We start from the raw sequence: 72,089 nt of genomic DNA, 5'->3' as shown, positions 1-72,089 counted from the left end.
AAGGGAGTGCTTAGGCAAAACCAGCCATATATATAGTGATATATATATATATATATATATATATATATATATATATATATATATATATATATATATATATATATATATATATATATATATATATATATATATATATATATATATATATTAGTGGTATATATATATGTATATTAGTGCTATAACTCATCATGACACGTAAATGCTCTATAGAGTATTTAGGGGAACACATAGATAAGAATTTGGTAGGATAGAAAGGTCTGCATGCATTGTTATTCAAGCCCCCAGAAGGGAATACCAATATCTTCAAGATTACAGATCCAGTAGCATTTACCAGTGAGATGATGCTGTGTATAGAGTGCTGGGTCTGGAGTCAGGAAGACCTGAGTTCAAATCTGGCCTCAGACATTTCCTAGCTATGTGACCCTGGGCAAGTCACTTAACCCTGTTTGCCTCAGCTTCCTCAACTGTAAAATGAGCTGGAGAAGGAAATGGCAAACCACTCCAATATCTTTGCCAAGAAAACCCCAAATAGAGTCACAAAGAGTTGGCCATGACTGAAAATGACACAAAAACAATAGAATTTACCAAAACATTGCTCACCATAACTCTATGAAATAGTGTAAGTCTTATTACTCCAGTTTAACAGATGAGGAAATTGAAGCTCCAGAAAGTTAAGTAATTTTCTTGTGATTATAAATATTGGAACCTGAAATCAGCACCGAAGTGATGACTTCCAAGTGCACTAACTGGTCCATGGAATCATGAATAATCAGTCTTTGCTACCATCTAGTGGTCAAATTTTGTAAGCTCATCTTCTTTTTCAAGCCTTCAGGGAAATACATTTGCCACTAACAACTGCTGTAGTTTCATCTTATACATTTTCGCATGTTGTACTGTTTTTGCAATTATCCTTGATAGAATTTATTTTCCTTTTTATACCTTTGACTTTTGACTCAAGCATTCTTAAACAAATTATTCTTATCTCCATTCAGGACTGCATCTTTTAATCATTATTTACCTCAGTTACCATTCTAATTGTGTGGTGTATAAGAGTAGTGTTCAAAATGTCTTCTTTTTGACATTTTTTGTTTTTGGTGGATTTTTTCAAGGTTATAGATCAAGATGTGACTGTTGTTGATAGCATAATTTTCTTCCTTCCTCCAAGATCAATGTTATTTATTTAATATAGAAAAAACATATCCTGACCAATGGTTTCCAATGTGTAAACAAATCTAAAGCCCATAATTATGCAAAACCCCCAAATATCAGGAGACAGAATGATCATTATGGCTCTAGTAGCAATGCCAGGTCAACCCACTAGCCTTAGATCAAGGACATCAAGACCATAGCATCAACCATAACCTTAGGAAGCTGGAGATGAAATATATTAAATATGCATTAAACATCTTGGAATAGTAGTCTAATTTAACTAAACTAACCAAAAGCAGTTTAGTTTAAGAGAATGAGAAATCAGCCCTCTGCCAAAATATTGTATGATATATGTCTGTTATTTTTGATTAGCACTTTCAATGACGTTATTCACTTAAATTAAAAAAAAATTGATAACTTGTTCAGCATTGAAGACATGGAGATAAATTCTTAAGTCAACAAGCATGTGGATTTACATATTTTACATAGATCATTGCCCCTTTCTGCTTTTCTCTGACTCCCACTATCCAAGGGGACAGCTCCAACAGTTGAGGAATAGTTTCTCATTTTAAAAGAGGTAAGCCGTTAGTCATGTCTGACTATTTGTGAGCAAAGATGCTGGATTGGTTTGCCATTTCCTTCTCCAGTTCATTTTACACATGAGGAACCTGAGGCAATCAGGGTTAAGTGATTTACCCAGGATCACACAATTGATAAGTATCTGAAGTTGGATTTGAACTCAGGTATTCCTGTCTCCAGACCTGACATTCTATCCACTGTGCCACCCAACTGCCCACAACATGTACCAAAGTTTAAAAATGTTTCAAATGACATTTGCAACATATCATTGGAATACGACCCAGTGTTTTCCTTGATGTTTAGTAAAGATACTTAAAAAAATTTCCCCCTTCCCCTCCCTGATCATTCACTTCTTAAACTTTCTCAGAGATTACTTGTGCAGGGATGGAGGGAAGAAGGTGATGGGGGTAGAAATAATTGAAGGCAAGACCTAGGAGACACCATATGTTAATTTCTCTTTAAACGTTTTCAAGAATAAATTTAAATCCTGTAATGTGGCAGATCCATCAATCCAATTAGCCAACCTTTACGTAGAGTGTTTGACCCTATAATTTTACCAGCAATAAAAAAACAGAAAACCAGAGTGAGAAGTCAGACAGGAAGCTCTTCCTCCTTTATGATGGTGCCTAAAGCAGCGGCTGGCCTCTTGCTTTATGATGTCTTCCTCATCGGCAGCCCATCTTCCTTCCATTGTTTTCCTTTAATAATCTTGTAACTGCTACATGTATTCTCTTATATTCTTCTGGGACTTTCTTAGCTTTGATATTAAGCAAAGAAGAATATACTGATTTAGATGTAACAGATGATTCCGACATCAATGCCACTGTGGCTATGATTTTATTTATTTGTATCTCATATGGTTTATCATTCACTGCTGGCAATTTAAGTACACATCTAACAAAATCATAAGATCTCCTGGTTCTGCCTCCTCTGCTGTTTTCATCACCGAGGTGCTGATCAGAACAAAGACTGATTGAACTATAAGCTTCTATTTGTTTTTCTCATTAGGATCAATCAATCAATCAGTCAATGAACGGAAACACAGGTATATTAATTGATTTTGTACCAGTAGTTCCATTATTATGTCTCACATGTTACTGAGAGAGTTCAGTGGTGTTCACTTTAAAACATGTATTTCAATCTGAAGGGTTACTAAGATTTAGGTTGGTGATGACAACATCTGTGGGGAGAATGTTTCTGAGAGACTACCGTAAACAAAAGAAGAAAATTCCTTGTTGAAAAATTCCTTGAAAAATCTAAGAAGTATCTTCAGTTCAGAGACAGTGTTACATAATAAATACTGTGGTGTGAAGTCAGGAAGTCCTGGGTCTAAATCTCACTTCAGACACTAACTCTGTTTTGTGCTACATTAAAAAATAATTAATATTTTATTTTCCCCTAATACATTTTAAACATTTTTTAAAAATTGAGTTCTAAATTCTCTTCCTCTCTCCCCTCTTCTCCATTGAGAAGGCAAGCAAATTGATGTAGGTTATGCATGTGCAGTCATGCAAAACATTCCATATTGGTCATGTTGTGAAGGAGAACACAGATTAAAAAAAAAAACCCAAGAAAAATAAAGAAAGTAAAGAAGTATACAGAAGCCATCAGTTCTTTCTCTGGAGATGGATAGCATTTTTCATCATAAGTCCTTCAGAATTATCTTGGATCATTGTATTGCTGAGGATCTTTACTACATTTTTTTGGGATAATTTCTTTATGTTCTACAATGCAGTAAATTTTTGCATGTGTACTGAGTACATTTGCATAAAATGTCAAATCAATCTATTTCACTCCAAAAATCTATCAAATCAAAATTTCTAGTATTTTGTCTGTGACTTCTTCCTTATTAGTTTTTAACTTGTCATATTCAGAAAATGAGGTATTGAAATTCCCTACCATTAATGCTTTTCTGTTTAGATCTTTTTGTGATTCAATTAATTATCTCCTTAAAATTTGATATTAGCAGTCCATTTACAGTTTGCTTGATTTCTTTCTCTCAGATTAGGTGGCTTAAAATATCAATTTCTTATTTACATATTTTCTGTGTTTGTAGATGCTCATCAATTCACTTTTAATTTTCAGTTTTGCTGGTATACAGTTTTGTATAATATTTTTGATAACTTTTTATTTCCTTTCTGTTATGACTTAGCTTTGTAAATATTTTACTTTAGTCATTTGATTTTCTTTTTACAATTTAATTAATGGTTTATCACATTTTTTTAGTGTTCAAAAAAATACCTAGCACTTAGTTTCTAGCTATTCTATAATCTTTTTGATTAAGAAACTTAGTTTCACCTTAAACCTTTCAACCTTAAGCCTTCCACTCCTTCCTTCTTATAGCTCTCATTGAGACCTAGCTCCTTGCTAGTAACACAGCATCACTGATCACCTTTTCTAGCAATGGTTGTACATTCACTCATAACCCTTGATTCACTGGTTATGGTGGAGACGTTGGACTACTCCTTACCTTCATATTAGGAGACTTCCACATACAAATTGATGATACTCTTTCAAAACTCTTACTTCCTGTACTGGTTTGAGGGAAGTATTGTTAAATTTTCAGCGTGAACATTTTCAACTCAGAAATTGGCAAATACTGCAAGTCAGGGCTTGATTTATTGTTTTGTTGATTGTCTTAAGTAAGTGAAAAAGTTGACAGTTAAGAAAATTATTGAGTTAATAAGTTCATAAATGTGTTATGATTACATGCTTTCCCCACTAAGAGATAGTTATTAAATATTAACCAGGATGCCTCTGCTTCCTTCCTTGCTCACCATTCTCCTCATTTCCCATGACATACTCTTCCACTCCACCCCAGCTATATTTAAAAATGGTCATACTTTTTATCTTGCTACCTCCCACAAGTGTTCCACTTGCATGTTCATGAATGCGAAAATTCCTTTATATGATCACAACTGTTTCATCTTTCTTTGTGTCTTATAACTGACCCCTCACTCTGTTCTTCATCCTTATTATGACTTCTAACCCTTCCACTCCTCAGTTCTTTCCTAGGTTATCACTCCCATACTATCTTATACTTTCTTCTCTTTCTCATATAAGTCACTTGGTGAATCATTTCAGTTCTATACTATCTTCTACACTAAATCACTATGTTTTGCCATCATCATGCTTGGTCAAATCTCAGACTTGTATTATTCTCATCATTGATTGCTTTTGAATCACTCATACTCATTTCATATATCTAATCTTTTGCCAAATCTTATTTTTTCTACCTTCATAGTATCTCTTTTATATCTCTCCTTACCACTTATATGTGAACAGATCTTGAGAAACTCACCAATCCGTGCTGATTGGGATCCATGACAAATTTGTTATTTAATCTTAACTGGGCTTTCACTGCAACCAGGTATTTCCTTTACATCTCTCTAATAGGTTTTCTTTTTCACTGACCACAACAGTTATTTCAAACTTTTTTTATTCTTCCTCAATTCCCATGGATGGAATCATTCTACTCATTCTCTCAGCTGAATCAGTCAGCTAGTTAGCCTGTTATGTACCAGGTGCTGTGCTAAATGCTGGGGATACAAAAAGAGGCAAAAGATAGTTCCTGTTCCTAAGGAGCTCACAATCTAAGAAGACTTTGCCTCATGCTTCATTGAAAAAAATGAGACCATTTGACAAGAGTTTCTTTATTCTTCCTGATCTGATAACAATCAGATATTTTCTACTATTGCCCCTTCCTTCATCTCTGTCTCTCATGAAGTAGTCTTTCTTTTCCCAAGGCAAACCCTTCAACATGCATCCTTGATCCTACCTCTTTCCATTTTTTTGAGCAGAATTCTTCCTCTATCATCCCATCTTCATTCTCTCCTTATCTGTCTCCTTCCTTACTGACTGCAAACACCTATGTCTCTCCCATCCTTAAAAAAAAAACAACACCTCACTTACAACAAAGAAGAAAGAAGAAAAAGATAAAAAAATTCATTAAAATCAATCAACTCCTCTTTCAGTGACCTAATAGCTTAGAACTTTTTTTTTTTAATCTCATAATCACCCTTTATTAACATGTCAAATGTCTTTTCAAAAATGACCTAGTTTACTCTTGGGTTGATTTGCAAATCAGAAACTCCAGCCATTTTCTTTTTCCTATGGAAACAGAAAATTTTGTGTTGAATAAAAAATGCATTTTATGTGCATAAAGAGTGATGTAAGACTCTGGTATAATCTGTTTTCTGTTGACTTTCTGCAAATCATGTTCCAATATTTTCTCATTTTTTTCACAATAGCTAAATAATTTTTATTATTGGAATAGGTTCTTTTTTAAAGATGATTCTTAAGTTCGTTTAAACATTATTTCTCAATGAAACCTTGGAGTTTGATAATCATGTCTCTGGGTGAGATGGATCTAATATTTTTCTCTGAGAGTGTCTAGTAAATTTTATTAATTTGTCTTCTGGTCAAATAAATGATAGTTGACTCCTTGCATGATTGTCACTTGACCACATTAGTTCTGGGAAATTTTCTTGAGGTCTTTTCTGGGAAAAAATAGTGATTAAAATGCTCTGGGTAATCTGGAGAGGCTCACATCATCTCTCTGAGCTCTTCTATATTTGCTGGTGTAAGGTACTTCTGCTTTTATATATTGACATTTCATTTGCTGAGTAGCACAGAAAAAGGACATTCACATGAGAAAAGCAGTTTGAGAAAACTTCAAGTAACAGAGAGAAAATTGCCCCTCAGAAAAATTGAGGCTCTATTTGAAGGCAGGTCACAAAATATTGACTGAAGGGGGGATGGCTGCAAGGAAATCTTGTTCATTGTTTCATTTGTATATGACTGTTTTTAGAGTTTTGAAGGTTGTAGCTGAGAAACTATAAATCCCAATCATATTTGGGAATGAGGAGGAAATTGGACGTTTGTTGCTGTCATTTTAAAAAAATGTTTATTTATTTATTTTTAGTTTCCAACATTCATTTCCTCAAAATTTTGAGTCCCAAATTTTCTCCCCATCTCTCCCCTTCCCCCAACCCAAAACTCCAGGCATTCTGATTACCCCTTCCCCCAATCTGCTCTCCCTCCTATCACATCCCTCCCTTCCCTTATCCCCATCTTCTCTCTTTTCTTGTAGGGCAAGATAGATTTCTATACCTCATTACCTATATTTCTTATTTCCCAGTTGCATTCAAAACAATTCTCAACATTCATTCCTAAAACTTTGAGTTCCAACTTCTCTCCCTTCCTCTCTCCCTACCCATCCCCACTGAAAAGGCAAACAATTCAATATAGGTTATATATGTGTGGCTTTGCAAAAGACTTCCATAATAGTTATGTTGTGTAAGACTGACTATATTTCCCTCCATCCCATCCTGCCCCCGATTTATTCTATTCTCTTTTTTGATCTTGTCCCTCCCCAAAGTGTTTACTTCTAATTACTCCCTCCTCCCATTTGCCCTCCCTTCTATCATAACCCCACCCCACTTATTCCCTTCTCCCCTCCTTTCCTGTAGTGTAAGATAGATTCATACCAAACTGAGTGTGCATGTTATTCCTTCCTTAAGTCAAATGTGATGAGGGTAAGCTTCACTTTTCCTGTCTCATCTCTCTCCCTTTTCCTTTCCATTGAAAAAGCTTTCTCTTGCCTCTTTTATGACAGATAATTTGCCCCATTCCATTTCTCCCTTTCTCCTCCCAATATATTCCTCTCTCATCCCTTAATTTTTTTTTTTTAGATATCATCCCTTCCTATTCAACTCACCCTGTGCCCTCTGTCTATATATATGTGTGTAATCCCTCCAACTACCCAAATACTGAGAAAAGTCTCAAGAGTTACAAATACGATCTTTCCATGTAGGAGTGTAAACAGTTCAACTTTAGTAAGTCCCTTGGGATTTCTCTTTCCTGTTTACCTTTTCATGCTTCTTTTGGCTCTTGTGTTTGAAAGTCAGATTTTCTATTCAGTTCTGGTCTTTTCATCAAGAATGCTTGAAAGTCCTCTATTTCATTGAAAGACCAATTTTTCCCCTGAAGTATTATACTCACTTTTTCTGGGTAGGTGATTCTTGGTTTTAGTCCTAGTTCCTTTGACTTCTGGAATATCCTATTCCATGCCCTTCGATCCCTTAATGTAGAAGCTGTTAGATCTTGTGTTATTCAGATTGTGTTTCCATAGTGCTTGAATCATTTCTTTCTAGCTGCTTGCAATATTTTCTTCTTGACCTGGGAACTCTGGAATTTGGCTACAATATTCATAGAAGTTTTTCTTTTCGGATCTGTTTCAGGAGGTGATTGGTGGATTCTTTCAATATTTATTTTATCCTCTGGTTCTAGAATATCAGGGCAATTTTCCTTCATAATTTCATGAAAGATGATGTCTAGACTCTTTTTTTGATCATGGTTTTCAGATAGTTCCATAATTTTTAAATTGCCTCTCCTGGATCTATTTTCCAGGTCAGTTGTTTTTCCAATGAGATATTTCACATTATCTTCCATTTTTTCATTCTTTTGGTTTTGTTTTTTAATTTCTTGGTTTCTCCTAAAGTCATTAGCTTCCATCTGCTCCATTCTAATTTTTAAAGAACTATTTTGTTCAGTGAGCTTTTGAACATTTTTGTCCTTTTGGCTAATTCTGATTGTTAGAGTATTCTTCTCCTGATTGGCTTTTTGGACCTCTTTTGACATTTGAGTTAGTCTATTTTTAAGGGTGTTATTTTTTTCAGTATTTTTTTGGGTTTCCTTTAGCAAGCTGTTGACTCGCTTTTCATGATTTTCTTGCTTTGCTCTCATTTCTTTTCCCAATTTTCCCTCCACATTTCTTACTTGATTTTCAAAATCCTTTTTAAGCTCTTCCATGGCCTGAGACCATTGCATAATTATTTTGGAGGTTTGGGATGCAGAAGCCTTGACTTTTATGTCTTCCTCTAATGGTATACATTGCTCTTCCTCATCTGAAAGGATGGAAGAAAATACCTGTTCATCAAGAAAGTGACCTTCTATAGTCTTATTCCCCGCCCCCCCTTTTTGGAGCATTTTCCCAGCCAGTACTTGACTTTTGAGTCCTTTGTCAAGAGGAGGGTATACTCTGGGGAACTGTAAGTTCTCAGTTCCTCCAAGGTGGCACAATCAAGGGAGAGGAGTTTACTCCTCTCCTGGCCTGCGCACTGGTCTGGGAGCAACCAACAACTTTTCTGCCCAGCATTTGTGAGTAGAATTCCCTCTCCACAACTTCCTCCAGCTTCACCGCTAGCACTCTTCCTCACCCTAGGACTACCACTCAGGGTTGAGATCCAGATCAGTGGCTCAATTCCTCTAGGGTCTTTAGGTGGAGGACTCCAAAAATGGATACTGTCAGTGCAGTGGCTGCTGCAGGTGGCGCCAGACTGTGTTACCTTCTCACCCAGGTGAATGAGCTTTCTCACTGACTTTTGAAGCTATCTTTGACGTTTATGGGTTGAGAAATCTGGGAACTGCAGCTGCTGCCAGAGATTCCGCCCCCTGAGGCCTGCTTTGGTCCTGTTCCTGCCATGCAGCCAAGACTAGCCTGGGCTCTATGGGCTGCGCTTTGCTCTGCAATTGATGCAATAGATATTTTCTGTCAGCCTTCCAGGCTGTCTTGGGCTGGAAATCTCTTTCACTCTGTCATTTTGTGGCTCCTACTGCTCTAGAATTTGTTTAGAGTCATTTTTTGCAGGTATTTTATGGGCTATGGGGGAGAGCTTCTATAGGTCTTTCTACTCTGCCATCTTGGCTCTGCCCCCTGCTGTTGTTGTTTTAACTGAGTTAAAGATGAGGAGGTCCTGATTTGAGGTATTCAAAAATATAGGAGAAAAGAGGAGATGAGAAGCTAAAAATCAGAAGAATGAGAAGACAGAGAAACTGAAGGTAGAGGTCTTTGAAAGAAGGAAAAGACTCAGAAGACAAGAGCTGCTGATTTGGGCTGAGTCAGTTGAAGGGACTGACTGAAGCTGGCATTTTCTGCAGGTGTTAGGAGCTCACTAGAAGAAGCTAAATACTCCTTTCTGAACAGCTGGCTAGGATAATTGCTTCTTAGTTTATCTAGAGCTTTTCAGATGACTGATAGTTAAAAAAAAGTCCTATAAATACTGAAGGAGATAATTGGATGAAAGAAGAATTCTTTTGCTATGTGAAGCATGACCACCTACTGACTCCATGGGTTCCTTTAAGTCCCAATTAAAATCCCATGTTTTACTGGAAGCCTTCGCCAGCCCCTCTTAATTCTAAAGACTGCCCTCTGTTAATTATTTCATATTTATCCTGCATATAACCTGCTTTATATATATTTGTTTGCATGTTATCTCTCCCATTAGATTGCCAGGCACATAGAAGGTACTTAGTAAACATTTATTGATTGATTGAAGACTGTCTGGTATACTTTTACTTTAGTGTTGTATATAGTCCAAGAGAGGGGAAACTTTTTGACTTGATCATATTGCCCTGTACTTCCCTCTCTAGCATGAGAGGAAAAAATTACTCAGTCTCAGACAGCAGTACTGAAGTACTTGGTAATTCTCTGACTAAAGGGACCTGCTTGTCACTAAAATATATTAACATTGCTTCAGCACCTGCCAAAGGGGTCAAACCTGGAAAGCTAGGGCTGCTATTTCTCTGAAAGAGTAGAGTGCTACTGTTTTACTAAAAGAGTTTAACGGTGTTTTAGTGGCCCCAAAGCAGCAGAGAAAAGGCTTTGTTTGATAGGAGAATGGAGTCTTAGAAAAGCAAGTGATGAATGGCATAGACCAGGGGTGGAGAACCTGTGGCCTGGAGACCACATGTGACCTTCCATGTCCTTGAGTTTGCCCATTTTACTGAATGCAAGTTTTACAGAACAAATCCTTTTATTAAAGGGATTTGTTCTGTGAAGTTTGAATTCAGTCAAAGGACCACATTTGCAGACCTAGAAGGCCATATGTGGCCCCGAGGCCACAGGTTCCTCACCCCTGGTATAGACTGTTTCCTAAAAGCAATAATTGACAGACCTGCATTCCAGAGTCATGACTTGCCCCATGAACATGGGTTTCCCTACTACTCATATTTTTCATTATATTTCTTTAAGCATGTGCCTACTCTCCACGGTCACTGTTTGAATTGATGGGAGAGTATGACCTAGGCTCATGGGTGGACTATTTATGCTGTGTAATATTTTGATCATTTCTGCTTTGGCCTCCTATTAAGTAAATGTTACCTTATAATTATTATTGCTTTGCCTTCTATTTGTAAACGTTTCATGATTAAGAGTTAAAGGCATCATCAGTGACTTGTATAAATGTGAAGCACACTGGTGGGGGCTCAGGAACTGCAATGGTGAGTAGTAGAAATAGAACTTCCTCACACTAAAATTACTTATAGGACCCTGAGAGAATGAATTGAAACATTATGGCCACCTGTGGCTGGCTTACTCTTCTGAGGATACCACCCCAACCTGCCAGTATGAATACAGGTACAGGGAATGCTCCAGCTCCAGTCCAGGTTGAGAAAAATCCTGGAAAGAGTTGGAATTGGTGCCACATCTGTGCTATACTTATAATGTCTCCAAGTCTTTTTGCCAGCATAGATGTCTTTTAATCTTATTTTGTTGTGCTTTCTGCTGCCTTTGCTGATTGGTTCAACCAGAGGATTTTATTTCCTATTACTTCTATTTCTCCATTTAAAATTTCCACAGTTTTCTTCATGTTTTTGACTTTGTTATCAATCCATCTTTGTAATAGGTGGACACTCTGAATCACGCCAGTACAAGGGTGTGGCGATGGTGGTACACAGGTAAAATATACTATTTTTTCCTCATGTGGTACAACATGATAATAAATCTAGTATACACAGTAGAAAGGGGAGTGCTGTGTCTTTGGTTGCATTGAGCCCCCTTTCCCTCTTCCTTTTTCAAATATTATTCTACTCCCCATGTGATACCACTGAGTTTTCTCTTTCATCATCTTTCCAAACACAGTGAAGGTTAGATTATAAACTGGGCAGATGAAACTATGATAGAATGTCAGTGTTCAGGTAGGGGTCGAAATGACTACCTGTTTAATTATTTCATTTAACCAATGACAGATCTTTCATTATAGAGACCAGATCTTTATTGAGACCAGGTCTTCCTTCATTTCCTTTAAAGTGTGTATGATTTAGTTTGATATGTCTTTCGTTGGTTCTCTTTTACTTTTTTGGCCATTACTGAAGCAAGTTCGTTATTTTTTCCATTCTGGTGACTTCTTTTCTGGAATTTTAAATTAAAAAAATTGTTGGTCTTTTGTTTTTATATCATCTTCATTTTATTTATCCTTTTCTTCCCATCAAGTTAGTCCTTGTAACAACAATAGCAGCAACAAGAACAGTGAAGAGGAAAAAATAATTTTACTAAAACTAGTCAATACATCAACCTAGTTTGGTAGCATATGAAATGTTCCATGTCCATGGACTTCAAGAAGGAGGGGAGGTGCATTTTCTCACTTCTTATTTAGGAGAAGTTTCATCGTTATGTTTACACAGCTTTCAATTCCTTTATTTGTAGGGGTTGTTCTTTCCATCGACATTGTAGTAATCATTGTGCATATTGTTTTCCTGGTTCTGCTTGTGTCAATCTGAATCAACTCCTGCAAATTTCTTCATACTTCTCTGAATTTTTCTTATTCAAGATTTCTTATGGAGAATAATAATGTATTATACACCCATCCCACAATTTGTTTAAATATTCTCACATGAATGGGCATCTATTTTGTTTACAATTATTAGTATCAATTTTTTTTTTTAACCAGAAAAGTGCTGTTATGAATATTTTGGTGCATACGGGACCCCATTTTTTTTCTGCTGTCTTTGGTCACCTTGGGGTATATTCTTACAGAAGGATCTCTGGGGCAAAGTGTATAGACATTTTATTCCTTTTTTAAAAAGCATAATTTATAATTGCTTTACTGATTTTAGCCCATTTCACAGCTACATGAACAGTGTATTAACATGCCTCATTATTTTTTGAAGTCTCTTTGACATTGGCTATTCCAATCTTTTGGTGAATTTACAGGGTATAAAATAGAATCTCAGAGTTCTTTGAACTTTCTTTTATTATTAATGATTTGGATTCCTTTATTAATTTAGAGGTTAAATATTTTATTTGTGTTTAGTATCAATATTGGTTTAATATCAATAACTTTTGACTATAATCTTCAGGAACTTTTAATGTGTCTGAGTCTAGTGTCACCTAAGGGCTAATATGGGAGATTTTTTCCCCCCTGCTGCTTGTTCATTTCCTTGTTCTTTACTTTTTCATATCTTCAAGGTTATTCCCTTTGGATGCCATTTGGAGGCCTTTATTTTTTTCTCCTCTATCCCCCCTCATTTTTGGTTTATTCCCTAATTATTATTTTAATTTATTTTAATTATTTATTATTTTATTTTGAGTGCATTCTAATCTATTCATACTGAAGGGGACAGAATAAGAGGATTCTTCCATACCTCTCACTCTACCACTTTCATTCTACCCAGTGGAAGAACTCCTGGTTCAAGATTTATGAAAAAAAAACCCCAGAGTAGTTCTTCAGCTATGCTGAGTTATTGATAGATTTAGAGCTAAGTAGAAAACGACAGAGTCGTGATACGGCCAGACCCAGCTCTAACCCCTAAGAAGTACAAAATCCAGATCAATTCTAATCTTCCCAGGGAAATCTTTTCTTGGTCAATATCAGATTGTTTTGATGATTACCACTTAGTAATATAGTTGGAAATCTGGTACTACTAAGCCACCTTCCTTCACATATTTTTCATTGATATCTTTGATATTCTTGACTTTTTATTCTTCCAGATGAATTTTATTGGCATATTTTTAGCTCTATAAAAAAATTCTTTGCTACTTTGATTGGTAAGGTACTGAATAAATAAATTAGGTAGAATTGTTATTTTTATTATATTGGCTCAGCCTCCCCATGAACAATTAATATTTCTCCAATTGTTTAGATCTGTCTTTATTTGTGTGAAAAGTGTTTTGTAACTGTGTTCATATAATTACTGAATTTGTCTTGGTCAGGAGACTCAAATATTTTATATTGTCTGCAGTGGTATTACATGGAATTTCTCTATCTCTTCCTGTTGGTTTTTATTTAAGTATATAGAAATACTGATGACTTCTGTGGATTTATTTTATATCCTGTAACTTTGCTGGAGTTGTTAATTATTTCAGCTAATTTTTTGGTTGACTCTCTAGGGTCTCTAAATCTGTTATCATATCATGTGAAAAGAATGATAATTTTGTTTCCTCATTGGCTGTTTTTATTGATTTGATTTCTTTTCCTTGTCTTATTGCTCTGGCTAGCAATTCTAGTACAATACTGAATAATAGTGGTGATAATGGACGTTCTTGCTTTGCTCCTGTTCATTTTGAGAAGATTTCAAGTTTATTTCCATAAGAGATAATGTTTGCTCTTATGTTTAGATAGATACTACTTATCATTTTAAGAAACTCTAGTAATTCCTATGCTTTCTGGCATTTTTAATAAGAATGGGTGTTATATTATGTTAAACTTTTTTTTGCTTCTATTGATATAATCATATGATTTTTGTTGTTTTTTACTGATAAGGTAAGTTATTGATACAGTCAGAAATATGCTGATAGTTTTCCTAATATTGAATCTGCCCTGCATTCTTGGCTTAAATCCTCCTTGGTCATAGTGTATCATGTTTGTGATATATTGCTGTAATTTCCTTGCTAGTGTTTTATCTATTTTTTTTGTTTATAAATATTAATTAAGTCAATTGACCCATAGTTTTCTTTCTCTGTTTTTGCTTTCTCTGGTTTAAGTACAAAAGTCAAATTTGTGTCATTAAAGGAATTTGGTGGGACTCTTTTACATATTTTTTCAATAGTTTATATAGTTAGAATTAATTGTACCTTAAATATTTGGTAGAATTCACTTATTAATCCACCTTGTCCTGGTGACTTTTTTTCTAAGGGAGCTCCTTGATGACTTGTCCAATACCTTTTTGTAAGATAGAGTTATTAAAGTATTCAATTTCCTCTTTTGTTAATCTGGGAAGTTTAGATTTTTGTAAATATTCATCCATTTCATTTAGATGGTTAGTTTTACTAGCAAATAATTGGGCAAAATAGCTTTTAATAATTGCTTAAATTTCATCAAATTGCTTCTGGGCTAAAGTGTGTTAGCCCTTTTCATTTTTGATATGGGTAATTTGTTTTATTTCTTTTTAAAAATCAGATTAACCAATGGTTTATCTATTTTGTTGTTTTTTCATAAAAGTTTCTAGTTTTATTTATTAGATCAATTTTTTTACTTTCAATTTTATTAATGTCTTCTTTGATTTCCAGGATTTCCATTTTAATGTTTAGTTGGGAATTTAATTTATTTTTTTCTTAGTTTTTTAAAGTTGCATGCCCAATTCATTAATCTGCTCTTTCTCTAGCATTTACAGAGATAATTCTGGTTTCTAATCCATTATGCTACTGCTTCTGTTTTTATGGGTAAATTCATCTCATTCACATTCATAGGTAGAACTGCTAACTGTGCTTTTGTCTTCATCCTGTTTTCTTCTATTTATCTGTGTCTCTCTCTCTTTATTCTATCCTGCCTGTAAAGTCTGTTTTGCTTCTGACTTCTGCTTCTTTTTTATCCACTCTCACTTTTATTTCTCACTCCCTTTTTCTAATTCTCTCCCTCAAAGACTTCCCTATTGGGGAAGATAGATTTCTATTACCTATTGAGTATGTGTACGTATTTTTCCCTCTTTGAACTATTATAGATGTGAGAAAGGCTCAAACATTGCTTGATCCTCACACTGTTTTCCCCTCCACTATAAATGTGCCTCTTTTATGTGAGATAATTTTTGCCATTCTACTTCTCCCTTCTCCCAGGGAATCCATCTTTCTCACCTATCCATTTCTTTTACATTATCCCAACATTGTCAACTCGCTCCCACATCCTCTTTTTATGTAGAATCTTCTAACTGCCCTAATAATGATAAAGTTCTCAGAAGTTATATGTTTTATTTCCCAAATAGGAAGGTAAACAATGTAATCTTTTGAGTCTCTAAGGATTTCTCTTTCATGTTTACTTTTTTATGCTTCTCTTGAATCTTGTATTTGAAAGTCAAAATTTCTATTCACCTTTGGCCTTTTCATCAGCAATTCTTGAAATTCCACTATTTCAATAAATATTCATTGTTTTTCTTTGAAGGATTATACTCAGTTTTGCTGTGCAGGTTATCCTTCATTGCAATTCCAGCTCCTCCAAAATTGTCATATTCCAAGTTCTCTCCTCCTTCAATGTGATAACTGCTAAATCTTGTGTAATTCTGACTGTGACTCCACAGTATTTGAATGATTTCTTTCTTGCTGCTTGAAGTATTCTTGACATGAGAGCTCTGGAATTTGGCTATAACATTCCAGAAGTTTTCAATTTGGGATCTCTTTCTTTCATGTGGTATTTGGTGGATTCTTTCAATTTTTATTTTACTACCTGGTTGTAGAATACTAGGGCATTTTTTATTGGTAAATTCTTAAAATATTACGTTTAGGCTCTTTCTTTGGTCATAGTTTGGGAGGTCCTATAATTCTTAAGTTACATCTCTTCAACCTATTTTCCAGTTCAGTTGTTTTTCAAATGAGATTTTTCACATTTTATTCTATTTTTTTCATTCTTTTGATTTTGTGTTATTGTTTCTTAATGACTCATGGAGCTTCCACTTGACGAATTCTAATTTTTAAGCAATTATTTTCTTCAGTGAGTTTTTGAACCTCTTTTTTCATTTGACCAATTGCGTTTTTCAAAGTGTTTTCTTTAGTTGTTTTGTGTGTGTCCCTCTTTTACTAAGCTATTAATTGTCTTACCCTAATTTTCTTCCTCTGCTCTCATTTCTTTACCTTATTTTTCCCTCTACCACTCTTATTTGATTTTGAAAATAATTTTTTAGCCTTCCAGGAATTCTTGTTAAGAACAATTGTGTCCATTCACATTTTTTTCTTTGATACTTTGCTTATAGATGTTTTGATTTTTTTGTCCCCTTCTGAGTTTGTGTCTTAAACTTCTTTGTCACCATAGTAACTTTATGTAGCCAGGTTCTTCTTCTTCTTTTCATTTTCTCCATGCTATTTCTTGATTTTGAACTTCATGCTAAAGTGGACTTTGTTGCCAATTGGAAGTGGAGAGGGGGATTGTTTCAAGCTTCAGGTTTTTTCTGCACTGCTATTTTCAGAGCTAGTTCTGGGGATTTGGGAGTTTTCAGTGCTTTCAAGGTACTGTCATCTGGAGAGAGGTATGGTCACTGCTCTCCTGGTTGGCACTCTGTCCTTTTTCTAGGGATGGCCTCAATCCCTTGGAATTACAAACAATAATGTTCCTCAGGGTCCCTGCTGCCTTGAGACCAGGAGTGATACTGCTCCTTAGGATTCCTGATCCTTTGTGACCAAAAGTGATATTCCTCCTTAGGGCTCCCACTCCCTTTTGATAGAAAGTACTCTTCTCCACCCTTGAACTATGTTCAGAAGTCGTTCTAGGAATAGGTTTGCAAACAGCATCTGGTCCTGTGTCCAGTGCTACCAAAGGGGTCCTCTAACCATATGCCAGGTCCCCTCTCAGGATGAGAGTTCCCCAAACTGCTATTGATGCCACAACCTAGTCCCACCACTGGTATTTCATTCACATAGGCACTGGGCCAGCTTCTATCTCTGTGTCACAGATCTTTCTTTCCAGCCTCCTAAGTGGTCTTAGGGTTGAAGAATGTCTTCCTCTGATCTTTTTTGTTTTTGTTTTTGGTTCTGCCACTTCAGAATTTAATTTAAAATATTATGTTGGAGTTTTTTTGGAGGGGAATGTTAGAAGTATTTGGCTGAATGCTTTCTCTTTTCTGCCATCTATCTCCTCAATTTGATTTGATGCCTAGAGAAGGGAAGATCTACAATTAAATTCCTGAGGCCTTAGCAACAAAAACAAACAAATAAAAAAAGACTTTTGTAGTACTAGGGATGATGTAGGCACAAAACCAGAAGAGCTGATTATAATCAAAACTTCAAAAAAATCTTATACATAAGAACAAACAAAATTATTTGAAGAGATAATACAAGAGTTTAAAAAAGTAGATCATAAAAGAAATGAAAGCTGTGCAGGAGAGAATTTTTAAAAGGATTAATAGTTTAACAAAACCTTATCCTACTTACAAATTTTGTAAAAGTCAAGATGGACCAAACAGAAATTGACAACTTCAGAAGACAACAAGAATTCTTAAAAGAAAATCAAAAGTATAAAAAAGTAGGAAAATGTAAAATATCTTATATAAAAAATAGTGACTTGGAAAACTAATCAAGGAGAGATAACCATAGAATTGCCTGAAATCTATGATTAAAAAAGATTCTGAATATCACATTTCAAGAAATCATTCAAGAAAATCATCCAGACATGATGGAATAAGAGAATATTTTAAAAATAGAAAGGAACCCACTGATTAACCTCTGAAAAAAAATTCCAAAATGAAAATCCCCAGAGAAGTTTTTATCAAAATCCAGAACTTTTAGACAAAAGAAAAAATATGAAAGCATCCAGAAAGAAAGCATCCAAAACACCAAGGTATTATTATTATTATTAATTATTGTTATTATTATTGTTAGTTGTTGTTGTTTAGTCAGATCTGGCTATTTGTGAGCCCATTATTTTTTTTTGGCAAGAATACTGGAGTGGTTTGCCATTTACTTCTCCAACTCATTTTTACAGATGAGGAAACTGAGGCAAACAGGGTTAAGTGACTTGCCTAGGGTCACACAGTTAAGAAGTATCTGAGGTCAGATTTGAACTCAGGAAGAACAGTGCTCCTGACTCTAGGCTTAGCACTCTATCCACTGTACCACCTAATTGCCTGAATCATTATCAGTATCACATAAGATTTATCAACTATAATATTAAAGCACATGGAATGAGATATTTCAAAAGGAAAATGTCTACAACCAAAATTACCTACCTAGAACAACTGAGTGTCATTCTACAAGGAAAAATGGACCTTTGATAAATAGAAGATTTAAACAGAGGATTAAAAACTTGCTGATGAAAAAATGGGAGCTAAAAAAAGGAACTTTGGAATATAAATACAGAAGTCAAGAAGAAAATAAAAAGGTAACTAAAAGTGAATGATCCAGAAGGGACTTTATTGGGATGAACTGAACTGTCTATTATAATAGAGAGGATAGATGATAAAATATTCTTTTGGAATCAATGTCAGAAGGAGTCAGAGAGGTAGTCATTTAAGACAAAAGACATAGTTTTTTTTTTTTAATGTTTTGAAGAAACTGTAAGAAAGAAGAAAAGGGAAGGGAAGAAATGAACATTAAGGGAAACTGGGAGAAAAGATGGGGGAATTTGTTAATCTCATAATTGTTCAATGCATAAAAATTATTCTTTCCATTTATGTGGTTGCATATTGTGTATATTGCTTTCTTGGCTTCACTCTTAATCAGTTCATGTAGATCTTTCCATCTTTTCTGTGTTTCTCACCTATATAATTTCTTATACTGTAGTAATATTCCGTTACATTCATGTACCACAATTTGTTTAGCTATTTCTCAACAGATGGGCACCTATCATTTCTCAGTTCCACCAACAATGTATTTATATACCTATAATCCCCCTCCAACATTGACTATTGCCATTTTTTGGGTCATACTTGCTAATTTGCAGGGTGTGAAGTGAAACTTTAGGATTATTCTGTTGTACATTTCACTTATTATTAGTAATTTAGAACATTCATGTGATTGTGGATTTGTTTTTTACCATTCTTTTTTTTTACTTTGATTATTAAAGGTGAAAACCTGGCATGGATGTGGGATATGATTTTAAATGGAGGTGGTCCAGAGTCCTTTGAAACTGGGTTAGCCTTGCCTGGGAGATCAATTCAGTGAATTGAAAAGTGTTTCCAGGTGTTATATTGTTATGATTATGATAACGATATTTGAATGACTTTATACTTTTCGAAGTGCTTTTCACAATTTCACACCCTTTATTTCATTGATTTTCACTAACTGTTAGTGATCAGCCCTCATATATTCTCATATTTATCTGTTTATTTGTACTATCCCTCAGTAAGATGTAATCTCTTACGTCATTTATAATTTTCATCTTTGTTGCCCCAGCTTCTAGCATATGCCTTACATAGAAACAAGTGCACGATAAATGTTTATTTATTAATTAATTCATTTGTGTTGGTTGTGGGGCAAAAGATGTGTCTGATTTCCCTGGTGTGATTGGCTTAAGGTGTAGGTTTGCCACTGAGGTTTAAGGGGGTGGGCAGGAAGTGACAATTCTCACATTAGAATAAATTCTTATGAAGTAATGTGAAGTTCCCACTTGAAATCTGGGATTTCCCGCCCTCATCATCCCACTCCTACCAGTGATGTTGATTGTAGTGTGTGGGGGAATGAATGATCTGACTTCACAACCCTCCTCACTTGCTCTCTTGGCCCAAGGTTTTAGTAGAGAATTTCACTTTGAGATAAATGATTTCCAAAGGGTAGATATAACTTCTCTTTTGCTTTGTTGCCTGAAGTTTTGGTTTCATTTTTTTTTTTTTTGGAATGGGAGAAGAGGAAGTTTGAGGAATGATCAGGGTAGGGTTAGGCAACAGTCTCCTTCCCAGTCAAACACCTGAGTTTATTCACTGGGTGTGTCTGACTGCTTATGCAGGTTCTTTCTGAACTGTGTCAGGTTTCATAATCGGTTCACTTTTTTCTTTTCTCCTGGGAGAAGCAGTCTTGAAATATACAGAACTCTATTATCTTTCCCTTTCTTCTTTATTAAGATCCACTCTTCCATCTTGCAATTACAAAGGATTCAGAAGAGACAGGAAGGTAAGAGCTCCCCAAAGAGAGAGACACAGAGAAGGAGAGAGAAAGAAGGAAGAGACAGAGGGAGAAAGAGAGAGAGAGAGAGAGAGAGAGAGAGAGAGAGAGAGAGAGAGAGACAGAGAGAGAGACAGAGACAGAGACAGAGAGACAGAGAGAGTGAGAGACAGAGACAGAGAAAGACACAGAGAGATAGAGAGAGAGACAGAGAGAGAGAGGGAGAGATATGGAAGAGATATATCTGTCAGGACAAAAACTTTGACATAATAAACAACCACCTCATTCAGATTTGCTCCATAGAAGAACTCTGCCAGACAGTCTGAACATTGTCCATCTACTCCAGGAGCCTTGGGAAAGAGAATCCTCTTGGATAAAACCAGAATAACCTCTTTTCTTGGACTTAGTCAACTTCTATCAGCAATACTCAGGTATCGTGATGTTTGAATGTGTTCTGTTTCAGCTAGCTTTGTCCTGTCTCTGGAGCTGAAATCTAATATTCAGCAAAATAGCCTAACATTTACTTCTATAAAATGCTTCTCTCTACTTTTGAATAACTCCAAGATAATTTATCTTCATTTATTCTATTCCCTGACCATTTCCTGGCAGGCCTGCCAGAACTGGAGGATACAAATATCCATTCTGCCTCTTTCTTCCTATACCTAAGGTGTATTCATTGCATTCTTTTTTCACTTATTGCTTCTTTCTTTTCTGTTCTTTCTTAACTGTACTGAGTAAATTAATCCCAGGAGATTTCTTTTCAAAGCAGAAATGCTTATCATAAACCACAAACTATGGAACTCTTTTCTTAAATTGGTGGATCTTGCATAGGACCCAGTGGTGGAGTAAAAAATCTTCTGCACACCATCTTCCCCCTTTTTCTAAAGATGATCTCCAACTATGCTTGCTTAAATGATTGTGTTGAATCCATAGGTTAAATGGTGAAATGGTAGTTTTGTTTAAAAAGATATCAAAAATAAATTATAAATTCATTCCAGAAACAGAATAGAATCTAAACTCTCAAGGGACCTGAGGACATATCTAGTCTAACTTCCTACCTAAAATAGAAATCCCTTTACAGCACTTCTAGGTGGTCATTTAACTTTTGTTTGAACGAATGGCATAGAATGTTAGATGGCATAATGAAGTGTGTCCAGATGAAGGAAAGTGGGAGTTCTGCCCTACTGACACCATGTCTAGAATATTATGTTCAGGAAAGCCCAGATCCTAGTCTTGGCTCTGCTACCAGTTATCTGAATGACTTTGGAGAAGTAATGTAGTTTCTATGGGCTTGAGTTTCCCAATCAGTAAAATGAGGGGTTTACTTTTCTATAACTTCTTAGTTTTCTGTTAGTTATTAATTCTGCAGCTTTTCCTTTGGGAGTTAAAAAAACAAATGTGATCCCTGTTCCACAGGATAGCTCTTCAAGACAATTACTATGTCCCCACTAACTGTTACCCATGAATTTCGAAGGGAGAGAGAAGGGAATAAGCATTTGTATTGTGCCTACTATGTGCTCATTGATTTTTTAAATAAAATTTTTTACAATGAAAAAACAAATATTATTTCATCCTCACAATAATTCTGGGAGGTAGGTACAATAGCTCCATTTTATAGTTGAGGAAATTGAGGCAGACAGTAGTTAAATAACTTGCCCCAGGTCATATAGCTAGTAAATGTCTGATGTTGTATTTGAACGTAGGTCTTTTCAGTTAGGGGCAGCTGAGTGACTTAGTGGATAGAGTGCCAAGCCTGTAATCTGGATACTGTGGGAACCTGGACAAGTCACTTAACTCGGTTTGCCTGTTTCATCATGTATCAAATAACCTGGAGGTGAAAGTGGCAAACCCCCCCAGTATCTTTCCCAAGAAAGCTTCAAATGGGGTCACAAAGAGTTGAACACAGATGAAAAAGACTGAAGCATAAATAACAACTTCCCAAGTCTAGGCTTATGGCTCTTGCCCATGGGTTACCAGTTGCCTCTAACTTAGTTAGTTCTTTTATCAATACTTCAAGCATCTGAATAATGTGGCTTCTTTATAAAAGTGTGCATGTCAGTCCCTACATAGCTTAGTCCTTTAGAGTTTTCTAGAGTTGTTGTGTCCCAAAAAAATCATCATCCTAAAAGCCACATCTGTCTCTGTATAAGTAACCTAGGATGCACTTGAAGTCTTCCGAGCATGGTGGGGCTTTCCAGAGTCTGTGATTTACTGTAACTGTCTGAGAATCTGGGGTCACCTTCGTGTCAGCTAGGAGACACAGGAGGTGAGAGTACTGGACCCGGAGTCCGGAAGGTCTGAGTTCAAATCCAGTCCCAGACACTATATAACCTTGGCAAGTTGCTCCTCCTCTGTTTACCTCAGTTTCCTCACCAGTAAAATGGAGATGATAATAGCACTTTCCTCCCAGGATTCTTGTGAGAATAAGAGGACATAGTTACAAAACACTTTGTAAACCTCAAATAGCAGTATAATTTCTAGCTCTTATCATCATCATCATCATTATCATTAATAGACGAGAACAATCAGAGCCATTGGAGTACGTTGAACAGCAAGTAGGTTCTCCTTCAGCAAGCGTTCTCCAAGGTTGGGGGTGTTGTTGAGGAGACGTGATCAGGCATGGTTTGAATTAGACATCACCTGAGGTCTTTTCCAGTGCTGAGATTCTGTGATTCCATGGCCAGCTGACAGAAGCCACAGAGGCGGATTTCAGTTCAGTATATGGAAGAACTTTCTAACAATATGGTCTTGTTTTGCAGTCATTTCAGTCATGTTTGACTCTTTGTGACCCCATTTGAGGATTTCTTGGCAAAGATCCTGGAGTAGTCTGCCATTTTCTTCTCCAGATCATTTTACAGATGAGGAAACTGAGGCAAACTGGGTTAAGTTACTTGTCCAGGGTCACACAGCTAGCGACTGTCTGAGGCCAGATATAAATTCATGAAGATGAATCTTCCTGACTTTAGGCCTGGCACTCTATCCACTGCACCACCTAGTTACCCAATAGTATAGTTTATAGTTAAATGTACTGCCTCATGAGGTAGTGAACTCTCTTGCAACAGAGTATTTGAATAGAAGTCCCACGAGCACTGTGGTAGCATAGTACCAAAAAATAAGAAGAAAGATGGAAAAAAAAGGATAAAAAAGATGGAAAAGAAGAGAGAGAGAGAGAAAGAGAGACAGAGAGAAAAAGAGAAAAAGAGAGGAAAGGAGGGGGAGAGAGAAAGGAAGAGAGAGAAAGAGAGATAGAAAAGAGAGAGAGAGGGAGAGAAGGTGAAGGTAGAAGAAGAGAGAAGAGGGGAAGAGAGAGAGCTGGGCATAGTGGCACACCTGTAATCCCTGCTACTAGGAGTGCTGAAGATGGTGGATCACTTGAACTCATTTCTGAGTTACAGTCAATTAAGTCAATCAAGTACCCACACTGTCTAGTACCAATATGGTGAGACCATGATGGGGGGAGCAGTGGGGCGTTAAGCTCTCTAAGGAAGGGTGAACCAATCTAGGGTTCAAAAAGAGAAGAGAAAAAAAGCAAAGCAAAGCAAGATAATAGCATCTCATACAAGAAAGTTCTTGCTAAATGCTTGTTGAATTCAACTTTGTGGTATAGAAGGGATTCGCACATTGAGTGGGAGGTTGGAGCAGATGCCATCTTAAGCATGTCTAGTGCCCAGGATGGTAAAGGGTCTACAGACACCTCAACATCCTTTTCAATTTAAGATTCTATTATGGGGAGGCTTCCAGGGTTCAATTCAGTTCAATTTGACAAGCATTGATTAAGTACCTACTTTTGCCAAGCACTGTGCTCCATGTTGGGTTGGAGATGTACCTCCTCCCCTCAGACTGGGAGTTTTCTGAAGGCCGCTCAAGGATGCTTGGCCACAAGAGGTGGATTCATGCCTTAATGTTGAATGTTTTATGTCTCTCTCAGGGCATCTGTCTGTAACTGGTCTCTTCGAGGCCCTACCTGATTTCCATGAAGATGTTTGTGTGGTTTCTTTCTTTCTCCATTCTGACCCTTGGAAGCTGTGGTGAGTTTTCTCCTCCTTCAATTATGATAGCTCTGAGTAAACAGGTGGGCAGTAAATCCATCCATGCTTCCCTTTATCTCTGATAGTGATGTGGAATGGAGACAAGGGCAGGCCAGGCATGGAGAGTAACTCCTCCCTGTCAATCTTGACCCACAACCCCTGCAAGTTCCGACTGGCCTGTCTTTCTTACTATTTTTACCCAATTTCTTTGGCTCTTTTTAGCCTTATTGCTGGGGCCAACATGAAACACAAGGTCAATGTGGTGAAGACAAAAGGCATAGACATAACTATTGCATCTGCACCACACAATTTAAACCTTATGCATGTTATGATCTTAATTGTTTCATATGTGTTAGTCTTTTCCCCCAGGCTAAGCTATAAGCTCTTGGAGGACAGGGTCTTTGTTTTATACTTCCCTTATTTCCTAAGCAGTGTTTAGTGTAAGCATGTTGATAGAGGTTATTATTATTATTAATTATTTTTGGTGCTTTAAGGTTTGCATTGCTTTGTTTAAAGCAATGGGTGGAAGCTATAAAAAAGCAAAATTCAACTCAAGGTAAGTAATCACTTCCTAACAGTTAGAACCATCCAAAAGCAGAATAGACTGCCTTGGGAAATGGTGGGTTCACCCTTATAGGAGGCCTTCAAACAGAGATTGGATAACTTCCTTCCGGGCATGTTGGAGAGGGAGAGTCTTATTTACGATCAATAACATTTCTATAGCCACCACTGTGAGCTAGGCACAGTGCTACATATAGTCTCATTTGATCCTTGCAACAACCCTGGGACAGAGGTGGTATTATTATCCCCATTTTATAGTTAAGGAAACCAAAGCAAACTGAAGTGAAGTGACTTGCCCTAGGTCACACAGCTTGGAAGTATCTGAGGCCTTATTTGAACTCTGGTCTGACTCCAGGCCCAGAGCTCTATCCACAGTGCTCCCATTGTTATTGTTCAGGTATGAGCTAGGCTAACCAATCACTGAGATCCATTCCAACTCTGTGATTCTCCAGTGTAAAATGAGGGGGCTTGTGGCTACCCCACTCCTGATATGAGAAGTAATGATATCAAAGGGCAAATTAAGATTTTTTTTGGACATGGTCAAGAAAAGAAATTATTTTGCTTGTCTACACATGTTTAATTCATGTAGAAGAATAAAAGGTCAAGAGTATCAAATGAATTAATGAAAAAAAATGCAAAGGAAAGTGGCCTAGCAATACCAGATCTCGAACTATATTATAAAGCAGCAATCATCAAAATTATTTGGTACTGGCTAAGAAATAGAGTGGTGGATCAGTGAAATAGATTAGGTACGCAGTCAATGTAGTAGTAGGCTAGGTAGTAGGCTACCTAATAGTAGCCTACTGTTTGATAAACCCAAAGACTCCAGATTTTGGGATAAAAACTCACTATTTGGTAAAAATGGAAAATAATAGGACACAAACTAGGTATAGACCAAGATTTTACACTGTGTTCAAAGATAAGGTCAAAATGGATGATTTAGACATGAAAGGGTGATATTGTAAGTGAATTAGAAGAGTAAGGAATAGTCATCTGTCAGATCTATGGGGAAGGGAAGAATTCATGACCAAAAAAGAGATGCAGAGCATTAAAAAATGTAAAATAGATAATTTTGATTATATTAAATTAAAAAGCTTTTGTACAAACAAAACCAATGCAACCAAGATTAGAAGGAAAGCAGAAAGCTGGGAAGCAAACTTTACAGTGAGTATCTTTGGTAACAAGTTCTCATTTCTCAAATATACAGAGAACTGAATCAAATTTCTAAGAATACAAGCCATTCCCCAATTGATAAATGGTCAAAAAGTATGATCAGGCAGTTTTTGGATAAAGAAATTAAAGGTATCTATAGGCGTATGAAGAAGTGCTCTAAATCACTTTTGATTAGAGAAATGCAAATTGAAACAACTCTGTGCGAAACAACTCACACCTATCAGATTGGCTAAAATGACAAAAAAAGGAAATTGATTACACATGTAGTCAAAAACAGGGTTTTGCTTTTCTTTCTTAATGGGGGAATGGGTGAGAGGGATTTTCACTGATTGAAAAAAAAATTAATATAAAAAAGGAGTTCAACTAGCTGGACTCCAAGGTCTCTTCCATCTTTAACATTTTATGGCACAGAATTAGACACCAAAGTGGTGCTGTGCAAATTAAGAGGCAGAAGGAAAAGTGTATCTTTGGAGAGTGGGGAGGGATTATTGATCTTAGACAAGGTGGGGTCAGTGAATTCCTTTTCTTTTCCTCCAATCAGTCTGGTTAGGTTTTCTGAAGGAGCAAGGGAGTAGTATTAAGGAGCAGTGTCAGTCAATAAACATTTATTAAGTGCTGACCATATGCCAGGAACTGTGCTAAGAGGTGGGGTCACAAAAAGGGACAAAAGATAGCCTTTGCCTTCACAATCTAATACATAGGATAAATACGGAGTTAATAAGAGAGGAAAAGTCAGAAAATCAAATGGGGTTAGGAAAAACTTCTTGTAGAAAGTGAGAGTTTAACTGGTACTTAAAGGAAGCTAGGGAACAGGAGGAGGGAAAGCAGTTTGAAAGATGTGAGAAGAGACTGAGTGATGACCAATGCCTGTGGCATTAACCAGCTGGAGGATGTATATACCTTTAAGAACTTTCTCTTGAGGTTCAAAAGGGGCCACAGACAAGCAAGGTCATTGTTAGAATTACCAAGTGAAATTTGAATTAAAATTGAATTTCTTTAAAATGAAATACTTAAAAAAATCCAAACACGTTGTGCATGAAAGATTCACTCTGTCATAAGCAGTCCCTTTTTCTCTTCTTGTGTGGGGAAATATTCATATTTGTCATTGTTTTTCAAAGTTCATAATAATAAAAGGGAAAATTAAAACAAATTAGAACTCTGTTTAAGAAATACGGCCCAATGACGAGAACGCATGTTCTCTTGCAGATGACAGTCCCAACCTCCTTATTTCAAATGAAAGCGTGACAGACTCCATAGCAAATGATCTCCAGAGCTTGGTCAACAATATCACTTTGCTCATTCAAAAGGCGAAGAAGCCTTACGGAGGTGAGTGATCTTCTAACCTGGGTGAGTTGATTCAGTTGGGCTTCAATATTTCTGCTGGTTGCGGAGGTGGGGTGGGTAGGTGGGGGGAGTGAGGTAGAAGAGTATCATTCAACAACATGGATCTGGGAGAGGTTGGGAGAGGCTGAAACTTTTACTAGTTGTGATGGAGGTTGGGGCTGGGGAAGTGGGGAAGAACCCCAAAGAGGTGTTAATCTGCCAAAGGTCTTGATGGTTTTGGGCAGTGGTATGGGGGATGGGAAGAGGAGAAGGTCTAGAGAAACTAGATTGGGTTTATAGTCTGAGGGACCCTTCAGTCTGATGGGGGGGTGGGGAGACACAACTTTTGCTCTCATGGAGTCTTGAGTTAGACAGAAGACACAGTCACTGCTTTTACACTACCAGGCTGACAAAGGACATTTGAAATCCTTGCGCTCAGGTTGCTCCTGGTTTGATAAGGGAGATATACACATAAACCCTAGGGAGCTACCAGTCTGATGGACAGCTAGACTATACATCTGGGATATAGAGAGACAGAGAAAAATAAGAGCAAGTAAATGTACAAAATTAGTGCGTAAGGAGAAAATGAATACAAGTGTGATTTGGAGTCACATATGGGCCTTGATGTACCAGAATACCACACAGAGTAGAAAGAGCTTTGGCCATGGAATCAGAGGACTTGGGTTTGAATCCTGCCTCACATTTGCTATGTATATTACCTTGGGTGAGTGATTTCCCTTCTTAGGACCTCAGTTTTCTCATCTGTAATTTGAGAGAGTTGAACTGATTGAAGTCTAACGTCCATTCCTGCTTTAAAACACAGTGTTTATGCTATTGTGAAGGAGAAGGTCATTGTGAAGGAGGTCAGTTCATTAGAGAAGGTTAAACGGAGGAGGAGAATATGAGCCAGATCTAGGAAAAAGAGGGAGGATGGGGCACAGGGGCACAGAAGGAAGAGGTCTATCCAAATGGGGAATACCCAGAGGCAGTAGAGGGTGATTTCAGTTCATAGGTTTTGCTGCTGGAGGTAGAAAGTCTATGCTGGGGTAGAAGTGGGGGGGCCATTCATGAGAAATGAAGAGAAGATTATGAAGAGGAGAGGGGATGATGTTATGGGAGAGGCCCTTATTTCTGTGCCTCTCTTAAACATTAGGGGTAGAGAGGAACCCCTGATTTCTTTTTAGAGGCAATTGGGGTTAAGTGAATTGCCTTGGGTCACATAACTAGTAACAGTCTAAGGCTGGATTTGAACTCAAGTCTTCCTGACTCCAGGGCCAGTCCTCTATCCACTGCACCACTTAATTGCCCCAGGAACCCTGCTTTCAAAGCACCCACCCAGATAAGATGCTTGAGGGGGGAGAAGGGTCTATTGAGAAACTCTCAGGATAAAACACCAAGTGAAGTCTCTCTGGATTTTCCCCTGTAGGTTCCTTCCAGATGATCCCTCGATCAGAATGGGGAGCAGGGCCTTCTAGCTGCAACATCCAGTTGAGGACTCCTGTCCCATACCTCATCATCCACCATGTCTCTGGGCAGGAGTGTCGTGAGAAGGACACTTGCCAGAAAGTGGTGAAGGGTCTACAAGAGCTTCACATCAAGAAGAACGGCTGGTGTGATGTGGCTTACAAGTAAGACACAAGGGCAGTGGACTCCAGGCTGGCCAGCAAGGCTCAGATGGTCTGAGTTCTTCATTCCATTATGTTGTTTTTGAGTCTTGTGACTCTCTGGGACCCCATTTGGGGTTTTCTTGGCAGAGATCCTGGAGTGGTTTGCCATTGCCTTCTCCACCTCATTTAACAGATGAGGAAACCGAGGCAAACAGGGTGAAGTGACTTGCCCAGGGTCACACAACTAGTAAGTGTCTGAGGCCAGATTTGAACTCACAAAGATGAGTCTTCCTGACTCCAAGCTTGGCACTCTATCCACTGAGCCATCTAGCTGTCCCTCTTCACTCCATGTTATCCTTATTTAGTCAGCTAGGTAGCTCAGTGAATAATAGATTTAGAATCAGGAAGACCTGGATTCAAACTCAGACACACAAGTGGTGTGATCCTGGGCAACTCACTTAGTCTCACTCAACCTCAGTTTACTCATCGGTAAAATGGGGATAATTATGACACCTATCTCATTGGCTGTTGAGAGAATCAAATGAGATAACATGCAAAAGGCACTTTACAAACCTAAAAGCATTGTGCAATTGTTGTTTTTTCTGTCTTCATCACCATCGTCATCATCATCATCATTTTCAGGATTCTTTTATGGAAGGCCTGTCTATTCATAGTACTAGGTTGTGTGGGACCACTTACAAAGTGGCACTATTTTCACTGATGTGGACAAGCTATTAGAGGGTGGAAATTTAGTTCAATGAATAATAATAATATTGTACATGTACAGGTGAAAGACAGTGTGGTAATAGTGGATAGAGAGCTGTCCTCTCAGTCAGGAAGACCTAGGTTCCAATCATGCCACACACTGGCTGTGTGATCCTAGGCAAACCACTTAACTTCTCAGGGTCCCAGGTAACTTACAAGTTGCAGAAAAGGAGATGAAGTTCCCCTCTAAAATCATCCTACACTCATTTTGCAGCTGAGGGACCTGAGGCAGATAGAATTTAAGTGACTTTACAAAGATCATTCAGCTAGGAAGTATCTGAGGCTGCACTTGAACACGGGTTTTCCTGACTCCTGGTTCTATGTTCTATTTACTGCCCTTTAGTGGGCATGACTTGGCAAAGGAATTTAATAGGAAAAAATGGTGGTCTTACTCAAAGACAGGAGCAGGCAGGCAACAAATATTTAATAAGCCCTAACTCTGTGCCAAGCACTGTGCCAAGTGCCGGGGGATACAAATACAAGCAAAAAGAAAGACAATCCCTGCCCTTAAGGAGATTGTGTTTTATCGAAGCAAGACAGCACAAAAAAGGAAGCAGAAAAGAGAAGGGGTGAGAGAGAAAGTACCATACTAAAGTCTGGAGAGTTAGAAGCAGAGCTGGGAGCAGACTGAGGACTGGCTGCCCTGGGCTCTTCCCCATGGATCTGCCAGAGAGAGCACCCCAATGGATGAAGAAGACTGAACGCAGGAGAGATAGGCTGGGATGAGAAGACCCCAGGGTCCCACAGGCTCTCCAAATCAGCTTTACAAGGAAAAGCTTTAATTCAATTAAACTGAATAAGCATTGATAAGCATTGTACCAGGCACTGTACTAAACATTATGCATATGAAGGAAAAAATGAAATAGTCCTGAATAGATAGCTATTTGTCTGGAAAAGATATGAGGGGTTTGTAATGGACTACAGGGGCCAGTGGATAGAACATTGGGCTTGGAGTCAGTAGTAGATTTGAGCATGGGCCACTAGGTGGTGCCATGGCTCACAGAACATCAGGCCTGCAGGCTGACTCATTTCCCTGTGTTTGAATGCAGCCTCAGACAACTCACTGGCTGTGTGACCCTGAGCAGGTCACTTACACCTGTTTGCCTCAGTTTCCTCATCTGTAAAATGAACTGGAAAAGGAAATGTCAAATTACTCCAGTATCTCTGCCAAGAAAACCCCAGTGGGGTCATGAAGAGTCAGATATGACTGAAAAAGACTGAATAACCTAAGCTCAATGTGAATCAACAGTGTAGGGAGGACCAGGACAGGCACCTTGCAGAAGGGGGAATTTGAGCTGAGACTTAAAGGAACCCAAGACAGCCAGAAGATGAGAAGCAAGAACATTTTTTTTCATTTTGCAGATGAGGAAACTGAGGCCCATGGAAGTTAAATTACTTGCTCAAGGTCACATAAATAGTGTGCATGTCTTCTGACTTGATTTGAACTCAGGGTTTCTTTCTCTAGAGCCAATTCTCTTTTCATGGTACTCTGCCACCTTTTTTTGTAGTTATTTATTATATTTTGTTAGTAAGATGCTTAAATCTTTTGTTCAGTTATGTCTGTTGCTTTGTGACCCCAGTTTAGGTTTTCCTGGCAAAGATATTGGAGAAGTTTGCCATTTGCTTCTCCAGCTCACTTTACAGATGAGGAAAGTGAGGCAAACAGGGTCACACAGCTAGTAAGTGTCTGAGGTCGGGTTTGCCATTTGCTTCTCCAGCTCACTTTACAGATGAGGGAAGTGAGGCAAACAGGGTCACACAGCTAGTAAGTGTCTGAGGTTGGATTTGAACTCAGGAAGATGAGCCTTCTTGACTTCAGGCCCAGCACTCTATCCACTATGGCACCACCTAGTGGCCAATACTTAAATCTACCACTATTTTCTATCCAATTCCTTTTCTAAGTTAGTTACCTCTTCCTTTGTCCATTTAGTTGCACTGTCATTTTGGTATGAACCAAACCAATATTGGTGTGCTCTCATTATCAATAGAATGCTTTTAAACAAGACAGAATTTTCTTTATATCTCAATGACTTCTAAATTGAACCCAACTTTGAAAGTCATCTCTGTAACTCAATTTCATTGAGCGAGGTGTAGCATGGAAAATCTGGATCTGTGCTATGACCTTAAATCCATGTACATCCTTGGGCATTGTATCCTTTATCCTTCTGACTTGCTACTTGTAAATCTATGCTTCATCCTGACTGTGGCCTCCAAGCACTACTACCATGCTCTCTTCTCGCAGTGCATCATACTTGTGCTGGTCTGACTTTCTTCCCTCTACAATCTTGACCTTATTATTCATTTAAATGCTGTCTTCTACCCTTTTCTTACTGCATTGTTCTACCAACGTTCATATCTACACGCACTGCGTACTTCTGTTCCCTGTAATATCTTGCTTTGTCTGCTCATGATGACTTTGTAGAAAATCCCTGAAGGAAGTCACATAACTGTGCTTCCTAGGTCCAGTATAAATTCATGTAGAGGCAGTGAGATAGTTCAATTGATAGAGTGCTGTACCTGGAATCTGGAAGACCTGAGTTCAGATCTACCCTCAGACACTTAATGGTTGCGTGACAATTATTGTTCAACTCACTTAATTTTTCTGTGTCTCATTTTTACTAATCTGTAAAACAGAGATGATAATAACACTTGTTTCACAGGGTTATTTTGAGGATAAGATAATATTATAAAGCGCTTTGCAAGCCTTAAATTACTCTATAAGTGCTATCATCATCATTATTAAGCATCAGAATGTGTGTTCATCCCTTGTTGCCAAAGAAGACCATGCCATCAGAGAAATAATGACATGACTTGCTTTGGACTTTGTTTTGAGTGAGGGAGGGCTGTTGCAGGTCGCCAGCCTCACTTCTCCTCCAGAGCCATCTGAATCCAGTGACCAGATATTCATCAGGATGACTAGAGATGACCCAGGATGAGGTTGGGGTTAAGTGACTTGCCCAAGGTCACACAGCTAGTGAGTGTCAAGTGTCTGAGGTGACATTTGAACTCAGGTCCTCCTGACTCCTGCACTGGTGCTCTATCCACTGTACCACCTAGCTGCCCCTAAGCATCAGAACAAGACTGTAGTGGAAAAATTGACCATTGTACTTTTTATAGTATATGGCTTAGAAGGGAATATAGTGCTCTACACATAGATGTTCTCCTTTAGGACACTGCAAGAAATAAATGATTATTGTGGGTTGGGGAGTTGGGGTTCTTCCCTATAGCTGGGCTGTACTATTGACATTTAAACACTGGTTTTCTTTACATCCTGACAGTTTCCTGATTGGTGATGATGGCAATGTGTATGAAGGTGTCGGCTGGACCATACAAGGCACTCACACTGTGGGCTACAATGACAAGTCACTGGGGTTTGCTTTTGTGGGGAGTGTAACAGGTAATGGTCAACCCAACCAGGTCCTAACTTAAAGACTTTTGAGTTCCTGCATGGATCATTTACAAGGAAAGGGAACAGAGATATCCCAAAGTAGATCTGGGAAGTATAAACCCTACAACCTGATTAATTCAGGCTTTTTCTTCTTTTTTTGATGGGGAGAGGTTCAAGTCAGAGTCATAGTTAGTTGATGCATCTTTCCTTCATTTTGCCCAGGAAGAGACAAGGTGGCCCGTATATTTTATTCTATTTATTTTAGAAATGCTACAACTTCAATAAATTCTCAGAGACCATTTTTATCATGGTGTTAAAAATCTTCATACTCCCCAGATGTATTTTTTTTCTTTCTGAAACAAATGGTTTTGAAAGTGTGACAAACATCAGCTAGGCATCAAATCTCAATAGATATTTATGTGTGTGTATCTCTCTCTCCCTCTCCTTCCCTCTTTCCCTCCCTTTCTCTCTCTCTCTCTCTCTCTCTCTCTCTCTCTCTCTCTCTCTCTATCTCTCTCTCATTTTAAGATAAAGAAACTGATGTTTTGAAATGTGAAGTGACTTATATAAAGTCACATTGCTAGTAAGTGGCAAGGCCATGATTCAAACCCAAGACTTTGGGTGTCCATTTCAAGCTCACTGCTCTTCTTGCCATCTCATGCTGCTATTTTCTACTCCCACTCTCTTAGTCCTCTGAGACTCCTCAGTTCTGGCTTTGAGCTGGGTCAGGTGACCTGCCAGTCATCCCTTCCCAAGCCTTCTTCTTTCCCACGTCTGAATCTTCACACATGCCACTCTCCAGGTTAGGGATGCTCTTCCCATTTCCTCTCTAGCTTCCTCCCTCCTTTGCGTCACCTCTTCTTCCCCTATGAACACTTTTCTAATGAACCCCATCCATTTCTGTTCCCTCTAGACTCTTCCTTTGTCCTCAGCACTGAGGGAGGATGAGAATAAGGGATGCTGTAGCACTTTGTAGCAGTTCCTAGATGGGGTTATGGAAAAAAAGAAACAGAGAGCTCTGTCCAAGGGTAGAGCGGGGTGGAGGTAGAGGTGGGGGGTTGGTTTTTGAGTTAAACTAATATATGAATGTTTTGACTTATGATCTTTTGTCAGGAAGCTCCCCCAGCACTGCTGCCTTGGCTGCAGCTGGGAATTTGACCTCCTTTGCTGTCTCCAAAGAATACCTCTCATCCAAGTACATTCAACCACTATTTGTTCAGAGTGAGTCTTGTCTGGCCTCCCGCACAAAAGTGGTACCCAAGAAAGGTAAGTCCTTTACTTAGTCCATTCATTTTCTTCCTTTCTATTTTAAAACAAAATTTTAATTAATATCTGTTGATTTAGTCTTGCATTTCCCAGTAAATTCCTCCCCTCTCCATTATCTTTCAATATAATAAACTTAATATAATATCATTTTGTTTCCTTTCATCTTAGTTGGATTAAACAAATATTAATAAAATAATTGCATAAATAAAAGGCTTGTGTCACAGCTAGATGGCTCAGTGGATACAGGACCCGGCCTGGAGTCAGGAAGATCTGAGTTCAAATCTTACCTCAGACATTTTATTAGCTGTGTGACCCTGGGCAAGTCATTTAACTTCTATTTGACTTAGTCCACTGGAGAAGGAAATGCACCTCCAGGATTGGTGTGCTATGGTCCACTGGGACATGAAGAGTCTGACATGACTGAAAAACACCAACAACATGACATAATGCAATGTTTCCCAAGGTTTTTTGCTCTGCAAATCTTTTTCAACAACATAATATGTTGTGAACCCCCAAGCTAATTTAATATACTATTTATAATATTGCTTAGGCTTTATTTATTATTTACTATAACTACAGTGATAACGACCTTATGATGCTTCAAACATAATAGTTAGCAATAATCATAATAAAGCCTACTATGTGCAAAATGCTTTACAATTATGATCTCATTTGATCCTCACAACAACCCTGGGAGGTAGGTGCTATTATCATCCTCATTTAACAATTGAGGAAACTGAGGCAAACAGCAGTTAAGAGACTTGCCTGAGATCACACAGCAAGTAAGTGTCTGAGCTAGTAAGTGTCTGAGGCTGAATTTGAACTCAGACCTCCTGAGTTCCAGACCTGGTACTCTCTCTAATGCACCACCTAGCTGTGAACAGGTTATATTTGTATTGTTGCTGTTGAGTTGTGTTTGTCCTTTGTTCTCCAAGAAGACCATGACATCAAGAGGATGACATGACTTGCAGTTGACTTTGATTTGAGTGAGGGAGGGCTGTGCAGGTCACCAACCTCACTTTCTTCTCCTGAGCCATTTGGGTCCAGTGGCCTGATATTCATCAAGCCAACTGAGAGACATTTGTAACATAATCAGGCAATTATTTGCTGCTTAAGGCACCATCAAAGAACTTTTGACTGAAGGCTCTTGCACGATCAGGGTTCGAGAACCACTAAATAGGAACCACTGTGACTAGGGAGTTAGCCTTTGAATAAGGTATATCTGGATTCAAGTTTTGCTTTGACATGTACTGGTTTTGTGTTCTTGGATGAGTCATTGAGCCTTTAAGATGTCCAAGTCTATAAATTGTAGAGAAAGTGCTGATCTGCATTAACAGAAGATTTCCTCATCCAGAGATTCCCATACAAAGAAAAAACCAATAGCTCTTTCTTCTTCCCTTCTTTATGATTAACAAGTGCTAGAATACTGTACACTGAGGCAAATACAGAACTTAGGTAGGACACCATCCAGACCCCCTGACTAGTTCTTCCCCCTTCAAAGATCCTCTGATTTGTCCCTGTCTAGAGGGACTCTTCCTATTGCGTCCTGGCTGACTTCCTTCAGAAAGAGAGCTTCAATAGGGACTGTCAGAGTTCTGAGCATGGGCAGACCTTCAACCCTCATCTAGCTCTGTCCCCTCCAGATTCTCCTGATGAAAAATATGGGTATCTTTCAGGTGGAGAAGGAAAAGAAGAATATTTCTATAGCACTTACTATGTGCCAGGAATTATATTAAGTGCTTTAAAATTTAATTCACATTTGATCCCCACAGCAACCTGGGGAGGGAAGTGCTATTATTATGACATTTTAGGGATGAGGAAACTGAGGCAAATAGAGGTTAAATAACTTGCCTAGGTCATGTAGCTAGAAAGCGTCTGAGGCTGGATTTGAACTCAAGTCTTCCCAACTTCAGGCCTATATGTGTACGCATTATGGACTCATATATGTGTACTAAATAGAATTTTTTTTTGAGTGTATAGACCTGCAGTTTCAACTGGGAAGGGAACTTCCAATGTGCAAACAAGGGATAGAGACCACGGGGTCCTAGCTGTGTGACCCTGGGCAAGTCACTTAAGTCAATTTCCTTACCTCAGGTTTTCCTGATCCATCTATTTTCCAGTGTATTTTCGTAATGTCAAATAGCAAATGCAATTTGTATTATGTTCTGATTTACCACAATTGTCCTAATAGAAGACTATAGCTCACTGTAAATAGATTTCTTAAATGGGGAATGATAGTAATAGCACCTACCTTGCAGGGTTGTGGTGAGTGAGGATCAAATAAGGTATTTGTAAAAGTCTTAGCACAGTGCCTAGCACAGAATAGGAACTTATTTATTGGCTATTGATGAAATGTTTATTTCTTTCCTTCCTTCCTTTATCCCACTGATAAAGATATACAGCTCATCTGCAACTCATGCAATGACTGGCTTAGGGTCACACAGCTAGAATATGTCAAAGTCAGAGACTGAACCCAGGTCTTCTGCCTCCAAGACTGGCCATATCTGTCCACTATAAATGCTACTTTTTGTACTAAAACACACACATATAAATACTTATGCATGTGTTTTCTCAGCTTAATATTTTCAAATTCAAATAAAAGTTAATTTTTAACATGAGCTTCATTCATTTTTAAGACCCTGATCAGTCATTTCTCTGCACTTGGTATATCAGTTCATTCACAGATAGGTTGATTCTTATGACAGCTCCACCTCTCTCATACATACATGTATGGTATATATAACTAAACACAGTCATACATGTAATTCAGTATAGTATGGGAGAATGGGTTCTGGTTTTGGAGTCACATGACTTGAGTTTGATTCCAAGCTATGTATGACATTTACTAACTACTGTGTTTTTGCTTTTCAACCTCTCAGTTGTGTCTGACTCCATATGACTCCATGGATTTTGTCCATGGGATTTTCTTGGCAAATGTCCTTCCCCAGTGTATGCCCATTTTACAGATGAGGAACTGAAGCAAATAGGGGTACAGCTATTAAGTGTCTGAGGCCAGATTTGAACTCAAATCTTCCTGACTTCAGGCCCAGTGCTCTATGCACTATACCCCTGAGCAAGCAAAATTTCTCTGAGTTTCTTCATACAGAAAATGGGGACAAAGTATTACATAAGTGTGAGCTATAATTATTATAAATTATTATTATTATTTTAGATGAAAATTTCATTTTGTATTTATTGATATCAAATAATATGATTTATGGCTGGGGTTGATTCTCCTATCTTTCATGAATGACCTTTGGCTCTATGTAATCTTTTTAAAAAAGATTTCATATTTTACTTTTCCCCAGTTACCTGCAAAGACAATTTTTAACATTCATTTAAAAACTTTGAGTTCCAAATTCTCTCTCTTCCTCCAAACATTTAGAAGGCAAGCAAATCAAAATAGGTTATACATGTGTAGTCATGCAAAACATATCCATGTTGTATCATGTGTCATTACATGTCATGTTGTGAAAGAAAACATAGACAAAAAACTCAAGAAAAATAAAGTAAAAAAAGTATGCTTCAATCTGTATTCAGACACCATCAGTTCTTTCTCCAGGGATGGATAGCATTTTTCATCCTAAGTCCTTCAGAGTTGTCTTGGATCGCTGTATACTCTGAAGCTCATAGGTTGGACAACAGTAGATTCCTACCTAATCTCCACTTAATGTCTGGCTTAGAGTGATTACCAATAGTAACATAGTTTCTCTTTCCCTCCCATTTTGATTTAGTTACTTTTTCTTTTGCTCATTAAAAGGGCCATTCCCTGAAAAAGAGGCCTACTCACTCAATGGGCATTAGTTACCTCCCTCTAAGTGAGTACTTGGAAAGGCCAAGGTCTCCCACACTGCATCCTGGGCCATTTCCAATCATCCTGATGAATATCAGGCCACTGGACCCAGATGGCTCAGCAGGAGAAAGTGAGGCTGGTGACCTGCACATCCCTCTGTCACTCACATCAAAGTCAAGTGCAAGTCATGCCATTTCTCTGATGTCACAGTCTTCTTTGAAAATGAAGAACACAAGAACAAAAAACCAAAAAAAATTGAATCATTGTATTGCTGAGAATAGTTGTCATCCGCAGCTGATCATCATACAATATTGCTGTTACTTTGTACACAATGCATTTCACTTTGCATCAGCCCACAAATTATTTTGAAAGAGCATACCGACCTGTAGCTAGCTGTCTTCTTCCTACTCTTTGCTTATATAGACTCATCTTCTGTGGGGTAGACTCTATCTGTGTCTCTGCCTGTTGGCCTTAGCATCGGTTCCAGGGCTTTTGCTCTGAGATAACTATATTTTATTTCTGCTGTGCTGCTTGTGACAATTCTGTCAGTTGCAAGGCATCCCCAGGATTACACAGATGGCCAGAGGACAATGGGACATGTGCCTAGAAATAGTTTTTTGCCCTTGCCTTGGGGCTGGGTTGGTGGAGGAATTTCTCAGATACTCTTATCAGTGGCCTGGAATTTTAGGGGTATGCCTATCTTGTTGAATGGCAGTTGTGTGACAGAATATTGAGTAATGTAGTAGAAAGATTCAGAAAGATTCTTTGGAGTTATAAGTTGTAGGTTTGATCTGATAATGGCCAACCGCATGATCTTGGCCAAGTTGTTGCACTTGCCTGATATTCTGTGTCCTTATCCATAAAAATGGAGGTGATGAGAGTTAGAAGACATAGATTTGAATAATGACTCTGCCACTTACTACCTCTGGGACACAGAGCAAGTCATTTAAAATTTGGGTATCTTGGTTTCCTCATCTATAAAATGAATGGACAAAACTTCAAGTCCTTGAAGCTTCCTTCTAGCTTTAAGTCTGTGAGCTAAGAGCCCATATGGCAAGAGCTGGGGAGCTAGTGGATCTGAGTTTGAATCTGACTTCAGATACTAGCTATGCAACTCTCAGCAAGTCAGTTAACCTCTCTTGGCCTCAGTTTCCCCATCTATAAAATGAGAATAGTAATAATACTCCAGAGTTCTCGTAAGGATGAAAGGTTATATATATATATGTATACATGTATGTATTTTGAAAACCTTAAAGTGTTACATAAATGACAGCTATTATTATGATCATGACCCTATTGACCTCATAAGGTAGTAATGAAGAAAGAGTTTTGAAAGCCCTAAAGTACAGAAGAAATATAAAGTGCTATTGTCATTACCATTGGCCTTCTAATTTTCCTGATCTCTTTCTCCTCCCTCTTCAGAATGCCCAGACATCATCCCTCGCTCCTCCTGGGGAGCCCGAGAAACTTACTGTACTAAGCTGCGTGAGCCAGCCAAGTATGCCATCATTATCCACACTGCAGACCACGGCTGCAATGTGACTGAAGAGTGCAAGATAATCGTGCGAGACATCCAGTCCTATCACATTGACAAGAAGGGTTTCTGTGACATAGGTTACAAGTGAGACACATAAAAAATCCTTTCCTATAGTTTCCTCCATAGCCAGCCAGGTGGGAAGATCATTAACTGATCCTTATAACAAACCATGATTAGGCAGATCACTGTGGTAGGCACTGGAAAAGATGTAAAGTTTAGGTGAGATAGGGTCCCGCCCTCATGGACTTTATAGGCTAATGGGGGAAGAAGTACATCTAATTGTGTTGGACAACATTAGGGGCAGCTAGGTGGATGGTGGATAGAGTGAATGGAGCGCTGGACCAGGCACATCTGAGTTCAAATCTGGCCTCAGACACTTACTAGCTGTGTGACCCTGGGCAAGTCACTTCACCCTTTTTGCCTCAGTTTCTTCATTTGTAAAATGAGCTGGAGAAGGAAATGACAAACCATTCAGGTATCTTTGCCAAGAAAACCCCAAATAGGATAATGGATATGAATTAACAACAACAACAAAAAATCATAGAACTTTGAGCTGGAAGACATCTCAGTGTTTATTTAGTTCAGTTCCATCTAGACCCATCTCCAGGATGGATTTTCTGATTTGGATTCACCTTGAACCTGAATCAGCTCTTCACATTAGTGTTAGACATCAATCCACTATTGAATAGCTTGTATTCCAGAGGCAGCATTTACATGTTAGATAGAAACTGATTTCTGAATCAGGAAGACCTGGCTTCTAGTCCTGTCTTGGACTTGGCTAGGGAGGCAAGTCATATAGGTTATGTGCTTCAGGACGAATCATTTAACTTCTACAACTTTCTAAGACTAAAAAATGCAGAGCAGGCACTGACTTGTAGCTCAATGAAATCACTGGTTGGATTAAAAAAAATGTTCACCTTCAAATGTGTATTGGGTTTAGAATTTGAAAAAAATCTTAGAGATCATCTAGTCCAATTACCTTATTTTGGAGATATGAGACCTGAGGCCCAGAGAGGCCAGGTAATAACCTTGTCCAAGGTTACACAGGTAGTAAGTAGAGCTGGAATTTGAGGCCAGGCCCTCTGATTTCAGATCCAGTACTCTTTCCCTTTCCTGAGTTCAAATCTGGTCTCAGAAGCTTACTAGTTGTATATCCCTAGGCAAGTCACTTAACCCTGTTTTGGCTCAGTTTCCTCATCTGTAAAATGAGTTGGAGATGGAAATGACAAACCACTCTGGTATCTCTGCCAAAGAATACCCCAAATGAGTTCACAAAGAATCCGACACAACTGAAAACAACTCAGCAATAACACTCTTTCCCCTATAATATGGTGTCTTTATCCCTTTAATAGGCACTTGTCTTTTTCCCTTTAATAACCTTTCTCTCCCTCTCATCCACCCTTCCCTTCCTCTACACAGTCTTTTCTAGTTGATAATGATTCCAGATTGAGTCAAATCTGGGTTAATACAATCTTTTAATCAGTATGAAAACCTTTCTTGATGCTGTTTACCTCGATTCTGAAAGCAGTATCCTTTCTATCTCTTCTTCAGTTTCCTGGTAGGTGAGGATGGTAGAGTGTATGAAGGAGTGGGCTGGGACACTGAGGGCTCTCACACCTATGGCTACAACGACATTGCTCTGGGAATCGCTTTCATTGGCTTGTTCACTGGTAAGGAAGGGGCTTGTGTGCAGCCAGTGGGTTTAGCGGATTGGTGATGGGCAATGAAAGAAGAGCATCCAGGACATGCCAGAATTCTATATTTATTGGGCTGTGAGATGCCCTTTGGTAATGAATGAGTGAATGAGAAGATATTTGTTAAGCTCATCCTGTGTGCTAGACTCATGCAACCTGTGGGCAAATTTACTTTGAATTTGCCTTTGGTGCTCACTTTGGCAGCACCTATGACAAAAATTGGAGTTTGACTTTTGACTCTGGGAATTCTATCCGACATTTGGGCTCTAAAGAGACTCGCATTCCACCTCAATCCAGCTTGTATAATGCCTCTTTAAGGAAGGAGAGCAGGAGTGGGCAATTTCTTCTCTATATCTCTGTGTGTTTCATAGTAAGATTTCAGAATAATCTGGAAGATGTTTCATTTCTGGGTTGCTAGATAACAGAGGTAAGGGGAAGTGAGAGAGTTTGCAGATGGTGCCAAAATAGGGCATAATTAAAATTATAATTTGGATTAAGTTTGAAGAGTTTATTTAAAAAAACCCACAACAAAATTTTCTGATCACAGTTTTACCTTCCTGATGGAGTCTAAAAGACCTAGGTTAAAATCCTGTTTTTGACCAACTGTATGACCATGGACAAATCATTTAAGCTCTCTAAGCCTCAGTTTCCCAATCTGTAAAATGGGGAGGGTTGTGGTGAATTTCCAATGAATATTATGTAGAGCGCTTTGAAAATTAACACGTGTCAATTATCATTGTTATTATTATGAAACTCTACAGATCTCTTCCCTGTCTTATTTACAAAGAAACTTTTGTTTTTCCAGTCTTTGTTTGGATAAGCTTTGTCTGATATCAAAATGAGTCAGACTTCCCAGAGCACATGCCAAGTGATATGGAGCAAGGTACGAAGCTAGGGGTTGGCAGACCATAAGCCTGAGGTAACCCGTTTCTTCTATATGGTTTATTAGATCTAAGATTTAAGGCTGAAAGGGATCTCAGAGTCCCTGTAGTCCAAACTCTTATTTTATAAGTGAGGAAACTGAGGTTCAGGCTGATTAGTGACCTTGTCCAAGGTCACACAGTTAAACATCAAGAGATAAGATCTGAACTCAAGTCTTCATACTCCAGAGACCACATGCTCAATGGAAACATTGAACTATATGTTCCCTAGGCTAATATGCATGAGAATAATGGAAATATTCCTGTTTATATTCTCAGATCTGTTTCTTCCCGGGGCATCTCCTGGGACAGTATGGGAAGTACATATTACCCTTTCAGTGTTAACAAGAAATCCATCAACCAATCAACAGCATTTGTTTATTAAGCACTTACTATGTGCCAGGAACCAGATTAAGCACTGGGGATACAAATAAAATTAAAACCATTCCCTGCTCATACTCTAAATGGGAAGACAGGCATGGAAGCAATGATGTATAAACAAGATATATAAAAGATGAATTGGAGTCCATCTTAGAGGGAAAGCACCAGGTTTATGGAGGACTGGCAAAAGTTTCTTGTAGAAGGTTGGATGAAGGAAGGGATCCCAAAAGAGGTGAACGAGTTGATTTATTAGAGGGATTTTGATGCTAGGAGATCTTGGGCTCAAATCTCATATGTGTGAACCAAATATGTGAATCCTTGGTCCATCATGGAGGAAAACACATGTCCCCTGAGCAGAAGGCCATGGTAAATTTTGTGTGGTTTGGGTGGTGGTGTTTTTCAGGAACTTCTCCCAATGCTGCAGCCCTGAAGGTGGCCCAGGACTTGATCCAGTGTGCAGTGGACAAAGGCTACCTCATTCCTGACTACCTTCTGGTGGGACACAGTGATGTTGTCAACACACTCTCTCCAGGGCAGGCTCTGTATGATAAAATCAAGACCTGGCCTCACTTCAAACACTGAGTATGTCTACCACCGACCTCTCACTTCTTCTTGGGCTCCGGGACTTACTTGTCAGCATCTTCTGCCCAGGGCGTGGGGTAGGAGGGCAAGACTCATACCAGACTCCCAAATTTGTCTGATGTGGATCTGATACCAGACTTCCAACCTTTTCTACTGTATATGAGCCTTCACACCAGCTATTCCCTTACCCTGGAACAACCTTGTGGAAAAGTGGGCCACCCTAGTCAGGAAAAGGAGCTGCTGCCTCGACTCCAGTTGGAGCAGCTGGGATCCAGTTTCAACTCCACTGGAAAAAATGGGGGAAGAGGAGTGTTCTATTATTCTTCTGCTTGTTTTAAGATTTGAACTTTACCCAATAGCAATTCTCAAATCTCATCATGCACAATTTTGTTTTTCTGTTCTGCTCCATATATGAAAATGCTTATTTTATTTAGTATTTGTTACATTCAGAATAAAAAGATTATAAACTTGATAAACATTAACAAACATGAATACTTTTATATGAAAAGAAGAACAGAGAGGACTGCATATGAGGCCATACAGCCCAGTGGCTGCTCATAAATCACCCTTGAATTCTCTGGTTTGGCAACAGATTGACAGGCACAGTGTCTGATAGCTAGAGTAGCTTCCTTGCCCCCATTAGCAGGTAATTTGATCTGATTTCAACATGGAGCCACCATCTGGACTCATAGAGTGTCTTGGGTTTGAATTTCTTCTAACTCAGCTAAAAAACCCAATTTCTTGGTTCTTCTCGTTACACTTTAGGCTGCTCTGGGCTCCTCCCACCAATTTCTAAGGTCTTCGTTGGGGGCAACTAGGATACAGCCATTTTCTTAAACTTCTGAGTTTTTCAAACTTTTGAGTTTCAATTTTTCTGTCTCCCTCCCCCTCCACCCATTGAGAAGGCAAGAGATAGGATACCCATTATACATATGAAGTCATGCAAAATATATTTCCACATTAACCATGCTACAAAAAGAAGAAGCAAGAAAAATAAAGTCAAAAAAGCACTTCAGTTTGTACTTAGAGTAGTTCATCAGTTCTTTTTCCTGAGGTGGATTCCATTTTTCATCGTGACTCCTTTGGAATTTTATAGGATCATTGTACTGATCAGAGTAGCCAGGTCTTTCACAGTTGATTACTGTTATAATATTGCGGTTACTTTGTATGATGTTCTCCTGGTCCTGTTTGTTTAACTTTGTATATCATACAGTGGAATTAACAAGATTCTTTGTATTAGTGTGGCTCCCCACCCACTTCCAACCCCAGGTGACTGTGAGTGCTGTAGTGTTCTTCTTGGACGCTAGGGAAATGTTACAGCTTTGAGACCCTGAGAGCGTATTTCATATATTTCAACATATGAATGTATACACATGCATATGCATACACACATATGAATAATATATACACATATAATATATACGCACACACACACATATACATAACACACATACGTACACACACATGAATAACACACACATATGTATACATACATATGAATAATATATACACATATAATATATACACACATATACACAATACACACACATATGTATACACACACGAATAATATACACACATATGTATACACACATATGAATAATATATACACATATATATGTATACACACATATATATTATATATACACAAATATATGTATACACACACACACATATATAAAGATAACAGTTACTGAATCATGCCCATATACCTCCATTGCCCCCCCAGTAGAAAGGGTGATGTCTTCTTCATCCCCTTCACTTCTCTTTGTTCACGTTCTTCCCCTTCAGGAAGCCTTCTTTGAGCCTTCTTCCCACCTCCTGTTTCAGTTCCCCTAATTCTCCACATCCTTCATATCCTTCCCGTGCTCTGATGGTACACTGTTGGGTCACATCACCTGCAATTACTTCTTTATCTGTCTATAACAAGAGGGTATTTCCTGTCTCTCATCAAACTGGGATCTTCTCAAGTATGGGGTCTATGTCCTCTTCCAATTCTGACTCCTCAACCAACTGGAGATTCCTCGAGGTCAGGAACTGTGTCTTCTCAGTTTAGAGGGGAGCTCTCTGAGGGCAGGAGCTATATCTTTTCCTCTTGGATTTCCCTCCAGAGCCCAAGGCAGGGATCTGTTCACAGTGAATGATCAGGATTTCATACAGCTTAATGCTGGCAAACCTGACCCTTAGCTATCCCATTGCATGATGGGAAAGGCTGGGAATTGGTACGAGGGAGGATACAGAGTCCTGCTTATGCTTATACATGTAGCTTTATATTACACTTCATGTATTTATGTATTATTTATTTACATATGTATTCATAAATATATTTATATATTACACTTTGCACATGCTTCTCCTGAACACAAAAAGGCACTCACTATTTCAGTGGGGAGCAGGTATGATGAAGAATATTTATTGGGGTGTCCCTGGCTAACCCTCCTTTTCTGTGTTCATTATCCAGAAGAAAGGGAGCTGCTGAAGAAGAAGGCAGAAGAAGGAGGAGTAAAAGGGGTCAGCCAGCAATGTGAACTTTTGGAGGGGAAACTCTTGTCTCACACACACACACACACACACACACACACACACACACACACACACACAATGTGTTCGTATTATAAGACTCCCCCCCTCACTTAATAGTATTTTTATTTTTTTCAATTACATGTAAAGATAGTTTTAAACATTTACTTTTATCAGACTTTGGGTTCCATTTTTTTTATCCCTCCCTCTCCTTCCCTCCCCAAGATGGCAAGTAATCTGATATAGGCTATACATGTACAGTCATATTAAACTTATTTCCACATTAGTCATGTTGTGAAAGAAAAAACACAACAAAAGGGAAAAACCAAGAGAAAGAAAAAACAACAAAAAGGAGAGAAAAATGGTATGTTTCGATCTATATTCAGACTCCATATTTCTTTCTCTGGATGTGGATAGCATTTTCATCATAATATAAGACAATTTTTTAAAACGTCAGTTGTAACGTAATAAAATGACACTAATAAAAAGTTGCAGTGGATAGAGTACTGGTCCTGCAGTCAGGGAAACTCATCTTCCTGAGTTCAAATCTGACCTTAGACACCTATTAGCTGTGTGACTGTGGGTAAGTCACTTACTCCTCTTAGCCTCAGTTTCCTCATCTGTAAAATAAACTGGAGAAGGAAATGACAAACCACCCTATTACCTTTGACAAGAAAACCTCAAATGGGCTCACAAAGAGTCAGATATGACTGAAAAATGCCTGAATAACAACAAAAATAAAATCTCGACATATCTGTAGCATGTGACACTTTTCAAAGCGTTTTCTCATGACCACATTCTGCCTTATCCCACCCTTCATTTCACCTTGTGGTATGAGGTGGCAGAAGACCTGATCTTCCCATTTTCCAAAAGAGGTAACTGAAACCCAAAGAGACTCTATGTTGCCCTCTGTAATTGTACTTTGTATTTCATCCTCTTTTCTCAATGAATGGGTGATGGAACCATGATGAAAACCAAGTGGTTCTTGCCTCTATCCAGACCAGAGTTCTTTCTATTAAACTTCACAGCAAACCTCAGTCTATCCAGCAGGGGGTGGTGAGCTACAGATTTTCTCATTCTTATCCCTCCATAGTCTTCCTGTGAGATCCCAGAACATGCCACCAGATTAAGCACTGGATAAGGAGATAGAGACTTTCTGACAGAGATTCCTTGTCTAGGAGGTAGCTGCAGAAGAATATTTGACACTGGAAAGTGACAATGTGACATTTCTCTTTTGTAATACTAAGTGACTCTTTGACTTTTTCAAAAAAAACCAGTGTATTCCTGGTAATGTACACTAAAGTAGAGTTTTCCAATCAGTTCATGGGCCCTATGGACTACATGCTCCTTCACTTCCATGAAAGACTTTGCTGGAGTTGCTTTACCAGTTAGAGGGATAGCTGGTTGTTTAATTTTCAGTGTGAGTATTTACACCTTGGAAATCAGCAAACACTCCAAATCAGGGCTTAACTTTTTGTTTTTTTAAATTGTCTACGTTTAATAAAATGATGGAGAAAACAGTAATAATGCATGTGAAACTAATAAGTGTGGTGCAGATATAATGTTTTTTCCCTCTCAGAGATCCAGTTGTTAAATTCTTTACCAAGACATTGCTGTACCCATGCTTATCATGTACTGGAGAGGTTTGAAGTTGGAGTGCCAAGTCCCAAATTTGAGGCAGTGTGGTTCAGTGTAAAGAGCATTAGAGTGAAGAGCTCTAGGTTCAAATCCTGGTACTGCCACTGACCTGTTCTGTGACTTTGGTCAAGTCATGGCATTAACTTCAGCCTCAGTTTTTCACATTGGAAAAAAAACAAAAATGAATTATGACACATTTCTTGCCTCCCTCAAATGGTTACTGTTGAATGAGATCATTGTGAAAATATAAACAGAAAGGAAAGAAACCTGCATTTATTAGGCTTCTACTGTGTGCCAGACATTGGGCTAAGTTCATTGAAATGTTATCTCATTTGAGACTTACAACAATCCTGGAAGGCAGGTGCTGTTTATTATTAGCCCCATTTTACAGTCATGGAAACTGAGGCAGACAGTAATTAAATAACTTGTCCAGGATGACACAGTAAGTGTCTAAGACTAGATTTGAACTCAGGCTTCCCTGATTACCTAGCACTCTGCCCACTTAGCCATCAATCAGGGCAACAACTCAGAGGACACCCAAAACACTGTCTAATGGCATGCTTCTTTCCAGCTCAGGAGTAAAGGAACTTTCTAGTATCAGGAGGTGCATGTTTCTTCCCACGACTGTATACTAGGTGAACCTCCCACATCCCTCAACTCTGCAACTGCTCTCCGTGGATCTCCAGACTGCTAAGTACAGCTCTGTCCCGGGCCTCCCTGGTTGAATCAAGGTGTGTGGGTGGTGTTGTGGATAGAGCACTGGGCCTGAAGTGAGGAAAACCTGAGTTCAAATGTGGCCTCATACACTTCTTAGCTGTGTGACCTGTTAACTTCCTTTTCCTCAACTATACAAGGAAGATCATAATATCATCTGTCTCTGAAGGAGGTATCTGTGAAGGTCAAATGAGATAATATTTACAAAGTACTTGGCACTTAATAGGCACTTAATAGATGCTTATTTTCTTCCTTCCTTCCTTCCTTCCTTCCTTCCTTCCTTCCTTCCTTCCTTCCTTCCTTCCTTCCTTCCTTCCTTTTCCTTTCTTCTTTCACCACTGTCCCTGGGTAATGTTGTTGCTGTTGTAAATCAGACTCAGTTGATCCCAAATGGTTTATGATCCCCAAACAATTCCTGGTTGTTTTAGGCAGGCATAAGCTGATTTTGTTGGCAGCAACATGCACTTCCTAACGCTGTTTTGGCTCCAGTTGGTATTAACTGGAATGTGTCGGGGTCGGGGAGGAGAAGAGCAGTCACAGGCATGTGGAACTAGCTAGAAAGGAAAAGTTTATCACAACCCCACAGAATGTTCTAGAATTGTCCACAACGCATGATAAATAGAAGGGTTGTCGCCTGGAACCTGTCTCTCTGATTGGACCAAACACATTGACGTTGAAATGCGAAAATACAATGCTTTCATCATCCAGGCCCTTTTTTCTTTACTCCCTGAAGGGGCTGTGTGTCTTTAACCCTCCAGGTTAGAATCACAGAACTTCTGAGCCAGCAGGAAATTGATGGACAGTTAATCTAACCCCTGTGTTGTTGTTAGTCAATCAATAAACATTTATTAAGCACTTACTATGTGTGCTAAGCATTAGGGGTACAAAAAGAGGTAAACGACACATCTTGCCCTCAAGGTGCTCACAACTGCATGTGTGTGTGTGTGTGTGTGTGCTCTCACATGTGTACTCAAGTGTAAGCATGAATGTCCTTAAGGGGAAGGGCATATCCTTTTTCTCTGTTTCCCATTTTTCTTTCCTATTAACCCTTCCCCTTGTTCTATGAACTTTCTTCTTTCCATAAGTCATGACACCCTCTCCTTCCTCTCTTTCTTCTTCTCCATGTGATATTGGAAAAATTATTTTATCTCTCTGTCTCAGTTTTCTCATATAGATCTTATGTAGATGAGATGACTTCTGAGGTTCCTTCTATATCTAAATGTCATGGTCACATGATTCTATGATCCTTCTCTCTCTCTTTCAACATTTTAAAGGACCTCAAAGTTCATCTTGTCTAGCCCCTAACAGAATCATGAATTTTGGCTACAGCATTTTGACAAATGGTAATGAATCTAAATTTTCCTCGAAGACTTTTGGTATTAACCCTCGCCTCTCTTCTTTCCCTCTTTCTCTTTCTTCCCTCTTCCTGTTTCTCTCCTACTTCTATTTCCTCTCAATCTCTTGCTCTTGAAATTGGGAAACCTGGATTTTAATCCTGGTTCTGACATTAAATGTACAAATTTAGGCAATTCCCCCTAACTTCTCTGAGCTCTAGTTTTCTTACCTATAAAAAAGGGGATAATAATATATTACTAACAACCCTTCTCACAGGGTTGTTTTTGGGAAATAGCTTTGTAAACCTTGGGGTGTAGTATATGTGTGTGATTATTGTGGCTACTATTATTCTAGACACAAACCAGTCTAAAATGGGGGAGCAGAAGAAGGTGAGGTTCAAAACAAAGAACCCGAGCTCCTTGCTCTTGCCCCTGCTCCCCAAGAGGCTGTCACAGTCAGATTAGCTAAGGGAGGGGTGAGGATGGGTGGAGATCCCCAACTGGGAAGATATTCCAGATGCTTTTGTCTGGACTCAAGAAACCTCAGTGGGAGGGGAGCCCATTAGGCGATTCTAGTCTAGCTGGTTTTCTCAAGACAGTGACTAAGAAATACTAGGCACTTAATGATGAGCTGTAGTCAAGGAGTATGCTAACCACACAATTAGGAGGAGGGTGTGTCAGGCAGTAGGATGAAATCCATCCATCCGGGGTGGGGCTGGAGGGGTGAGATCCTGGAGGTGGGGTGGAGGATGGGTTATTCCACAATAGTTTGGGATAGAAAGAGTTCTCTCAAGGATGGAGAATGGGAGAATTCTGCTTTTGAAATTGCCAAGAAGTCTTTTTGAAAACTGAAAATGGGTTACTTTTACTAATTCAGTCTATCCCTACATCTGGCCATGTCATTGCTGTGCTCTTCTGTTCAAAGGATCCCAGTGGCTCCCAAGAGGCCAAGAAATAAAATTTGAACTCCTTTGCCTGGATTTTAAGGTCCCTCACAAATCTGATGCCACTTCATATTTTCAACCTCATCACATAGTCTTGCCTTTCATGAACTCTGTATTCCATTCAGGTTGGTACAGTGGATAGGACTCTGGGCCTAGAGTTGGGAAACCCTGGGTTCAAAGACAGCCTCAGACACAGACTAGCTGTGTGACCCTGGGCAAATCACTTAACCCTCTTTGCCTCAGTTTTCTCATCTGTAAAATGAGTTGAACAAGAAAATGGCAAACCATTCCAGTATCTTTGCCAGGAAAACCCCAAATGGGGTCATAAAGAGTTGGATATGACATGGATTGTGTGAACTGAGAGTGGTGCCACAAGATTGGAGAAAGGTAGATGTCTCAATTTTTTTTAAAGAAAAGACTATAGCTTAGTGAACTTTACTTTGGTTCCTGGGAAAATTCTAGAATGGGTCATTAAAGAGATGGTTGCTAAATAATTGAAAAGGAAGCAAGCAGTGATTGCAAAGAGCTTCATTAAGAACAGGTCACATCAGACTAACCTTATTTCCTTTTTCGAATTAGTAAACAAGGAGAATACTTTGGTTATAGTTTACCTAGATTTTAGCAAAGCTTTTGATAAGTATCTCATCCTTTTCTTGTGGGCAAGATGGTCAAATATGGATTAGATAGTAACAAGGTGAATTCAGATGGGATTGGCTGGCTGGACTCAAAGAGTAGTTGGTAATAGTTCAATGTCAATGTGGCAGCAGGTATCTAGTAGGGTGTACTGGGGATCTATACTTGACTTTGTGCTACATACTATTTTTATCAGTGACTTGGATAAGGTGTAGGTGATGTGCTCATCACACTTGCAGATAACATAAAACTGGGAGAGATAATTAACACATTGGATGACAGTCAAGATTGGGTTCTGTCAAAAGGCTACAGTTGAGGACCTAGAGGGCTACATGTGGCCTCGAGGCTGCAGGTTCCCCATCCCTGTAGACCATTGCATCAATCAGAATAGCCAAATCTCTCACAGTTACCTATTGCACAAAATTGCTTTTACTGTGTACAGTGTTCTCCTGGTTCTGCTCACGTCATTTTTCATTAGCTCATGTAAGTCTCTCCCAGTTTTTCTGAAATCATCCTCTTTGTCATTTCTTATAACACAATAGTATTCCATCACAACTTGTTCAGCCATTCCCCAATTGATGGGGAACCCTTCAGTTTCCAATTCTTTGCCACCACAAAAAGAGGTGCTATAAATATTTTTGTACATATAAGTCCTTTTCCTTTGATCTTTTTGGGGTGTAGACCTAGTAGTAGAATTGTTGGGTCAAAGGGGACACACAGTTTTCTAGTCCTTTCCACAAAGTTCCAAACTGTTCTCCAGAATGGTTAGACCAGTTCAGAATTCTACTAAAAGTGCATTGAAGTCCCATTTTTCCACATCCCCTCCAACATTTGCCATTTTCCTTTTCTGTCATGGTAGCCTACGTTAAAAGTGGGAAGTAGCACTTTATAGTTGTTTTAATTTGTGTTTCTCTAATAAGTGGTGATTTAGAGCTTTTTAAAAATATAACTATAGATAGTTTTCATTTTTTTTGTCTGAAAACTTCCTGTTCATATTCTTTGACCATTTATCAATTGGAAAATGACTTCTATTCTCATAAATGACTCCTATTCTCACATAGAGAATCTCAATTCACTACATATTTGAGAAATGAGGCCTTTATCAGAGAAACTTGAGGTAAAATTTTTTCCCCTCAATTTACTGCTTTCCTACTAATCTTGGCTACACTAGATTTGTTTGTGCAAACCTTTTAAAGTTAATGTAATCAAAATTACCCATTTTTTCCTGTGATCTTCTCTACCTCTTTCTTGATCATAAATTCTTCCATTATCCATAGATCTGACAGGTAATTTTTTTCCGTGCTCCACTAATTTGCTTATGGTATCAACCTCTGTGTCTAAATCATGTACCCATTTTGACCTTATTTTGATACACGGATGAAGATTGGTTTGTACCCACTTCCTGCCAAACTGCTTTCCAGTTTTCCCAGCATTTTGTGTCAAATAATGAGTTCTTGTTCCAAAAACTTGGATCTTTGGTTTTATCAAACATCAGATAACTGTGGCTATATACATATACTACAGAGTAGGCAGTTAATAATGTTGGTTGTATGAATGAATAGAGGAAGGCCTGAGATACGGATGAGAAAGTACTTCTTGATTTTTCTTCTGCTTTGGAGAAGTTTTTCTTCTTTCTTTCTGCACTTTGCTCTAGTGTGTTTATCTTCCCTAAGTCTCTTCTAACCAATTGACAATGAAGGATATGGTTTACAGGTGGCTAAGGGATATAAAGAAACCAGCCTGGGATCAAATGTGATGCCGTATAATCCAGGAAGCAGATAAGCCACTTGTGGATCATTGAGAGTGTATTGAATGCAGCTCTTTCCATAAAAGAGGAGGACAGGACAGAGCAGATCATGCCTTCCCTATGAGTCAAAGGAGGAGGCAGCTGGGTAGGGCTGAACCTAAGGTGTGGCAGATGTGGAGGGGAAGGGAATGGGGAAGGTCCTGGGGTTGTAGAATGCAGGTGAGGATTTTTTCTGTCATTCCTCTATTGCTTCATTTTGAATAGTTGTGGGAGTAGCATGGCAGGTAATAGTGATGTAAGGCTAAGTATTGAAAGGGTGGTGGTGGAACTGAGAAGACTGTTCAAGAACACTAGTTTTGTTTTTGAGAACAACAACCCCTACCCCATAAGGCACTCTGAGGTGTGTTTCCATTGGTGGGGATGGCTTTATACTAATCCACCCATGTTCTCACCCCTATCTCCAAGCTCCACTCTACTCCAAACTTCCTTTGTGGGCAGGCTCCCCTACTAGACTGTTCCATCAGGGCAAGACTTTGTCTTTTCTATATGTTGACTTTTCCCAAGAATAGGGATCTGCCCAAGAGGGCCTTTAAGTCATTTTAAAAAAGTTGATTGTTGATTGAGTTGGTTGGCTAAGGTTAGAGGGGTGATTTTTGGGGTAGCTCAAGGTCCAGCTAAACAGCCTCTATGGAGACAGGATTTGTTGCCTTGGTCCCATTGGTACCACAGTCCAACCTTTTGTTGTTGTTGAGTTGTTTTTCAGTGGTGTCTGACTCTTTGTGACCCCATTTGGGGTTTTCTTGGCAATACTGCTGCTTCTTCCTTCTCCAGTTCATTTTACAGATGAGGAAACTGAGGCTAAAAGGGTGAAGTAAATTGCCCAGGATCACATAGTGAGTAAGTTTCTGAGGCCATATTTGAATTATGAAAATGAATCTTCTGACTCCTGGCATGGAGCTCTATCCCCTGCCCCACTCAGTTGCCCTATATTTCAACCTAGTTTTTCCTAAATTGTTTTGGACCCTCATATAACTGTGAACTTGTCACAACCCACTGAAATGTGTCCATAGGACATCATCACCCTTGTTCCCTCACCACAAGGCATCTACCAGCTACATACCCACAACTAATACTACATATATATATGTAATGTATATATGTATACCTATAAGGAGATAGCTTGGTGAGTGGAAATAACACTGATATTAAAATCAGAGGACTATGGTTCACATCCTGCCTCTTCTCCTTTACCACCTGTGTGGCCTTGGACCAGTTATTTCATTTCCCTGGGCCTTAGTTTCATGGTATATAAAATGAAAGGTTGGCCTGGATGATCTCTAAGGTCCCTTCCAACTCCAAATCCTATGGTTCTAACAACATTTTAAAAAGCAGATTTTTATTATATTTTATTTTTACCTGACCTGGATTTTCCCATGGCATCCCACCTTCCTGTCTCAGAGTCATCCCTTATAACAAAGAATTCTTAAAAAAAGAAATAAAAGAAGTGGAAGAGGAAAAAGCCCAGTAAAAAAGATCATTATGTTGAAAAACATTACATGCAACCCTACATTGATTGTAAGGTAAGCCTAGGCTATTCAGTAACAGATTTTCATCCACCATGAACCTGAAGGACTGATAGGTATAAGGTAAACACAAGCCAGAAGATATACACTTGAGAATGGACTCAGTAGGGATTAGATTGGATGACCTCCTTAGAAGTGCCTCAAAATTCTATGAGTAAATAGGGTGTGAATATATTTAATCTCTTTATAGTTGGTATTATTCCTGGTAAGTTAAACAATTCAGATGTCATTGGGGCAGTGAGGGTTAGAGTTGATGGTAGTTAGAGTTAGGGGGTGATTTTCTTCCTTCCTTCCTTCCTTCCTTCCTTCCTTCCTTCCTTCCTTCCTTCCTTCCTTCCTTCCTTCCTTCCTTCCTCCCTCCCTCCCTCCCTCCCTCCCTTCCTTCCTTCCTTCCTTCCTTCCTTCCTTCCTTCCTTCCTTCCTTCCTTCCTTCCTTCCTTCCTTCCTTCTTTCCTTCCTTCCTTTATTTCTTTATTTCTGAGTTCACTTGTAATTAAACTCCTCAGAAAAGTAGGTTCTCAATAATATGATTTATAGTATTCATATACAAAACCATACACCAGTTATTTTCCTATCAGTCAATCATACATGTGTTCATACATCAAGCACCTGTGATTTCTTGTATGCAAACTCCCTTCATCAAGGGAGATGATTATCGATCATTATATAACTATAAGTCACCATATATAATTCATAGTTTAATCATTGTTGAGACTCACAAAAGTTTGATAACTTGCCCATGTTTGCTTTTTATTGTTAAGTCTTTTTTCCAGTAGCGTCCAACTCTCCATGACCCCATTTGGGGTTTTCTTGGCAGAGATACTAGAATGGTTTGCCATTGTCTTCTCCAGCTCTTTTTACAGATGAGGAAACTGGATGCAAACAGGATTAAATGACTTGCCCAGGATCACAGAGCTAGTCAGTGTCTGAAGTTGGATTTGAACGCATGAAGATGAGTCTTTTTGGTTCCAAGAACAGAGTTGTCTCCACTGCACCACCTCATTGCCTGACTTGCCTATGATCAAACAGCAAATAGATGTTGGGATCAGGATTTGGACCCAGTGTTTCCTTACTCCAAGGTCAGCATTTATCCACTAGGTCAGAGTTAGTCAGTCAACTAAGTACTGGTAATACAGATATAAGTAAAAATACAGTTCTTGCCCTCAAGGAGCTTGCATTTTAATGGGGAAAAGAAACACATAAAAGGAAGCTGAAAAGGGTTTGAGGATGAAGGTATCCAGGATCGCGGCATGACAGAGAAGTCTGGGAGTGCAGCTGGGTTAGAAATGAAGACATGACTAGATTTTGGATCCTCTTTCAATGGAAGTTCTGGGAAAAGTCATCCAATCAGAGAGAGTCAGCAAGGGTTTTCAATATGTGAATTCCAGGGCTGGAGTGATCTTCCAGGCTGAAGGGGTTGCTGGAGTAATGGTAGAGAAGTCCAGGGTGCATCTTGGTGAGAAATGAAGACCTAATTGACTTGGGCGCCCTCCTTAAATGGAAGTTCTGGAAAGAATCATTCAATCAGAAGCAGAGGAAGGAGGTTACTTTGAGGTGTGAGGTCCATTATCCTATTCTCATAGAATGGCAGAGCTAGTTAGTATCTTAACCATCATCCATCCCAAAATCCATTTTCCAGATGAAAAAATTGATGTCCACGGAGGGGAAGTAACTTGGCCAAGGTCACATATCTACAGTAGTTACTGACTTCCTGTCCAGAGCTCTTACCACTATTCTAAGCTGCTTCTGAGTGAATTCAAATCCTGCCTCTCTCCCCCTGAAAATCCCCCAAACTCAAGCATTGTCATATATCTACCAGCTCAGGGCTAAATGTTTACAGTAACAGAGAAGAGTCCTCACCCTCTAAGAACACAGAACTCTTGTTTTATAAACCTGAAACTTTCCTTTGATTTTTTGTTGACTCTGCAATTTCGTCTTCTTTAATAGAGACTACCATCCTTAAATGCCTTTTAATCCTGTGCCATTAAAACCCCAAATATTATGATTCATCAATAGTTACCATTTATGTAATGATTTCTAGTTTAACAAGTCCTTTCCTCACACTAGTTCTGTGAAGTAGGTAATCTAATATTATACCCATTTTGCTTCTAAGAAAACTGAGGCTCAGAGTAGGTAAAGCAACTTGTCTGTGGTAATAAGGCTAAATTAATATGTTGATTCTGGGACTCAAACTTCTGACTCTTTCAGTTCTGAGTCCAGTATTCTTTACATTCTGCTCAGTAAAAATGAAAGTCTGGTGTAGACAAGATGTGTTGTGGATGGAAAAGCTCAGTGTCCACTTTCATTATCAAGGAAAGTTTCATGTGAGAAGGCAGAGTTTATGGTTTCTAGGGTTTGAAAAAATGGAAAGGTCAGGTGTGCCAAGTTTGGGAAAAACATGAGACTAGGCTTGAAGTTCAGAATGATCTGCTTGGGATGATGAAGATCAAAGAATTTAGAGTCAGAAGGGACCCTAGAGTTCACATGGTTCAACATATATTGTGGAGTGAAATAAAAAGATAAGGAAACTGAGGTACAGAAGAAGCCAACTCCACTGGAACTGAGGTGAATGTCAGGGAATTAAGGTTGACTAGAATAGGATGGAACGAGATTGTGTTTTTGGATGTCAGACTGAGGAAACTGACAAAAAGGGAAAGCAACAGATGTTGGGGCAGAGAGACTAGAGGATGAACTTGGAATTAGAGGGTTTGGGTTCAAATCCTGGTTCTGTCCCTTATGAACTGTGTAACCTTGGGAAAATCACTTAACCTCCCTAAATCAGTTTCTTTGTGTGTAAACTGGAGGGATTGGACATGGGCTTGAAGGTCCTTTCTGACTCTAAATCTATGACCTTATGAATGTATAAGCTCAGGACATTATAAGCCACCAAGGGTGTTTTTGTGATGCATCAGCATTTTAAGGAATTTACCAAGAGACTAGCGCCAAACAGTTGAGTTTAACTCTTTAGGGATGACAGTTCCTGGCTCACAGGAGAAGTAAGGATCTAAACTAGGGTTGGGGAACCTGAAGTCTTGAGGCCACATGTGACCCTCTAGGTCCTCAAGTTTTTGAATCCAAACTTCACAGAACAAATCCCCTTAATAAAATGATTTGTTCTGTAAAACTTGGACTCAGTCAAAAGGCTGCACCCGCGGACCTAGAAGGCCACATGCAACCTCCAGGCTGCATGCAGATTTCCCATTCCTAGTCTCTAAACAAAGGAAGCCTGAGAAATGACCACAGAAATGTGCTCAGGAGTGCAGGTTCCTGATCATCCAGCAGATGGTGCTGAAGCCCAGGGAACCACACTTGGACTGACCAGAGCTTTCCTCACCCTTGGTCTTGGGGTGGTCCAGGGGGCGGGTCTGCAAGGTGACAGCAGGTAAAAGACGAGCAGTGAGTGCTACCATTGACCTGCTGTGCAGGGAAAAGCTGGTCAAACAGGTGGCAGCTGTTTTGAGGGAGAGACAAACGGCTTAGGGATAAGAGGAAGTTAGGGTGTGTTGCGAGGGATGGGTGGAGGGCCTGGGCATGGATATAGAGTTCACAGCCAGGTTTCTCCTGTGGAGCTTGACAGGATTGATTCTGTCATAGCCTCCTCTCCTTGTGCCTTGACAGCTGTAATAGTTCACATTTACCTAGCAAAATATATTTATATTGAACTTTAAGGTTTGCAAACAGCTTTGTGATTGTTATAACATTTGATACAAGTCTCCTTCCTAGCTGCATCCCTAGGATTTAAGTAGTGCTAATTTCATTATTCCCATTTTACAGATGAGGAAACTGAGGTTTGCAGAAATTAAAGGAGCAATTTGAACCCTGATTTCCTGATTAAACTTCCTGCCCTAGGCTACATTATTTTTACCATGGTGCCATGGTGAGATGGGACAGACACTGGAAGAGAGCTGGTGGAATTTTTGTGGGAACAGATCATCCCCAAGAAACTATACTGGGTTTGTTGCCCTAGGATTCTGGTCATCTGGTCTGTCTTGGGTGGGAGGGAAGAAGTCGTATGCCATGGTTGGACCATATCTGAAGTTTCTGGATCATTTGCAGGAACCATATTTTATGAAACATTGAAAATCTAGGGCAAAGCCATAGGGAGATGACCAAAAGAATGAGGGAGACACAAAATTGTATAAGGATGGATGGAAGGAGCTGGGAGTACTTAGCCTGGATGATATCTGACTTGAAAAGCTATTGGAAGAGGGATTTGACTTGTTTTACTTGACCCTGCCTACAGAGCTAATGGCAATGGGTGGAAGCTCATTAAAGAAATATTTAGGCTCTGTGGGCTACTTAAAATTGGAATTAGAGCTTTAGTGTATTTCCCTTCACTGGGTCTTCAGGAAGAGGCTGAATGTTGTAGTGGGTGTTGTAGAAGTTCAGATCAAGATTGGACATGATGACCTTTGAGATCCTGTCCAACTTTGAGATCCTGCAAATGACTTTGCTAAAGCGCCTGAATCTTTGGGTGAGGGTATGGTAATGGAAAGGATTTGGTGGTAGAAGGGGTAACTAGACAGAACCAAGCTTGCAATGAGATGATGGGATTTTCCTTGTTCTTCACTACCTGCTTATACTCAACTGTCATTGGTATAGGGTGAAAGTTATACTTCTAATTTCAGGCATCTGTGATTCCATCCACGTAGGCTACTCCCTCCACTGAGGGAGATTGCAATCTTTCTGTCACTTAGTAGAAAGTCATTTTGAATTGTAGTCTAATAGAATGAATCACCCAGTGGCCAACATTCTGATGGGAAGATCTCCAAATGATCTAGGCTGATCCTTGAGAAGATAGTCACAAAATTTATCCCTGACTGATAACAACAGAACAGAAGTAATAGTAGTAGTAGTGTTGTGGTAGTGGCAGGATAGTAATAGTAGCAGTAGTAGTAGTAGTAGTAGTAGTAGTAGTAGTAGTAGTAGTAGTAGTAGTAGTAGTAGCACTAGTAGTAGTAGTAGTAGTAGTGATAGTGGTAATACTAGTAGTGGTGGTGGTAGCAGTACCAGTAGTAGTAGTAGTAGCAGTAGTAGTAGTAGTGGTAGTAGCAGTAGTAGTAGTAGTGGTAGTAGTAGTAGTGGTGGTGGTGGTGGTGGTAATAGTAGTGGTGGTAGTAGTGGTGGTAGTGGTCTAAAGAGGACTTTAGTAAAGGTCAACATACATGTAATAATAAAAGTCTATTAATTCAGAAATTTGTGATAATTCACAAGCCACGTGTGAGCCTCACTGAGTACCCAGTTTAAAGCAGGTGGTAACCTAGCATGGGTGATGCTTATAATGTGCTACCATATGAGGAGGGTCTTCCATGTCTTTTAAAGTTGAGAACCACAGAGTGCTGAAGCTTGAAGGTACCTTAGACCCACTTTGTCTACCCCTCCTTGTCTTATAAGAAAACTGAGTCTAGGACTAGAAAAGTGGCTTTCCCAGCTGGCATTTGAACCAAGGTTTCTATCAACATTTTGGAGTGTGGTTCAGGGGAAAGAGCACTAGATTTGGGGGGCGGCTGACCTGGGTCTGAATCCCAGCTCTTCTTCTTGTAATCTGTGTGATCTTGGGCAAGTCATTTCCCCTGTTGAGAACTCAGTTTCCTCATCTGTACAAATGATGGGAGAGGGAAGAATAGATGACCTCTAGGGTCCCTTCTAGCTCTAAATCTAAAACCTATGATCCTATGATGCTAAAAGCAGAACTCTTTTTGCACCATGACCTGCCCAGCTTACTACATGGTCTGTATTTATCAATACATATTGTTAATTATTATTAATTAATTAGTACATATTAATTAGTTCCTTATTGACTACTGTAGTAAAATGAAATTTCTTCTGAATTATTCTGTAATTTGGACTTTCCATTTCTTAAAAAGGACTATGTCTTACCTGCCTTATCCTTTTCTTAGTACTCAATTAGACTTTGCTGTGTGTGCCGAGAAATAAAGGGATTTTCCAAAGGTCGCACAGTTCATAAGGGAGAGAACCGGGATTTGAACCCAGCACATCTGCTTCCCAGTTCATCTCTCTTGTCTGCACCACAATGTCTGCTCCTTTCTTGTTTTGGGATGGTTTTCTCAGTGCTCATTTCTTGGCTTTACATTGGAAACTGTCATGTTCTTTCTGTGCTGATTCATGTCAGTGTTAGGGTCTTGGTCTGTAACCTCCTCAAGAAACCCTCTGTTGTTTAGGACACTCTTTGTGCATACCCATACATCATCAGGTCATTTAATATTTAATAAATTCCTTTTGACATGCTGGATGATAGGTGGGTTGACAATGTCCAAAACTGAGCTCATTATCATTTCCCCCAAACCTGCTCAGCACAGTAACTTCCCTCTTTCTGTTAACAGCATCACCACTCTCTCAGTCACCCACACTTGAAAAAGTAGATTTATTTTTCACACCTCTGTATCTCTCAGTCCCTATCAATCACAAGTCCTGTCAATTCTCCCTCTGAAATATTTCTCACATTCTCCGCTTCCTGCCTATTTCCACAGCCACTGCCCTGTGAATCAGGCCCTCATTATTTCTAACTTGGATGGTTAGATGCCTAACCCATCTCCTGCCCACCCATATTTCCCATACCCAGCTGCTGCATTTATCTTTTCAGTGTGCAGGTGTGACAATTTCACCCCACCCCTCAGCCCCTTGCTCAGGAAGACTTCCCGTTGTCTTCTGGATAATGGTCAGATTTTTTAACCTGGTCAGCAGCCAACACAATAAAGCTCCTACTTCTCTTTGTAGCCTCATTGTTTATTTATTTCTCCTCTCCATGTGCCGCTGTGTCCAGGTTACTCATGTTCTCTGGCTTCATGCCATACCTTTCCATCTGTATGTTTCATGCCATTCACTATGTCTGATATCTTCTCTCATGTTTCTCTACAACTCTAAGTCCTATTGGAACAGTCAGTTATGGCCTAGGAAAGAGATTTGGGAGAAGGAACCACAAATTCCACGAATTTAAGTGCGGCAAGGCAGTCTGCAGGGCTTGTTCAACTTTTTCCCCTCCCAGCCCCTTCAGTGACTCCCATGTTTAAAAGGAGCTGGAGAGGGCTTTCGGACCAGACCAATAATTCCTACAACCTTTGCAACAAGTGATTTTCTAACCTTTCCTTGAAGGGTTCCAATGATTGCCACCCCCCCTCCCCACTTCCAAGGTAGTCCATTATGCCTTTGGTTAACTCTAATTATTAGGAAGCTGTTTTTCATATAATTAAGCTAAATGCTGCTTCTCTGCATCTTTTATCCATTGCTACTTGTTTTGTCTCATGGAGAAGCAGCAGAACAAGTCCAGTCAATCCCTCTCCCATATGCTTGTTCTTCACATACTTAGAGACAACTATCACGTCTTCGCACTCAGTCATTTTTTTGTCAGTTCCTTCAGCCCTCCTTATGTGGCATAGTCTCCAGTCTTTCATCATCCCAGTTGCTTTTTCTGAATGCCAACTTCTCTGTGTCCTTGTCAAAAATATGGTGCTCAAAACTAAACTCAATACTTAAATGTGGTCTTGGCCATGGCGGAGGACAGAAGCACCATCGCCCCTCTAATTATGAAACAGAATACATGAGTTTCTTTTGACTGCACTCTATACTCTGGTACCTTCTTAGCTTTCCAGCCTTATACTTATACTTTACTCCCCTCCATGCACTATAATCCAGTGACAATGGTCTTCTTGCTGTTCTGTCCTGACACTCAACATTTTTGCTGGTTGTACTTCATATCACTAGTGCTCTCCCTCCTAATTTTTGCCTCCTGACTTTCCTGGATTCTTTCAAGTTTCAGCTTAAGTCCCATGTTCTGCAAGAAACCTTTTCCAGCTTATCAAGCCTTCCCTCTGAGACTCTCTCCAGTTCATCTTGTTGGTGCACTGCAGTTTGCATATCATCTTCCCCCAACTCCTTTTCTTTTTTTAAGCTTTTCTTTGTATCCTCAGCATTTAGCATAGTGCTTGGCACATAGAAGGCGTTTAAATGCTAGTTGACTTGACTGGACTTGACCCCTTTGACCTACATTAAGTTAAAATGTTCACAAACTATACCTTTACTAATACGTTCTAGAATTTTGCCAGAAATCCATCTCAGGCTCACTAGACCACAGTTTTCAGAGCCTACTCCTTTTTTTGAAGAAAGAACATTTTCCCTTTCTAATTCTTATAGCTTTCATGGTACATTTCTCATTCTTTATGACCTTTCAAAGAGTGGCTCAGTGATAACAGCTGCCACTTCTTTTACTATCATAGGATATATTTCACCAGGACCAGGTGAATTGAATTCATTCAGAATGTCTAGGTTCTCTCTTACTCTATCTCTGCTTGCTTAACTGTAGTTTCAATTATTTGTGAACCGTTTTCATTTTGCTTTCCTTACTGGAAAGATCATTCTCCTTGGCAGATTAAAAAAAAAATCCTAAAATAAAATGAGTTGAGAAACTGAGGCTTCTCAATATCTTTTGTTATCATCATCCCACCAAACCTGAACAATAGTCATATCCCTTCTTTGGTCTTTTTATCCCAGTATAGCAAAGCACTATGCCTCACCTTGATGACCAGGTGGTGCCACAGTGCACAGTACAGAGTACAGGGCCTAGAATCAGGAAGACTCATCTTCCTGAGTTTAAATCTGGCCTCAGATACTTACTAGCTGTGTGACCCTGGATAAGTCACTTAACTCTGTGTGCCTCAGTTTCCTTATCTGTAAAATGAGCTGGAGAAGCCATTCCAGCATCTTTGCCAAGAAAACCCCAAACAGCATCATGACGAGACAGATGACTAAAACTACTGAACAATACAATGAAAATCCTCACACCTCATGGACAACTCCCTTTATTTTATAGCCATTTTATGTAGTTTGATGAAGGAACACCAGTGTTACAAATAGGTAGTTTTAAAAATAGCATCTAGTTAGTACCTCTCAAAAGTTCTCCATCCTTTAGGTCTTTAGCCCTTGACCTTAAGGCTCTCATTGCTATTAACTGTAAGAGCTCAAAGAAGGTAGAACATGTCTATCTGTGCTCAAATATTTAAAACTTAGTGTGAATGAGGTTGATCACTTTTTGTAATATCAGGTTTTGCTGGTGGGAGGTAAAGCAGGGGGAAGAATGTGAAGATCCCAGATGTCTAAAGGGCTGGCATTTGATGAGGAAAGAGTAGACGACTGTGAAGCTGGGAATATCAGAGAAATGTTTCTCCTCTTTCTCTGTTTTACCAAGGGCCAGTCTTACCCTGAGAATTTGGGTCCAATGTGCTGTTATAGGTTAGGAGTTGCTGAGCATCACCAGGAAGTGTTTTAGTTAAAAAGCAGAGACTCCTCTAGTCTTTGGTCAAATCCATGGTTCACATCTGGAACACTATATACATCTGAGAGAAGTTATTGGTGCTATTGATGAAGTTATGGGGCCTGAACTCTTAAAAGGAAACCTGGACCCTTGAAAGGAAAAAAACATGTCTCTGAAAGCAACCCAGCTCCTGCAACTTTTTCCACGCAATCCAGTCCCTTAATCCAGTCCCTTAATCCAGTCCCTGGCATTTGCTTGAGGCATCTGGCCCATCCCAGTCTATCCAGATACTCAATAACTGCCTTTTAACTGCCCTTTCACTGTGGCTGTCTGGCCATTTAACTGCTTTCACTGTGTGCCCACCCAGGCTAGTTGCCACTTCTTAATCCCATCCAGATCTTCCCAGTTTTTTTCAACATAAAAGTACCAATCTTACCCCCATGAAATTGTGTAGACTCACTTAAATCTTGCCTGCTTCTACTGGCATCATAATAAACTCTCTACTTTGACTGGAAGGCTTGAGTGGTTGAATTCTTTTGAGGCAGACCCCCCCTACCCTTGCATTTTGGGATTGCCAGCACCCTGAACCTCAATGTTCTTATATTAATAACTAATTATTTATGAACCATTCCTTTCCTCCTATTTCTATTAATACCCTACTCATGAAAAGGTCACTCAGTCTCTCACGGGCATGACTGAGTGATAAAATTGCTCTTAGTCCCCAAGGCACATGCTAGTTAACTAGGTTGGGTGGGACCCCATTCAGCTAGGAAACCTATTTTCTGTTTAGAGCATAAACAGTATCCAGTATGGGGGAGTCCTTACTCTGGGGAAGGAACCCAAGTTCTTGATCCGTTTATTAGAGTTTAGGGTGACCCAGGTCATGAAAGAGAAAACATTCAGAGAGATCTGGATGGAAATGGCTTCCCTGCCCAAATTGCTGGAGGCTGTTCAGTCTCATGATGAAGCCATGTTCTCAGTAGAAAGAACTGAAGACTTTTTGCCCACCTCCTCATTGTTGAGTTTCACTTTTCAGGGAAGTTCCTTTTCAGAAGGTACATATCTGACTTAAAACATTTCTGAGTTTCCCTCGGTGTATTTGGTTACTGAGAGAAACCATTGATAATTTATTGATTATTAGTTAGCCTAATTAATAAACTGATTATTAATTACCTAAAACTCTGTCTTTTAGGGGCCTTTTTCTTGTCACAACTTTGACACAAATAAGATATAATGGAGTAGTACATGAGGTTCCTCAAATATTAGACATGTCATCTCCTGTCTCGTGGCCTTTGTATGGCTATACCCTATACCTCGAATGTCTTTCCTCTTTACCTCCTCCTAGCTTCATTCAAAAGTAGCTCAAGTGCTACTTCCTATAAGAGACCTTTCCTAATGGTCTTGGTTGTTAGTGTCCCTGAAATGATCTAATTATTTTATATTTACTTATCTGTATATATACCCCAACAGAATTCCCTGAGGGAAGAGATACTACCCTGAAATTATATATATATATATATATATATATATATATATATGTAAATGTTTTATTTCTAGTAACATTCCAGGCATAGAATAAACATGCAATATGCACTCACTGAATTGAGTTGAAAGGGTAGAAAGTCTAGAGAAGTTTGGATGAATTCTTGTTAGGGATATTAACAGCTAGACTTGGATAAGGGCTGGACAGGATGACCTCTGACACTCCTTCCATCTTTGAGATTCTATGATTTTATGTACTTTGACCATAGTATGCAATAACAAATGCTTTTTAAATTCACCCTCTGAAAAGGACGAAGAAGGTAATGAAGAGGATGGAGGAGGCTTTCCCTCAAACAGCAATGCTTTTGAAGTCTCAAAAGGGGAAATCTGATACCTCTAGGGGAGGAGTGACACTAATGATGACGATGACGATGATGATGGTGATGGTGATGATGGTGATGCTGGTGGGATTGTTGATGACGATGATGAGAATACTAATAATGTGAGAAATGTGCTCACTCTAAATAAAGAACATTACTCACTGTGAGGCCTGGAAGGTTCTCATTTTATTTTAGCCAATTATTCTACATTCCTAGTGAACTGGTCTCTCCCTAATGGAGAGTACGCTTGCTCAGACAAATGCAATACTTTTTATGCCATTCCCAATTCAAATTTCCCACCTTGCTCTCCATTGGCCAGATGCAGCCTTCTGAACCTCCCACTTCATGTTCTCCTCCCTGATAGGTTCCCCTTCAAACAGCATGTTGAGTATGTGTACAAGCTTCTGACCTTTTACCTGATCAGAAGCCTGATTCTGCTAGGTCACAACTCTGATTAGAACCCATCACCTCTGACTTATATTCTGCTATCACTCAAAGCTGGGAGGAGTTTAATCCTGTGGAAACAGAATTCCTCCTTTTGTTTCCCACAATAATAATAACTAACATTTACGTAGCATAGATGATAGTATTTCTGTGGTCTGGATATTAGGCTAAAGAAAGAGATGAAAGGGTAGATGAAGCTTGTCTGGAGAGCTTGTTCTCAAAGATTGGGAAATCTTGTGCCTATCTTTGTATTCCCAGTGATTAGCATAGTGTCTGGTACTTATTAGGTGCTTAATAAATATTTATTGACTTGACTTGTTTTTATTATGCTAACGATGGAGATAAAGAAGAGAAACTCAGGTTGTTTATAGACTACCAGGATGGGAAGAGGAGACAGTCCATAAAGATCACCAGCAACAAATTTAAGACAAATAGGAGGGTGATTACATCACAAAGCAGATGAATTATTATTCATCTGGTTCCATGATTGATGGAAATCATCACCTCCAGAGTTGGTGTGGATTGACAGTTCCAATTGGTTCTCCAAGAGCCCTGCAATGGAATTGCATCATCGGTACATTTAACTTGTCTGAATTCAATCACATATGTAAGTAAAGGTAAAGAAAATTTCCAAAGGGAAGGAAAAATAAAAACAGTGCCTTTAGTTCCAAGAAGCCATCCATTCAAGGAGACTATTTCCAAGAGTGGGCGTAAGATGGGAGACTTGAATCTGCTCTATCAGTGGTCTTAGTTTTCAGGCTCTTGTTGTGTGATCATCTTTCCATGCTGAGGGTGATTCTATACCCTTTCTTTTATCATACTCACAGTCCATTCATTCTACTTAGCTTTGTAGAACTAATAAAAAGGAGAGCCTTGGGTGGATTTTCTAATAATACCCCTTTTTGTACTGTCATCAAAATTAAATTTAAGACAATTGGTCTCAGGTTTCCTTTTGACCTTCCCTCCTTGTATGATCCATTTATGCAGAATGCAACAAAAATCAGTTATCTTTATTTAGAGACAAACACTCTTATAAATTTTAAAATTATTTCAGTCATGTGTGACTCTTTGTGACCCCATTTGACATTTTCTTGGCAAAGATACTGAAGTGGTTTACCATTTCCTTCTCCATCTCATTTTATAGATGAGGAAACTGAGGCAAACAGAAGTAAGTGACTTGCCCAAGATTACACAGCTAGTAAATGTCTGAGGCCAGATTTGAATTCATGAAGATCAGCCTTCCTGACTCCAAGGTCCTGCACTCTATCCATTGTGCCCCTTGTAAAATTACAGATAGCAAATGGACAAAATTCAAATAGAGCAGAAAACTTCCAAGGATGGTTATGCCAGTTGATGAGGCAACAGTGAGGGTAGAAAGAGTGGAGAGAAGCTAACTCTACCACATCCCACAGTGTGCCAAGTAAGCACATTTGAGAAAACAGCAAATTTTGTGCAAAAAGGTCATTTTTTAAAAATTGCTGAGTGAGTCAGATAAGGTTCCTACAACTCATAGTTCAGTTTGTAGTCATGAGTTTTCTCTCTTTTTTCAGCCTCAGTTTCCTCACATGTAAAATGGAGATAATAATATTCACACTTATTGTCTCACAGTGTTATTGTGAAGATCAGATGGGAGATATGAAAACAATTTGTAAACTGTAAAATGCTTTATAAAGGCAAACTATTCTAATTTGTGTTGTGGGGGCCAATACACATTATATACACACACACATACACACACACACACACACACACACACACACACACACACACACACACACACACACACACACACATATATATATATATATACACACATATATATATAGTGTGCAGAGGAAATGCATTTGTTTACCAGCAGGGGCAAATAGCCCATATATTTGGGAAGGATGGGGTAAGGTGTCAGTGGTACATTACTTTCTTCACTTTGCAGCAAACAGGGGAGGAAGAGTCATGCTTGGGGTGTGTGTGTGTGTGTGTGTGTGTGTGTGTGTGTGTGTGTGTGTGTATGTGTGTGTATTTGTGCATGTGCTGGACAGGAGTATGTTGATATGTAATTAACAAGGGACTCTCTGAAAAAGCAAGCTGCATTTTAAAGTTTTTTTTATTGTTTTTGTAACATTTTTCTCCAACACTTTCTTTAATCTAGACTAGGGGTAGGGAACCTGCAGCCTCAAGGCCACCTCTGGCCCTTTAGGTCTTCAAGTGTGGCCATTTGACTGAATCCAAACTTCACAGAGCAAATCCCCTTAATAAAAGGATTTGTTCTATAAAACTTGGACTCAGTCAAGACGCTACACCCAAGGACCTAGAAGGTCACATGTGGCCTCTAGGCTGCAGCTTCCTGACCCCAGATCTAGATAATCAATAATAAACTAAGCCCTGTTTGCCAATTTCCAAAGTGCAAACGCTCTTGATGAAAATGTAGCAATGGGCTCTTGTGGTACGAGTTGACTCTGGAGCATCCCTGGAGAGGGCATTGCATTTACTTCATGCTATGGCAATGTGAATCAGAGCGAGATTGTCTAACTCCTTCCCTCGAAGGTCAGAAACTACTGAATTTGAGACTTAGCAAGCATCCATGCCTGGGGTTATTTCTCAGCCAAATATGAGTGGCTGTTAATTTCCTTCATTCAAAGAAGCTGTTTGGACAAAACATGAATGGGGTGAGGGAGGAGTAGCTAAGAATGGACCATTTTTTTCCCCCATGCTCTTGGGAATGGTTTTGAGAAGACGCCAGCAGAGGGCAATAGCAAAGCATTTTTCTCCAAGATGTACAGAGAATTTGTTGCTAAAAAGAGCATGTCCCTCAGACTTGAAATCAGGAAGACTTTTTTTCCTGAATTCAAATCCGGCCTCAGATGCTTACTAGCTATGTGACCCTGGACCCTTAACCCTGTTTGCCTCAGTTTACTTGACTACTTACTAGAAAGAAAAAAAAAGGGTGAGAATTAAATAAATAGATAAAATCAAGAAAGAAAAAGGAAATAAACAAAACTCCAAAACTAGGGAGATGAATAGCAAAAAAGAAGGGGAGAGGACTTGAGGATGAAGGGAAGGGAGCCAGTGGGAATAGGGTTGCTTTAGAATAGATTAAGCTAAAATAACTGAAGAGACACAGTACTATGTTTATAGAGAAAGAAAGAACAAATAATAATTTGCAAAGAATCCCAATACTAGAAATGAACAAATGAAAGAAATATAAGCCTACCTCATAACTTTGAATGTGAATGGATTAAGTAATTCAATATAATGAAAAAGAGTGACAGATCGGATAAGATACCAAAATCCTACAGTCACTCACTTGCAAGAAGCACATTAAAAACATACAGAGAATAAAAATGAGCTGGAAGAAAATTTACTATGCATCAAGTGCATCTCCAAAATGAGGAATTGCAATGAAACTATCAGACAAAGCAAAACCAAACATTCAAAACATAAGACACAAAACACAAAAAGGGATAAACAAACAAACTCAGAACTACAGAATGTTGAAAGGAACCATAGACAGCAAATCAATACCAATATTAAAGTTATATGCTCCAAATGCCTTAGCATCTAAATTCATAAAAAAAAACATTAACTGATACAATAGTGATACTATAGTGATAAGAGATTACAAGATCACTCTCTCAGTTCTAGATAATAGCTATTTAGGAAACTAGAAACTCAAAAAATTTGAATAAACGTATCGTAAGCACAAGGAGGAGATATTAAAAGTTAGAGAAAAATAAAATAGAAAAAACCCCATGGAAATGATAAATAAAACCAAAAACTAGTTCTTTGAAAAGACTAATCCAATAAATTTTAACCAATCTGATTAAAAAGAAGGGGAAGAATATTAAATCAGCAGATTAAAAAATGAACATGGTAAAATCATAAACTCAGTAGAAATAAAAGAATAATCAGAATTTATTACACATTGTCTATGCTAAGAAAACTGAGAATACAAAAGAAAAATCAGAGTACTTTAAAAATATAATTTTTTTGAAAAGTCTTTAAAAAATAATCCAAACTAACAGAAGACCCCAAAGAGATCTTAAATAACCCAGTCTCATAAAAGGAAATAGAACTATCTGTAAATCTCCTAAATTATAAAGTCAGAACTTAAAGAAGAAAGTCTCCTAGTTCTGAGGATTCATAGGATAATTCTGTCAAACTTTTAAACAACAGTTAGTACCCGCAGTATACAAATTATTCTCAAAATTAGAAAAAGAAAGCACCCTATCAGAATCCTTTCAGAAGACAAATATTATCCTGATGCCTAAACTGAGGAAGGATAAAGCTCCAGAGAACTATAGACCAGTATCTTTAGTTAATATCAATTCATAAATTTCAAATAAAATCCTGCCCAACAGGCAAAAATGAGAAATCATTCATTATGACCAAGTTGGATTTATATGAGAAATGCAAGGATGGTTCACCATTAGGAAAACAATCAACATAATTAACCATATTAAAAACAAAAGCATCCTAAACCACAATTATCTCTTTAAATGTGGAAAAAAGCCTTTATAAAATACAACACAAAGTACAGGCATAAGGAACCCTTATTTTAAAAATAAGAAGCAGTAATCATACAAAATCAAAGTAAGCAGGAAAACCCAAGTTTTGTGATTATATTGGTGGACTTCCATGATGTATTAGATCTAATGTGACCGACCTGGAGAAACTAGGTAAATTTAATAAGCTTGAGAGCGTATTGATCCTGATACAGGAGTGCTTTGGTTAGTTCTGACTTTATGGACTCCTTAGCCAGATAGCCCTATTTTGAAGAAACTCAAGCAGATGCTACCCCAGAGTTCAGAGGGTGACATTTTTGGAATTTTCCCTTTGGGGACTACATTTTTAAAGGCTTCTGGGAGAGAGAAGTCAGAAGATAAAACAAACCACCAGTTCTTGTCACCTATCATTCTGTGGGAAAGAGGCAGGGTCAAGCAGGATGCCCAGCCTCTTGGGATTGGCTCCTTTGACTCTGTGTCCTCAACTTGGTTAGTTTTGATTGCAGACAATGGCAATCAAGAGCTGAGGAGTGGCTTTCCCTCTCTCGTTGGCCAAGAACTGATGGATTGTGCAAGGTAGGTTATGTTGTATTTGTCTTCATTCTCGAAGAGGACCATGACATCAGGGAATGATGACATGACTTGCAGTTGACTTGGATTTGAGTGAGGGAGGGTTGTGCAAAGTCACCAGCCTCACTTTCTCATCCAGAGTCACCTGGGTCCAACAACCTTATATTCATCAAGGTGACTGATGATGGCCCAGGATGCAATGGGAGACCCTGGCCCTTTTAGGCTAAGGTGGGACTATAGGTTAAATGGGTAGAATTTTGCATTTCCCTTCCATTGACTGTTAAAGAGGGATTAGCTCAAAGTTCATGGCTCTGCTATTCTAGTGGATGCTTTCTTGTCCTTTTGGGAATTGGCTAAATTCATTGAGAAGCAATGAGTTACTGACTCCTTCCAATCCAAATGAACTATCCCCCCCAATTGTTCACTGTCCTTTTATTATCATTTGATATAAAATACATTTTTTCCAATTTTACATTCAAGTTTTAATCATTTCTGTAGACATGACTGTTCCACGTGAAAACTGAGCTTACACCCCCAACACATGACCTTTACAACCTCTTTTCCTTCAGCACTTGACTTTCATGTGACTGTTCTTTTTTTTAATCTAACTTATTTATTTTTAGTTTTCAACATTCATTTCCACGAGATTTTGTGTTCCAAATGTTCTCCCCATCTCTCCCCTCCTCCACCCCAAAACAGTGTGCATTCTGATTACCCCTTCCCCCAATCTTCCCTTCCTTCAATCACACCCTACCCTTCTCTTATCCCCATGTCCTCTATGTTCTTGGAGG

General features: G+C 38.9%; 1 protein-coding gene across 3 annotated transcripts; it reads left to right on the top strand.

Annotated features, from left to right (window-relative positions):
• Nucleotides 1-20,430: 20,430 nt before the first annotated feature.
• Nucleotides 20,431-45,015, top strand: LOC140528817 (peptidoglycan recognition protein 3-like). Of its 3 annotated transcripts, none has more exons than XM_072646993.1 (10): nt 20,431-20,533; nt 20,871-20,955; nt 24,453-24,552; nt 27,493-27,612; nt 29,036-29,237; nt 33,260-33,378; nt 34,483-34,635; nt 39,851-40,049; nt 41,517-41,635; nt 43,364-45,015. In XM_072646993.1, the coding sequence occupies exons 3-10, from the start codon at nt 24,498-24,500 to the stop codon at nt 43,540-43,542; spliced, it is 1,146 nt and encodes a 381-aa protein (XP_072503094.1). In that variant the 5' UTR covers nt 20,431-20,533; nt 20,871-20,955; nt 24,453-24,497; the 3' UTR covers nt 43,543-45,015. The 3 variants fall into 3 exon arrangements, with proteins under 3 accessions (XP_072503094.1, XP_072503093.1, XP_072503092.1); XM_072646992.1 differs by having other exon boundaries at nt 20,815-20,955; XM_072646991.1 differs by lacking the exon at nt 20,431-20,533 and having other exon boundaries at nt 20,555-20,955.
• Nucleotides 45,016-72,089: the final 27,074 nt, after the last annotated feature.

Source organism: Notamacropus eugenii, chromosome 2, assembly GCF_028372415.1.
Source record: "Notamacropus eugenii isolate mMacEug1 chromosome 2, mMacEug1.pri_v2, whole genome shotgun sequence".
NCBI lineage: Eukaryota > Metazoa > Chordata > Mammalia > Diprotodontia > Macropodidae > Notamacropus > Notamacropus eugenii.
Note: the sequence above shows the minus strand (reverse complement) of the source record. Positions and strands in the feature narration are given on the sequence as shown.

Coding starts and splice junctions, on each gene's coding strand:
- LOC140528817 (XM_072646993.1), top strand. CDS start 24,498: ATGAAGATGTTTGTGTGGTTTCTTTCTTTCTCCATTCTGACCCTTGGA. Junction 27,613..29,035: donor GGCGAAGAAGCCTTACGGAG/GTGAGTGATCTT, acceptor TTTCCCCTGTAG/GTTCCTTCCAGATGATCCCT. Junction 33,379..34,482: donor TTTTGTGGGGAGTGTAACAG/GTAATGGTCAAC, acceptor ATCTTTTGTCAG/GAAGCTCCCCCAGCACTGCT.